Below are 54339 nucleotides of genomic sequence, written 5' to 3' on the forward strand. Positions count from 1 at the left end.
ATGGTCGATTCACTTCGCGTCTCTGGCAAACTTTTCAGTCCGCTATGGGTACTCATTTGAATCTTAGTACGGCTTTTCATCCTCAAACGGATGGACAGACTGAACGTACTATCCAAACCCTAGAGGACATGCTCTGTTCTTGTGTCATCGACTTTGGTGGTAGTTGGGATGTGCATTTACCTTTGATCGAGTTCTCATACAACAATAGCTACCACTCCAGTATTCAAATGGCTCCTTTCGAGGCATTGTATGGTCGCAAATGCCGATCTCCTTTAAGCTGGCACGAGATTGGTGACAAACATTTTACTGGCCCTGAGATCATACAAGAAGCAACGGATAAGATTCTTCAAATCCGTGACAATCGACTCAAGGCTCGAAGTCGTCAAAAGAGCTACGCTGACAAGGGACGCAAACCTATGGAATTCAACGTTGGTGACCACGTTCTTCTCAAGGTGTCTCCTTGGAAAGGAGTGGTTCGTTTTGGTAAAAAGGGAAAACTTGCCCCTCGCTATGTTGGTCCTTTCAAGATACTCTAAAGGATTGGTAAGGTGGCTTATCGACTCGATTTACCTCAAGAGCTCAACAACGTTCATCCAACGTTCTGTGACAATCGGCAAAATTCCGGTAATTCCGTACAACCTGAACAACTATTTAAATTTTTATTTTCGCGTATACGACTTTATTTTAATTAATTAAAGTCTTGAGAGTCTAGGAATTACAAAAATCATAGTAAATTATGATAATAAATCCGTTGCGATTGGAAACAATATCCTAGACTAACAATAGGAACGCGATTAAACAATACTTGTCAGTACTAGTCGCGGTACAGTCTGACACGATAAAAACAAGACATACGGATATGTCTACACAAATATTCTATAAAAAGCTTTGTCCAAAAATAATATGTGCCTTATTATTTACAAAATTCCAATTAAAAACCAAATTGTCCAAGTCCGCAGAAAAATACAGCAATCATGCGGAAGTGTACAGCATTCCGCAGAACAAAACAGTAACTGTCCGAAAACCCAAAAATAAATATTATTTGACATAAATAATATAATGGGTATTAAAAACGACACAAAATCCGCAATCAAATCTTATTGCGTTAAGCTACACGACTAGTTCAGTAACTGCCAGTCAGCAAAGCCGGTACCGGAACCGTGTCAAAAATAATAAAATTTTTAGTCCAAAAAGTTGGATTAATTATTTGAATAATAAATCAAGTGCAAAAATAATTTTTGTTATGTATTTAGCCGAACGAAACACGGTGTCAGTATTTAACCCGGTACAGGACCCGAACCGACTTTTTCACCCGAATTGCAAACTAAAAATTTTGGTGAACTAGTTTTACCTAGTGTCACACTACTTTAAAATATGAGGGTTTAAAACATTGTAGATATTTTTATATAAAATATCAAAGTTTATAAAGTTTGTATATTAATCAAGATTTATAAAAAAAAAAAATGCAAACTCTTCCACCTCCTTGCTTACTCACGATCAAAGTGGGTCCCCCCCACTTGCCACCATTTTCAATTTGTGTGTTGGAACCTCTAAAATGATGATTAGTGTATTTTCCAACATTTTATTGATCCTTACACTCCACCTTCTCTTCATTATTCCCAAAACCATCAAACACCACAACTTCCTACTCTCTCTCTCTCCAAAATCGTTCAAGGCCAAACACCCTCATACATCACCTTCTTTCATAATCCAAACTCAAGAACACATGCAAATATGAAGGTTTATGAATAAAACAAGATATTTGTGAGATTAAGGAATCTATTCGAAGCATTTTTGGTGGAACTAGAAGCCCTAGATCATCAAGATTTTTCTTATCTTCATCCTTATTTCCTAGCAAAAATTGTAAGAACATCACACTAGTCTTACTTTTGTTCTTGATTTCTTTTACAAGTTCATCATAAACCCACTTAAAAAAAAAATAACAAGAAACAACTAAAAATCATTATTTTTAAACATGCTTTTTCTATGACTAAGAGATGAACTTGGAGAAATCTAGGCTAATAAACTTGAATCTTGGTTATTTCTACTCAAAAATATGATCTACATACATGCATGTAGGATCAACCAAGATTCATCAACAAAGTGATGAACATGAGTTTTTGATGAACATGCATGCTAGTAAAATGTGAAAAACCATTTAAAAACAAGAAAATAAATTTTTGAAAAATTTATTGAATAAAGTTTCCATTTCTGGAAAGAATCAAAAGCTAGAAATATGTTAGTAGTAAACATTTTGAATACATGTTTATGCTTCAAATGACTTTGTAAGACATCTAAAACAAGAGTTTTTCATAAAATCCCGTTTTACAAATTTTTGGCAAAAATAAGGAATAAAGTTTCCTTTTTGGGAAAGTTAAGAACAATATCATGTTCATGCTACTTTTGTTGACAAATTTTGATAGATATTGATACTTGATGATGTTTTGTATTGAAATAATTTGAAAACAAGTTTTGTATAAACTTGGGGAAAAATCCATGTTTCAAATAAAACTATGGCAAAATTTTTATAAATTTTGTGATGTATTAAAAGTTGTTAAACAAAGAAGTTTGCGACTAAAATTATTATTTGAGGTCTTTAAACATGGTTAAACAATTTTTGGACAAAGTCATAAATCCATGTTTTATAAAAAGATTTCTAAACAAAAATGACAAGTATATATTTTTGGATAAAATGTGTACTTACAAAATATTCATCAAGTATCATAAGTTTATATATTTTGATGTGTACATCATATGTTAGTTCTAGTAGGAACAAATGCAAAATTATTACACATCCATAAAAAAAATATTACAAAATATATATATAAACTTGAAAACGAAATAAAATGTCCATCCTTGGACACGAAAACACAAACGGACAGATTCGGACACTATTGGACTATATGGACTTTCGGACAAACAAAAATGGCACAAACAAAGCAAATGATAAAACGTGACGGACAACACAACGGGACAAACGGTACGAATAAATAAAACCTACAAGTAGTAAATGACTAGAATAAAATACGAACCGTCACACAAGTTTATGCACTAAAATGTTCAACTATGGCATAAGTAATGATTTTTATAAAAATTAGATTTTTATAAAAATACAAGTACTACTATTATTATTTTTCACTAGCCCAAAGTTTTGCATTTTAAAAAGTAGTCCATAAATTAAAAATTGGGCTAATGCCCATTTCTCATAAATAAAATTTGGGCTAGGCCCACTTTTACAAAACAATGGACTAAAATGTATTTTTAGTAAAAATTGGGCTAAAGCCCACTTTACAAAATACTTGGGCTAAAAACCCAATATTTACAAATATTATGGACTAGATATATTTTAGAAAACAATTTGGGCTAGGCCCATTCTTACACAAGTTACTTGGGCTAAGTCCACAACTATAAACTAAATTGTGCTAGGCCTACTTGTTTTGGGCTAAGGCCCACTCCTACAAATTAATTTGGGATTGACCCATATTTTTAAACAAAGTTATTTGGGATTTTTAAACAAAGTTATTTGGGCTAGGCCCATAAACACCAAATACCCAAAATGGACTTAAATTCTAAAACATAAATTAAGCCCATTCAAACACAAATAAAATAAAATAAATATATATATATATATACAAGGAAGTTATATATATACGAAAACACAAAAACAAAATACAAGATAGAATATTTGTACGATACACAAAAACAAACCTAAGTGTCTAACTAGATTAGAACACTTGTAGGTCGAGAAACGAACCGCGAACAAGGAATCGAATAGAGATTTGCATGGAACGCAAATCTGTGAGTTCATGCTTCCCCTTTTACTTTGAATGTTTATAGTTTTAAACTTCGGGGATGTATACATGTTACAAATAGTATGATAATACGATGAAACTATTTTGATCACATGCGGATAGGTGTTTAAAATAAAGGGGCCATTAATGAATAAACAAGTACCGAGGAACAAACGGATAGATCTATTTGGGTTTTGGCAAGCCCCACTCTTAACGACAACGATAACCACGATCGTCAAGAGTGCCTTTGTGTCCAAACTAGTGTCGTTGACACACACGATAAATTGTCAAGGTTTGGTTGCCTCCTATTCGGCATACATATTAGTGTCCTTGCAACACACTAATGATCATACAATTTTTTTTTATCATACTATACAAAAACGAATTTTATTACTTCAAATGTTTTGGAGACTCATTTGATGCAAAAACAAAATAACATGAATTCACTCAACTTTTGTTGACGTTTTCAAGATTAACATGTATTACAGGAGATTAGTGGACGGCTTTGGAAAAATATGTTCAAGTGGTTATCAAGAACGCAAGCTTTTGTGATGTCATCTGTTTTCGGTTGTTATGTTTTGAACTTTGAATAATGTGGTTAAAGTTGTTGTTGTTTCAAGTTTCAAACAAGAAATATGTAATGTAAATTATGATTTCGAATCAAATGTATGGATGAACATCTTTTATGTTTCAAATGTGTTGTTTACTCGATTGATTGTAACGATTGCCGCTCTCGTCACACCTCGCCATACGCTTCCGCACAAACCGAAAATCGGGGTGTGACAGACCTGGTATCAGAGCATCAATTGTAGTGAACTAAGATTCTTTTTGAGTCTAGTCTACAATTTCAAAACGAAGTTCTTTACAACAAGCGTTCTACATTATATTTTTACAAAGCATCCACTAATACAAAACGATAATGCAAGGATACTATGTGATAGTATTAAATGATAGTTCGAAATGATGATACCAAAAGACTAGTTTATTTGGTACAAGTCTATGGGGTTTAGACATGATAACATTAAGTCGAACTGGAAACGATATACGATATAAACAATGATAAAAACAAAAGTACAATTGTCCAAAAATCGATTATTTATAAGTTGTTCACATGTGTATGTTGTACGGATTATTTTGCCACGACCATGATATCTTAGTATTCAAATTCTATTATTATTCTGGACTCTCATAACAAGCGTATTGACCTCGCATCTGTTAATGAGCTCATGGTAGGGCGTAGTCCCTAAGTGAAACCCTGAGCTCGACATTCCATAAAAGATGGTTGTTTTCCCTCAGATACGGAAAATGCCTGACCTCGATGATGACAATTAGGTGGATGTGGTAGCCTTGGATGAATACTCTATTAGTAGGAACAAGGTCCCTATGGTTCATATTAATCATGATTGGTGACATTCTTGTCAAGACAAGGAAGATGAAACACTCATATTGAAGGTAACCATTCAGCCATTATTGTTATGAATCCTCTTACTTCTATTTCTTAACTTCGTGCCATTCCGCGAGCAATGGCTACAAGTATTAACGCGTGGACCATCATGAAGGTCCATTCTATGTTAAAGGTAATTAGACAATCATGTCCCCCTATCCGACTGATCGTCTGTTTTGAACGAGGGAACGCTAGGGTGACCATACAAGGCAATTTATTATTACGGGGGCCCACGTAATAATAACTTGCAGTGGATGGGAATCCTGGTGGGCCCTGCGAGTCAGACTAATGATCACTACCTGTTCAAAATTCTTGAGTTGTTACTTAAGAATTCAATTTTTCCATTTCTTAGAACGCTAACTAAGGTGATTACTATGATTCCCCACAACACATTAAAAAGTACACGTATTGATTTCGTGCCTAGCATTCGATCTATATCACAAGTCAGTTGAGACAAGTCATCTAAGCAAACAAATTAGGAAAACCATCCAGGAAGGATTTTCCTCAAACATTCTAAAACTCCAACATTTGGGTTAATCTCACGGTGCCTATAACACCTTATCATATTTATTGGAGTTATTGCGATAAAATCCGTTATTTGACATTCGTTTTGTCTCAAAGGGTAATATGGCACGAGTCATGGCGCAAGTCTCTTACCATATCCCATTCGACATCTATAGAAATCATAACAACTTTGTTGGAATTCGTTGAGCTCAAACAATACCGATGTATTCGTCACATGAGTTAATGCGATGAAGGACTTTCCTTACTTTGGACGACCAAGGTCCATAGAGTATGGAATACATACTGTAAGGATAGAGGTAACTGCTTGGTTTTCCCCTCCTGAACAGATGGTTGTTCTGCTAAGGCATATGGACAACACATACATCCTATCACCCACGACTCTCCACCTTACTATTCCGATGCACATTCTCAATCTCCACCACCGGACATGAGCCCATCTAATCCATATCGTCCATGCCATTTTCCGCTTATTACTATAAATTATTGAGTTTTATCTTCCAAGATTCATTTTAGTATTCCCTTTCGACGAGTCCATGATCTTGAGACTCAGATTTCTGCTACTCGACCTCCCCCGAATGCCCCATTACTATCATTTTCCCCCCCTATCAGTACCTCCACACTCTACATTCCACAAAGCGCCTCTATCATTTGAGGAACACATTTGTACCCTTGAGAACCACTCGACTGCCACCATTAGGCACATTTTTGGTCTCGAGGAGGAGGTTATGTGCCTTCACGGGCTAATTTCTATGTCTTCACTTTCACATCCCACACCACGGTAGTTATGTTCAATTACTATCTTTTGGGAAGTATACCTGATTTTGTGAAAGACAAAAGACTGTTGAAGACTTGGAGACTTGAATATCAAGCAAGGAACAATGTAAAGAAAAGACTTCACCTTATTTTATATATTACTATATGTCGTGTATCGACCGAAGTGATGTAACTCCGAGATTATTTTTGTTTTCTTCACTAAAATAATTGTAAAAAGGTGACATGGCATATATAAGTTGGTATTTTGTTATTGACACATTGTTGTAATTTATTCTACATCCTTGAAAGGATGTGATGAATATGGTGTGAAAGATTTGCATAAGTATCATTATGCTCTATCTTGCCCTCATGCTCGTAGTGCGTGATAATGTGTTTATATTTCCGTTCATGTCTATCTCGTCGATATATTTTATATATATATATGAAGATCATGGCACCAGAACGAAGTAACACTTTTCAAGCCCAAACAGAACCCTTACCTACAACACGAGCTGAGCTTGATGCTCTACTGAACCAGCGAGTTGCAGAAGCAATCGTACAACACGAAGCAAACCATACTGCAAACAATAGTGGAACTGGAGGAACTATATTGAGAATTGCTTAGGCTATAACTCTTGCCTTAAGTCTTATGAGGATGTAGTAAGGATGGGAAAACTGAATAAAGGTGCGGTGAAAAAGGAGACACATATGGAGTCTTCTTCGCGTAACAATAAGAGAAAGTATTAGTATTTCCAGAAAGGTTTTATGTCGAACAACAAACATAAGAAAACCCCTATGAGTGAGAAAAACCAAGGCATTCGTTGCCACAACGGAAAAGAGTGGTAAAGAATATATTGGAAATGCACCTAAGTGTAAACAGTGTGGTTATCACCACTATGGTGGATGCCAGGCCACCAAGTGTGATAAATGCGGGAAAATGGGTCACGGCACAGAAAAATGTTGGGGTAATAACGAGGTGGTTAACAAAGAAGGAGGCAATGGTAACGATAAAGAACGAGGGAGAACCCAAGGCTGTTTTAATTATGGTGATATGGGACACTTCAGGAAGGACTGTCCCAAAGAGAACAAAGGCCGCAGAAGAGCCTTTGTAATTGGAGCTCAAGAGGCACGACAGGATCCAAATGTGATCCTAGTACGTTCCCTGTCAACGATCATTTTGCTTCTATTTTGTTTGATACCGGTGCAGATTTTAGTTTTATATCTTTAGAATTTAAAGATATACTTGGACTAAAGTCAACTAAACTAGATATTCCATTCACTATCGAATTAGCGAATGGAAAGGTAATTGAATCTGATATAATTGTTAAAGGATGTTCCTTAAAACTAGGAGGACGAAAATTCAAAATTGACCAAATACCCGTTCAACTAGGTAGTTTTGATATTGTAATTGGAATGGATTGGCTATCCATCAATCAAGCCGAAGTCGTATGTTACGACAAGATCATTCGAATTCTCCTTCCTAATAACGAAACACTTCTTGTTCACGGTGACAAAAACGAAATGTCTTTACGAATTATTTCCTGTATGAAAGCCCGAAAGTGCCTACGAAAAGGATGTATAGCATTCTTAGCGCACATAGTTGATAAAAAGGCCAAGGAGCTAAAACTTGAGGAAATCCCGGTTGTGAAGGAATTCCCTGAAGTCTTTCCAGAAGACTTACCGGGAGTACCTCCACAACGACAAGTCGAATTTCGAATAGACTTAATTCCAGGTGCCGCACCTGTGGCAAAGTCTCCATACCGATTAGCTCCTTCGGAAATGCAAGAATTATCCACACAACTTCAAGAGTTGTTGGATAAGGGTTTCATTAGACCTTGGGGAGCTCCAGTGTTGTTCGTGAAGAAGAAGGACGGAAGTTTTAGGATGTGCATAGACTATCGGGAGTTGAATAAACTCACAATCAAGAATCAGTATCCATTACTGAGGATTGACGATCTATTTGATCAACTTCAAGGATCGAGCTATTATTTGAGATCAGGATACCATCAACTCAGAGTTCAAGAAGAAAGTGTTCCGGGCATTCCGAACTCGCTACAGCCATTACGAGTTCCTTGTTATGCTGTTTGGCTTAACAAATGCACCAGTAGTGTTAATGGACTTAATGAACCGCGTGTGCAAGCCTTACCTTGACAAATTCGTGATAGTGTTCATCAATGATATATTGATATATTCACGAAACAAGAGTGAACACGAGCACCATCTTAGAACTATTCTTGAGTTATTGAAAAAGGAGAAACTGTATGCGAAATTTTCCAAATGTGAATTTTGGCTTCGCAAAGTTCAATTTCTCGGACACGTAGTCAACGAGAAAGGCATACACGTTGATCCATCGAAAATTGAGGCCATAAAGAATTGGAGAGCACCAAAGACACCAACCGAAATACGTCAATTTCTAGGATTGGCCGGTTATTATCGAAGGTTCATTGAGAATTTTTCGAAGATTGCACAATCCCTCACTTCTCTCACAAAAAAAAAAGATAAGAAATTTGAATGGGGAGAGAAACAAGAAGCAGCTTTTCAACTGCTTAAAGACAAACTCTGTAATGCACCAATTCTGTCACTCCTAGACGGTACGGATGATTTCGTAGTCTATTGTGATGCCTCATGACAAGGGTTAGGATGCGTGTTAATGCAAAGGGAAAAAGTTATTGCATACGCATCACGCCAACTAAAGATACACGAAAGGAACTATACCACCCATGACCTAGAGTTAGGTGCAGTCGTATTTGAACTAAAAATTTGGCGTCATTACCTTTATGGTACCAAATGCACAATATTCACGGATCACAAGAGTCTTCAACATATATTTAACCAGAAAGAGTTAAATATGCACCAAAGACGATGGGTCAGATTGTTGAATGACTACGCTTGCGAGATCAAATATCATCCGGGCAAAGCGAACGTTGTCGCGGATGCATTAAGTCGAAAGGAACGAGTTAAACCTTTGCGTGTGCGATCTTTAAGACTCACAATTCATAACGACCTTACCTCTCGAATTCATATGCTCAGCAAGAAGCATTAAAATCAGAAAACGTCAAGGAAGAAATGCTTAGAGGTATGGAAAAACAATTAGAACCAAAAGAGAACGGAGCCTTATATTTCATGAATAGAATTTGGATTCCTCGTTTTGGTGGTCTTCAAGACCTAATTCTTGACGAGGCTCATAAATCCAAATATTCGATACATCCTGGAGCAGATAAGATGTATCACGATCTCAAGGAATTTTATTGGTGGCCTAATATCAAAGGTGATATTGCGACATATGTTGGAAAATGTCTAACATGTGCTAAAGTTAAGGCTGAGTACCAAAAACCTTCTGAATTGCTACAACAACCCGAAATCCCTAATTGGAAATGGGAACATATTTCTATGGATTTCGTAACTAAATTACCCAGGACTTCTCGTGGTCACGACATGATTTGAGTAATCGTCGACCGATTAACCAAGTCAGCTCACTTCTTGCCTATTCGTGAGAAAGATAGTACTGAGAAGTTAGCTAAAATCTATCTCAGAGAAATTGTAGCAAGACATGGTGTACCTTTGTCGATAATCTCTGACCGAGACGGTCGTTTTATATCAAGGATTTGGCAGTCTTTTCAAAAGGCCTTTGGATCCCAATTAAATTTGAGCACGACCTTTCATCCCCAAACTGATGACCAAAGTGAACGCACAATTCAAACTTTAGAAGACATGTTGCATGCTTGTGTGATGGACTTAGGTGGAAATTGGGATACTCACTTGCCCCTAGTGGAGTTCTCATACAATAACAGTTATCATACAATAACAGTTATCACATGAGTATCAAAGCCGCACCATTCGAAGCATTATATGGCCGTAAGTGTCGATCTCCGGTATGCTGGGCAGAACTAGGTGACAAACAACGGTTAGGTCCTGAGTTAGTTCAAGAAACTACCGATAAAATATTCAAAATTCGAGACCGTATCAAGGTGGCTCGAGACAGACAGAAAAGCTACGCGGACAGACGCCGCAAACCATTGTCCTTTGAGGTTGGAGACAAGGGGTTGCTAAAAGTCTCGTCGTGGAAAGGCGTAGCTAGATTCGGTAAGCAAGGGAAGCTTAGCCCGAGATACATAAGACCATACGAAATCTTGGAAAAGATTGGAAACGTCGTCTACAAGTTAAAACTGCCAGAAACACTCAGTAGCGTTCACGACACTTTTCATGTGTCGAATTTGAAAAGGTGTCTTTCGGATGAAACAATTATTATTCCCCCGTACGGAATCCATGTAGACGACAAACTCCATTTCATCGAAGAACCTGTTGAGGTTCTGGTTTCAAAGATTTACAAAACGAGGAGAAGTCGTATCAGACTATTCAAAGTCCGGTGGAACTCGAAACGAGGACTCGAGTTTACATGGGAACGAGAAGACAAATTCAAAAAGAAGTACCCTCATTTGTTTAAGAAAGTCCCAACGAAGAGTAACGCAATCTAAAATTTCGGGACGAAATTTTCTTTAACAGGGGGAGAATGTGACAATCGGCAAAATTCCGGTAATTCCGTACAACCTGAACAACTATTTAAATTTTTATTTTCGCGTATACGACTTTATTTTAATTAATTAAAGTCTTGAGAGTCTAGGAATTACAAAAATCATAGTAAATTATGATAATAAATCCGTTGCGATTGGAAACAATATCCTAGACTAACAATAGGAACGCGATTAAACAATACTTGTCAGTACTAGTCGCGGTACAGTCTGACACGATAAAAACAAGACATACGGATATGTCTACACAAATATTCTATAAAAAGCTTTGTCCAAAAATAATATGTGCCTTATTATTTACAAAATTCCAATTAAAAACCAAATTGTCCAAGTCCGCAGAAAAATACAGCAATCATGCGGAAGTGTACAGCATTCCGCAGAACAAAACAGTAACTGTCCGAAAACCCAAAAATAAATATTATTTGACATAAATAATATAATGGGTATTAAAAACGACACAAAATCCGCAATCAAATCTTATTGCGTTAAGCTACACGGCTAGTTCAGTAACTGCCAGTCAGCAAAGCCGGTACCGGAACCGTGTCAAAAATAATAAAATTTTTAGTCCAAAAAGTTGGATTAATTATTTGAATAATAAATCAAGTGCAAAAATAATTTTTGTTATGTATTTAGCCGAACGAAACACGGTGTCAGTATTTAACCCGGTACAGGACCCGAACCGACTTTTTCACCCGAATTGCAAACTAAAAATTTTGGTGAACTAGTTTTACCTAGTGTCACACTACTTTAAAATATGAGGGTTTAAAACATTGTAGATATTTTTATATAAAATATCAAAGTTTATAAAGTTTGTATATTAATCAAGATTTATAAAAAAAAAATGCAAACTCTTCCACCTCCTTGCTTACTCACGATCAAAGTGGGTCCCCCCCCACTTGCCACCATTTTCAATTTGTGTGTTGGAACCTCTAAAATGATGATTAGTGTATTTTCCAACATTTTATTGATCCTTACACTCCACATTCTCTTCATTATTCCCAAAACCATCAAACACCACAACTTCCTACTCTCTCTCTCTCCAAAATCGTTCAAGGCCAAACACCCTCATACATCACCTTCTTTCATAATCCAAACTCAAGAACACATGCAAATATGAAGGTTTATGAATAAAACAAGATATTTGTGAGATTAAGGAATCTATTCGAAGCATTTTTGGTGGAACTAGAAGCCCTAGATCATCAAGATTTTTCTTATCTTCATCCTTATTTCCTAGCAAAAATTGTAAGAACATCACACTAGTCTTACTTTTGTTCTTGATTTCTTTTACAAGTTCATCATAAACCCACTTAAAAAAAAAATAACAAGAAACAACTAAAAATCATTATTTTTAAACATGCTTTTTCTATGACTAAGAGATGAACTTGGAGAAATCTAGGCTAATAAACTTGAATCTTGGTTATTTCTACTCAAAAATATGATCTACATACATGCATGTAGGATCAACCAAGATTCATCAACAAAGTGATGAACATGAGTTTTTGATGAACATGCATGCTAGTAAAATGTGAAAAACCATTTAAAAACAAGAAAATAAATTTTTGAAAAATTTATTGAATAAAGTTTCCATTTCTGGAAAGAATCAAAAGCTAGAAATATGTTAGTAGTAAACATTTTGAATACATGTTTATGCTTCAAATGACTTTGTAAGACATCTAAAACAAGAGTTTTTCATAAAATCCCGTTTTACAAATTTTTGGCAAAAATAAGGAATAAAGTTTCCTTTTTGGGAAAGTTAAGAACAATATCATGTTCATGCTACTTTTGTTGACAAATTTTGATAGATATTGATACTTGATGATGTTTTGTATTGAAATAATTTGAAAACAAGTTTTGTATAAACTTGGGGAAAAATCCATGTTTCAAATAAAACTATGGCAAAATTTTTATAAATTTTGTGATGTATTAAAAGTTGTTAAACAAAGAAGTTTGCGACTAAAATTATTATTTGAGGTCTTTAAACATGGTTAAACAATTTTTGGACAAAGTCATAAATCCATGTTTTATAAAAAGATTTCTAAACAAAAATGACAAGTATATATTTTTGGATAAAATGTGTACTTACAAAATATTCATCAAGTATCATAAGTTTATATATTTTGATGTGTACATCATATGTTAGTTCTAGTAGGAACAAATGCAAAATTATTACACATCCATAAAAAAAATATTACAAAATATATATATAAACTTGAAAACGAAATAAAATGTCCATCCTTGGACACGAAAACACAAACGGACAGATTCGGACACTATTGGACTATATGGACTTTCGGACAAACAAAAATGGCACAAACAAAGCAAATGATAAAACGTGACGGACAACACAACGGGACAAACGGTACGAATAAATAAAACCTACAAGTAGTAAATGACTAGAATAAAATACGAACCGTCACACAAGTTTATGCACTAAAATGTTCAACTATGGCATAAGTAATGATTTTTATAAAAATTAGATTTTTATAAAAATACAAGTACTACTATTATTATTTTTCACTAGCCCAAAGTTTTGCATTTTAAAAAGTAGTCCATAAATTAAAAATTGGGCTAATGCCCATTTCTCATAAATAAAATTTGGGCTAGGCCCACTTTTACAAAACAATGGACTAAAATGTATTTTTAGTAAAAATTGGGCTAAAGCCCACTTTACAAAATACTTGGGCTAAAAACCCAATATTTACAAATATTATGGACTAGATATATTTTAGAAAACAATTTGGGCTAGGCCCATTCTTACACAAGTTACTTGGGCTAAGTCCACAACTATAAACTAAATTGTGCTAGGCCTACTTGTTTTGGGCTAAGGCCCACTCCTACAAATTAATTTGGGATTGACCCATATTTTTAAACAAAGTTATTTGGGATTTTTAAACAAAGTTATTTGGGCTAGGCCCATAAACACCAAATACCCAAAATGGACTTAAATTCTAAAACATAAATTAAGCCCATTCAAACACAAATAAAATAAAATAAATATATATATATATATACAAGGAAGTTATATATATACGAAAACACAAAAACAAAATACAAGATAGAATATTTGTACGATACACAAAAACAAACCTAAGTGTCTAACTAGATTAGAACACTTGTAGGTCGAGAAACGAACCGCGAACAAGGAATCGAATAGAGATTTGCATGGAACGCAAATCTGTGAGTTCATGCTTCCCCTTTTACTTTGAATGTTTATAGTTTTAAACTTCGGGGATGTATACATGTTACAAATAGTATGATAATACGATGAAACTATTTTGATCACATGCGGATAGGTGTTTAAAATAAAGGGGCCATTAATGAATAAACAAGTACCGAGGAACAAACGGATAGATCTATTTGGGTTTTGGCAAGCCCCACTCTTAACGACAACGATAACCACGATCGTCAAGAGTGCCTTTGTGTCCAAACTAGTGTCGTTGACACACACGATAAATTGTCAAGGTTTGGTTGCCTCCTATTCGGCATACATATTAGTGTCCTTGCAACACACTAATGATCATACAATTTTTTTTTATCATACTATACAAAAACGAATTTTATTACTTCAAATGTTTTGGAGACTCATTTGATGCAAAAACAAAATAACATGAATTCACTCAACTTTTGTTGACGTTTTCAAGATTAACATGTATTACAGGAGATTAGTGGACGGCTTTGGAAAAATATGTTCAAGTGGTTATCAAGAACGCAAGCTTTTGTGATGTCATCTGTTTTCGGTTGTTATGTTTTGAACTTTGAATAATGTGGTTAAAGTTGTTGTTGTTTCAAGTTTCAAACAAGAAATATGTAATGTAAATTATGATTTCGAATCAAATGTATGGATGAACATCTTTTATGTTTCAAATGTGTTGTTTACTCGATTGATTGTAACGATTGCCGCTCTCGTCACACCTCGCCATACGCTTCCGCACAAACCGAAAATCGGGGTGTGACACGTTCCACGTCTCTAACCTAAAGAAATGTCTCGCTGATGAAGGACTTCAAGTTCCTCTTGAAGATCTTCAAATCAACGATACTATGCATTTCGTGGAGAAACCTGTAGAAATCGTGGACCAGCAAGTCAAGTTACTAAGGCGCAGTAAGATTCCTATCGTCAAGGTTAGATGGGAAGGAAAACGTGGCGCCGAATTTACTTGGGAACTCAAAAAGGATATGAAGTCAAAATATCCTCATCTTTTCCCTGCGTCTTCCTAAATTTCGGGACGAAATTTCCTAAAGGAGGGGAGACTGTAATGCCCGGCTCTTTTGTACTTTCCATTTATAGAAGGTTTTGATCGTATTTCTATTTTTGGAAACTTTGTATTCTTGTAATCATTCCCTTCTTTGTAATCATTGTCAAACTGAGACTTGGATCATTAATGAAGCTTGTATTTTGTTACATTTATGTTATACGCATTCTATATATGCTCGTATGTTCGACTTCGTGAATCAATCACTGTTTAAACGTGATTCTTGGAAACTATGTGTGAAACTTGCAATTAATCTAAACTTATGCATTGAACGTATTTTGAACGAGAACGACACTTGATTTGATACTTATACGATTGATTATACTTAGTTTATACTCCTCATACTAAATCATAACCTAATCCATGCTTTTGTGACAAGAATGGCCCTTAAAACACCTTAAAAGCATCAATTACACAACTTCAGGGGCCAAATTGTAAAAAAATGAAACTTACCCAGAACCACAAAAGGCTCACGGCCCGCGTGAACTTAGCCTGAAACCTCACGCGGGCCGCGTGGGGATGCCAGATCGGGAAAAAACACAACAGCTGATTATCTACGCGAATTAGCACGAAATCCTAAGTTCTAACACTCCCCAATCACCATTAAGCCACCTCTAAACACCTCCAATCATGCTCAAACTCTTCCACTATAAATATACACCTTCTCCAAGCATTTCTACACTTTCAACACTCTCAAATCACTCCAAATTCACTCTCAATTCAGCTGTAAATCTGCATTTTCGGACAGATTCATACTCTTGCACAAAAGTGAGTATAACTTGCTCATTTCTTAACGAAATCACTCGATTCTTCTTCCTACTTGCTTGGATAATCATGGGGTTTGATTCCTTGACTTCTCCTTGGAGAAATCAGACCTGGAATTGCTCCGAAATTGTCCACAAACTTTCTGTTTTGTTTCAAGTTCTTCAAAAGTTTGTTTAAACTCATCCAACTTGTGTCTAACACATCTCAAGCCTATGTCCTAACGCTTACAACCTCTCTTATGGTTGGTAAAGCTTAAAAACAAGGTTGAGACACTATAAATCAGAGGTTAAAACCTCAAATACTTTCTGTTTTATTAGGGTATTTCACCCACAAGTCATGTTCAAGCTTGGTTCTTGATGAGAAGTGATTATGGAACAACTTGGGTTGTTCCAACATAAAATCCTCACATGATTTGATGATTTCTCTTTAGTTAGATTGTTTGTATTATTGTACTAAACCTAGTTCGTGACCCTCCTTGGTTGTCTTTACATCAAGTGAAGTGGTGAACATTCAAGGGGTCCCTAAATGGGAGCATGTTCTTCCTACCCCATACATGACATTCATGAATGACTCGAGGTACCTAAACGAAGATCCTAATCTTCTACCTCCTACTTGAAATATTGAACTTAATAATATGTAATACTTAAATATATATACATACACATTCGAACCTTTAATATTAAACTTGTGTTTATATGTTAAAGTAGTAGAATGACATCTAAGACTTAACACTCCAAGTATGATTCTAATGGGCTTACTACCCATGAAATACAATATAACCCTAGCGGTCACGTAGTGTCATATAAGAGTATAAGTCAAACTCCAAACTATAATCTTCCGTTGTACGCCAAACTCACACACCTACGTTTCCTTGTGTAGAAGGACTAGGTGCTCCAACTTAATCCATCCACCAAACCCGCTCGCGGGATTTCAAGTAGGAAAGCTTGCAACTACCGTGAGTATACTCGAACCCATTTTACTTTTAAACACTTTGGGTGCAACATGTATTCTATATTAAACGCATGTGACACTTGAAACTTATTTGAATCATGCTCTATCCTTTTAAACATGAAACATGAAACTTGTGAAACTTGAGACTATTTTGTGCTATGTGAACGTTTAATCCTTGTGTGTAGTTCCGCCTTAACCATGGTAGCGCTATAGGGGTAATGCACCTCCCCGTTAGTCTTTGGGGTATTGTTAGGAGGAGACATATTAACCTCCCGTGAAACTTTGGGTTAGGTACTTTAACGCATTGCAAACTTGGGCTATCACTTGGACTGCGTAAACTAGCAGGGTTGAAACTATTTTAATATGTTCATGTTGGATATGAGTTTTTATTCTATATGCTATGTAAACAAACTTGTATACTCGCTCTTTGCTTTTGCATTGAAACTCTATTTTAATACATGTTGCAGGTTGATTATTGAAGTATGGATGATTGATGAAACAAGTTAGGGTGGCTAGATACACACCTAAATTTATCTATCTTTTGTTGTTATGATTTTTGTTGAAACAATGTTGTTATTTCCTTTTGAATTGGTATGACATTTAGTATTGCAATGAAATTTGAATTTAATTAAATATTGTCACATAGTGTTATGACGTCTCTAGCAATCTATACACACTTCGTCTCATCCCGATGTTTCTGCCATCGGTTGGGGTGTGACAGCAAGGCTTGTTCGAGATAGAGGATCATGATATCCCCTTTTGCGGCATAATCGCCGCGCACCTGTCCTGCAACCAATAGTGAGTCGACGTGTGCTTCCAAATGTTGCACGTCGAGTTTGATTGCCAGACGTAGCCCTGCTAGCAGAGCATCATACTCTGCCTCGTTATTTGTGCTTTTGAAATCGAGGCGGATTGCATAGGTAAGCTTTTGGCCATCGGGGCTGACGAGTCGCAGACCCGCACATACACCATCCTCATTGGATGCACCATCGGTATGTAGTGCCCAGGTTTCTGAGGAGCATGGTGGTGGTGTAGGGTTTTGTTGTTCTTCGCATTCCTGAATGCGATTTGCCGGTACTTCGGAAACGAAATCAGCCAGAACTTGGCCTTTGATTGCGGGGCGCGGCTTATAGTTCAGCGTGTGTGCGCCCAGTTCAATTGCCCATTTTGCTAATCCCCCAGAGATGTCGGGTTTTGACAGGATCGGCCCGATCTTGTAGTTGGTTAACACCGTGATGACGTGATTTGCAAAGTAACATCGTAATCGTCTGGATGCGTGGACTAGTGCCAGTACCAACTTCTCCATGATGGAGTATCTTGTCTCTGGGTCGTTGAGCATTTTGCTGATATAGTAGATGGGTGTTTGAACTCCCTCTTTCTGCACTATGAGTACCGCGCCTACAGCGTTATTTGCAGCGGATAGGTACAAGATAAGTGGCTCTTTCTTACGTGGTGCGGTTAGAGTTGGGAGTTGAATCAAACACTCTTTCATCTCCCGGAAAGCGTTTTCGGCCTCTGCGGTCCAATGGAATTGCTCATTTTTTAAGCAGTTCCGCAGGGTCTTGATGAAAGGGTAAGATATAGCTGCATGATAGGCTAAGAATCTATTCAGTGCGGCTAGCCTGCCGGCTAGTCGTTGCATTTCTTTCATCGTGGAAGGCGATGGCATGCGCTCGATCGCCTGAACTTTTTCCGGGTTCACCCTGGATCCATCTTTGGTGACAATGAATTCAAGGAACTTGCCTTCCTCCATTCCAAACGACCATTTCCTTGGATTGAGCTTCATGTTGATGCTACGCAGAGTCTGGAATGTTCTTTCAATATCGGTGAGCATGGTATCCTCTTCCATGCTCATGACGACCAGGTCGTCCATATAGATTTCGACACTTTTGCTGATTTGCCCACGAAAAGTGTCATTGATCAACTTTTGATAGGTTGCACCCGCGTTGCGCAACCCGAACGGCATTTTAGTATAACAGTAATTCCCGTTAGGTGTGCGGAATGCCGTTTTATCTTCGTTCTCGATTGCCATCTGTACCTGGTAATAGCCTTTGTAACAATCGAGGAAGCACTTCCATCGAAATGGTGCGAGGTTATCGACTTTCTCGTCGATCTCCGGAAGTGCGTAACAATCTTTGAGGCAAGCTTTGTTAAGATCTTTATAATTGACGCACATGCGCCAGCCCCCGGTTGGTTTTTTTACCATGACAGGGTTGGATAACCAAGTCTGTTATTTGACTTCCCACAGATGCCTGCGGAGAGCAGTTCTTTGACCTACTCATTCATCGCCTCATTATTTGCGGATCTAAGGTGGCGTTGGCCTTGGATCACCGGCTTGATACCTGGCAAGGTATTCAAGAAATGTTGCGCAATTTCGCGTAGCACCCCTGTCATATCTGCGGGTGTCCACGCAAAAATATCCTGGTTCCTGAAGAGGAGCTGCTTCAGGCGCGCTCTGATGCTGTGGGACAAAGCGTGGCCCAATGTGACCGTTTTCTCTGAGTGTCTTGCGTTAAGAACCCATTTTTCTGGTTGAGTGTTTGGGGTAGGCCTTGCTATCTTGGTCGGACGCAGCTCGTCCGAAGACATTACCTCTCTACGAGCGTAGATTATTGCGACCCCTGTTTCGGATGGGAAACCAACAGCAGAGTGGGGTACGGACGTAATCATGTTAAAATCGCCTTGGGACTCTCGTCCAAAGAGTACGTCGTATCAGGAGGTGTGGGGTAAAACCATGAAGTTTAGCTCCTCCGTTCGTGTGTGCCTTCCGTTGGTGAGGCGCACAGGAAAAGTGATTTGGCCCAGGGCGAAAACGGTTTCCCCTACGAACCCGGTCAAAGGGTAATCTATCGGCTGCAACCGATGTTTCTCTTCTTAATCGAACTGGTTGAAGCATTGCTCGTATATAATGTCATATGTACTGCTCGGGTCGACGGCGCGCGCCTGTCGCGCGGGCCGCCTCGGGCTTTTGGAAAGATGACTTGTTCGTCTTTTCAGTCATTGTCTGGTCTTCTTGCCGCCTTGTGCGGCTTTCCTCATTCTCCATTGATCATGTGGGTTGATGCCACATACATGGCCCTCTTAACCGTGGAGGTGCCTTCGTTGTGGGGGGTGTTGCGCTAGTTTGCTTTTGCGCGGCTGGCAACAGATGTTGCAGCTTCCCCTCTTTCAGGGCTCGCTCAATCTCCAATCGGAGACTGATGCAGTTGTTTGTTGTGTGGCCCTAGTCCTTGTGATACTCACAATAAAGTGTGAGATCCTGGTTCTTCTTATACTTCATCGGTTGGGCCAGTCGTAGGAATTGCGCGTCCGTGAGGAGGATGTCGCTTGGCGACTGGTTAATCTCGGTCCAGTTACGGTCCCGAGATTCTTTCTTTAATGCCCGGTTGTCACACCCCGATATTTCCACATATTACCGGTGGGCCCGGTGGGGAGTATCGTGACGTAGTTATATCATCATAGTCAAACAACACAATTTGAATGCACAGCGGAAGCAAAAGATAAAGATAAAGATAAATATATTAAAATCCGATATAAAGTAATATCAAAGTATTACAAACGGAAAGTAAATGATCCACAGGCGGATCGAAAATAAAATGAAACATTGTTCAATAGACTTCAGGCATCTAAGCTTGCGAGACTTCTATTTGATGCTAGGAGAGACCAGCCTATTACGCGTAGTACCTGCACTTAGTCTTTTTGAGAAAATACGTCAGTTTTCACTGGTAAATACAATTTAACGGACTCATTTTGAAAATGGTTTAAAAATTTATTTGAGTGCAAACGGCACAAAACTTTTTATCACTTGGGATAATTATTTGCTTATAATCTTGTAAAAGAATTACATGTTTGTTATGCGTTCAGTTGTCCGGATCGTGTCAGGTTAAAGATTAATAAACACACCACTTAGTATAGTTCTGAGTCATACACCTCTAACCCATTGTTTTGGTATACTATGGGCTGCCCAAGGATTGAAAAATACCATCAACAAGGGTTGGATCAAGCTGGAACAGGCTGTTTACAGCTGTGAACTGATTTTTGCTGATCTGCAGGGCTGAGGCGCCCCGCGTAAGACCTCAGGGAGGCTTACGCGCCCCGCCTGGGCTGCATAATTCAGCAACAGCTTTTAAAAAGGCAGAAATGGTCCCTGTGAGCTAATAAGGTCATTTTAGGCATGTTCAAGGCCCGATAACCTCATTTTAAGGCCCCACTATGATGTTTAAACATAGGGAACATGAAAAATGTTCAAAAACATATCGGATGTCGGTTCGTTTGGCCGAACAGTCACGTTGTGCGTTGAATTACGACAAAACACAAACGGACGCTAAAAATGGTCCAAATTACGCGACGAGTGGAATTTTATCATGCCACACCCTAAAATAAAACATTTTAGTGCTTACTTAAATTTTTGGGTGTCCGGGGATATTCAGAATGCGAGATATGCGCAAAAGTGCAAACTTGTGCACTTTTTGACACTTTTAGTCCCTGCATGACATAAAAGTTTATTTTTGCGCACCAAACACCTCTAAGCCTATATCTAAGCTATATAAAGGATAAATAGGGTATGTTTAACTTATGGACATATTCCGGAAGGTCCGATACCCTACGAATTGACATACTTTTGCAGTTTGACGCAATTAGTCCTTTAATTGCGCAAAGTAGTGCGAAATGCCGTTTAATGTTATCCAAGTCTTCCATAGCCCATATTGATCATTCCCAAGCATATACTTAAATATTACTACGCTCCCGTTCGCTTAAATGGTCACCGAGAGGCGTAGATTCAAAAATTGACGCTTTAGGCCCCTCTATTGCGCAAACTTGTGCATCTCATCGTTTAATAGCATTGAAGCCTCATTTAATCCATATTAGGCATTCTTGAAAGTATTATTGAACATCACGATGCTTCGGGTTTGCTAAAAGGTCATTCAAAGGTATAATTAAACATATTGACACTTTTAGTCCCTCTAACTTGCAAAGTTGCGCGTAACTTTACTTATAGGCATAAAAACCTTAGATGGCCAATAGTTGGCATTCCCGAGAGTATAATCAAATATCATGAAGCTCCCGGTTTGTTAAATGGTCACTCAGAGGTAAGAATTAACATGTTGAAGCTTTTAACCCTTCATCGCGCAAACTTTCAATTAATTACGCAAACGGCTACACTTAATCATCAAGTAGCACATTGGTGAACATAATCATCGTGAGAGGTTATTTAGAAACTTATTTTAGGTATGCTAACACTTCCAGTCCTTTCAAAATCAAAGTTTTCGATTTTTCGAAAAATTAGTCCCTAAATTTCAATGTTTGACTTCATTAGTGTTCATTACACGTGTCAATACATCATTGGACGTGATTTTACGAGGTGTTACATCCTCACCCCCTTAAAAGAAATCTCGACCTCGAGACTTGCTAAAATGCTGGAAGTACTTTGTGTCACATAATGGACTTAATTTCTATAGTATATTTGGAGCCTCTCCAAGCTCCCAGGTTGAACTCTATAATAGGTACATGTATCCTTTTTGGAGCTTCTTAACCTGCTGATCCTTAATCCATACAGGTTTCTCATCATATCATAGATCTGCATATCATTACGTGATAATGCTTCTTGACTTATTGGGGAAACATATCCTTATATCATTAGTGTGTAATGCATTGCGAGTTTCGCCAAGCTCCTTAAATAGGTTTTAGCTTATAAGTTATTTGATCTTGATACATTCGATTTCCTCGAGTGGTCTTATATATTCAGAGCTTAACTAGCCTGATAATTAACAATCGTCACACCCTTCCAAGGTGATATCCTTTGTTGAGCCTTATTTTTAACACGAACTTAGGAGGGTTGCTATTTTCATTAATCCTTGATTTTCTGCCGAATACTGGCAACTTACGGATGATTACGAATTTGCATGATCTTATTCGTTGTTTCCAATGCAACTTTCAGATCCTGATAATTGGACTTACCAATCTTCTGTCTAACAATATTTGTTTAATATTCCATTTATACAAGGTCTCCAAAGGAGCAGCCTTGACACTTATATATCAACTATTATAGAAAAGCTTATTTTAAGGTGAGATGGTTATTCCAACCACTACTTAAAACTAATCTTAAGGGATAGTTAATCCTTACATTCAGTCGAACAAATCGACGATCCTGGGCAGCTGATGGCAATTCTTAATTGTTGCCTAATTAGGGTTGCGGTAGTCAATGCATAAGCAAAATGAACCGTCTTTCTTAATTAATTGAACCGAATTCTCAGAATATTGAGTTAGGCTTTATGAAATCCTCTATCTTAAAACTTACTAAATTAGGGTTTCGATTCTTCCAATGATGGTACTAGCCGTCTTGGAGATTTCATAATAATACTGCCTTAAATGGAATATAATTCTTAACTCTACTAGCCCTTCAAGAGGTAAACAGGGTAATCTTAAGAGAAGATAATCAGGATACAAGGAGGTTATAGAGGTTTTCCAAATCTCAGGCTCCAGTTCATCCATCATTGCTTGTGTCAAATAAGTGACACATTTATGTTACAAGTCCACGAATTCCTTATTCGGGAACATTTACTTGGACAATTCCATCATGGATATCTTATTTGAATACCATTAGTTGACTTTAGTACCATATGACCATTGGGATATCTTTGTGGTCCCATGCATTAAACCTCCATACTAGTCAGGCATGGAAGCAATCTATGGGACATATTAAGATACACAAATCCTCATATGGTGCTTTTATCATACTGTCTGGTATTCGCAATCGATAGAGATCGAAGAGATATCAACTATGTGCTGCCGCATATCTTCTAGAGAGAGGATACTTCTAGAATTCTCACAATTGGAAATTTCTGATAGGAACAGAAGAAATGGTTCTTATGACTTCGCCTGTAAGTTTTACCTTACACTTAATATCTGGGGTTCTTACGGAAGAGTTTCTAAAAGTTTGCTAAACTTATGGTCTTACAAGAGACTTAACAGCACCTGAAACCAAACGAAATTCTTAGTACTAGAATCACAATAGGGGATTTATCTAGTATCATTATTAATGTGAACTGCCTCTAATCATACATCAGGAGGGTTAAACGCCTCCATTCTTAATCCTTTTAAACTCAGCTGTAGAATCCTTAACAATTTTAGGGCAGACTCAGCTTTGACCTGTTGTTTCTTAATGAATAGCTGAGGTAGATCCATAATGGATTTATGACAAGCAGGCTTTGAAATCTTAATGCGCCCTCTTATTGTCGATGCTAGCCACCGATAATTAATTACATTAAGCTTAGATTTTGGGTAATCTGAATGGAGTACTATCTCAGCCAAGGAATTAAAATTTACGACATACTGCAAACTTTTATGGTGAGAGTCAGAAAATTCTTATTCTATCCTTTCCATCTTGTGATGCGGACAATAGGCTTCCCTGATAAGGTCCTTAAAACTTGAACCATCCCATATTGTATAAGGGGATTTTTCTTGTGGACTTCATTAATGTCCTTACTAGTTAAGGATATTGCCATCGAATGACGGTGGTGCACACCTCACCGTGCACTTTCCAGCATAACCGCTAATACGCCTAATGGTTTCTACTTCCTTCAACAATTTCCTGTAATTGATGCCCCCCCCCCTTTTTACTATTGAAGTCTCTTGACTTCCAAGAGATGAAGTCCTTTTTAAGTACATCCTAAAAGGAATGGCTCCTTGCCATATATGATTTTGTTGGGTTTATTCTTCGCATTTGAAGTATGAATATGGCTCTTCTCATGAGCAGCGATATGTGCTTTAGAGCAAGCAGCATTCAGCTTCTTGAACCCTTTAATGACTTTTCTCACAGCCTTTCTAACAGCTGCGTTAATCACAGTTTTGGAGATTAACTCCATTAACATCGAGGTTCACATTTAATGCACCATTCATTTGTCGCATCTCTAACATCGCGACTGTTGTTTATCTCTTCCGAGTTTTCCATACTCGGAGCTTTGGTATTAAATACCAAATTCAGCAAGTGCTAGGCAATCCATACCCAGTGTCTCCTTGAATTGTCAAAGGCTCCCCATAAGGAGTCTTGATAACTACTTGCTTCTTATCACACACAGCATGGACTTGGTTATAAGACAACCAATCCATTCCTATCATTATAACGAGTCCCTCCTATTTTAAGGAAACAAGGACAGCGGGTCTTTATGTGCCCCCTTCTTGCCATAACCATAGCAGGTGGCGTCCTTAAAGTCCTTGCATTCATGAGTCTTGTGATCCATCTCTGTACAGATGCCACATCCCCTGGTCTGTTCAGAGAAACATTTTCTGAAGTGCTTCTTCCCGCAGGTTTTATATTTGGGTTTCGCCTCCTTTGGCTTGGGCTGGTTATCGCTTGAACCAGTCTTACCCTTTTTACCACCTTTATTTGGGGTATCATCGCACCTTCGCTTATGATCCTTCAACGCACTGTCCACAGCGTTGTTTACGGCTATATCTATTATAGCCTGTAACTCGGTGCCCGTTAAGTTCAGTCTTACATCCTTATTCTGATCAACGGGACGATTGTGAGCTTTAGAGGAGTCGGCCATGGTGAAGCTTTTAAGGCTACAAACCGAGTAATAATAATTTGCTGAATTGTCGAACTTGGTGATTAAATAGCCATGGTGTAAATCAACCATATAGGCCAATAGATAGTATTTAATTTATTTGATTATGTTTTGCCTAGGTTTTTAAATAAACCATCTTTGGCGTTTAAACGGAATATAATCCTTCATATTTATTAGACAGGGTACATAAGTCACGACTGTCAATGTCGTACCGACATTTTATATAGCACAAGGGCTTGTTCCAAAGGACTTTTCGATGGCACAGATGCCTTGTCACTAGGGAAATTTTAAAACATAATCAATGATTCCTTTGGATCGGAAAATTTCATAATTCATTTCCTTGACAAGAAGTTATGAAATAAAACTATCTTTTTCATGTATACATCCCAGATGGATGTTTAGATGTGTACATCATGTTCGACGTTTATTAGCCATGATTCCTATTGATCTTTTAGGCTAAATAAGGGGTTTGGAAGTTCCTGATATAAAGATGACAAGTGTGATTTTATCGCATCACTGTTGTCGGGAGTGCTAACACGTTTTCAGGTGTTAATAAGGATCTGAATCTCTTTCAAACAGGTTTTACCATCTTAGCCAGGTCTTTAATGACATTCAAGCTAGGTTATACCTTTTAAGATTCTTTTTAATACATATACTAGGAGAAAAAGAATGATATTTATTTTATTCAGGATTTTCATTATAATTATCCTAAATTTATTTAAAATATAACTATGGCACAAAAGGCCTAGTCACGTAGACAAGTTTAATTTATAACCAGGATTCTCACAGAATCGAGGTATTAGGGTCTGAATCCAAGTTCATTACCTTTTCTTGACAGGGAGTTATAGGCTACCCCTGTCCTTAGTCCCACAGGACGTTAATTATTGCCCGTAGGCACTTCATCCTTAAGGGATAGTTACATAGTTACAGGGAGATTAAAATATCCCGATTTAAAGATGGTCTGTGTGACTTTATCACATCACAGTTTGCCAAGCATGTTAACATACTTTCAGATGTTAACAAGATTTGGAATCTTTTGCGCAGGTTTTACCATCTTGGCCATTTCTGCAATGACATTTAGGCTAGGTTTTACCATCTTGGCCATGTCTACAATGACATCTAGGCTAGGTTTTACCATCTTGGCCATGTCTGCAATGACGTTTAGGCTAGGTTTTACCATTAAGATTCTTTTAATATTTAACGCAGAGCAACCCTAGATTGAGATGTAGACAGGGATCTAAATCTAATTGTGGAACTACCATCTTGGCCCTGTCTTGAGGTGACACATGGGCTAGGTCTCGTCCTTTTTAGATTTTGCCATTTTATTACAATGGTAGATCTTATAGTAGGAATGTTATTTCAAATCCAACCATTCCATTAAAATTTAAACAGGTACATGGTTGCCCTAAACGGGACTTCTAATAGCAATGACTCGCCCATGCAGGGGCTAATCAGAAAAATAACAAAGGAAATAAAGGACAAAAACAAATCAGGAATAGTCCTAAGTTCCTTATCTAGACTCAAGAATCAAGAAATGTGCAATCGTGTAACTGAGATTAAACACAAAAGACTAGTGTTTAATTCACTCAGTGTTGGCTCTGATACCAACCTGTCACACCCCGATATTTCCACGTATTACCGGTGGGCCCGGTGAGGAGTATCGTGATGTAGTTGATATCATCATAGTCAAACAACACAATTTGAATGCACAACGGAAGCAAAAGATAAAGATAAATATATTACAATCCGATATAAAGTAATATAAAATTATTACAAACGGAAAGTAAAGGATCCACAAGCGGATCGAAAATAAAATGAAACATTGTTCAACAGACTTCAGGCATCTAAGCTTGCGAGACTTCTATTTGATGCTAGGAGAGACCAGCCTATTACGCGTAGTACCTGCACTTAGTCTTTTTGGGAAAATACGTCAGTTTTCACTGGTAAATACAATTTAACTGGCTCATTTTGAAAATGGTTTAAAAATTGATTTGAGTGCAAACGGCACAAAACTTTTTATCACTTGGGATAATTATTTGCTTATAATCTTGTAAAAGAATTACATGTTTGTTATGCGTTCAGTTGTCCGGGTCGTGTCGGGTTAAAGATTAATAAACACACCACTTAGTATAGTTCTGCCGCGAGACTTCTCTCGTACCGACGATTATACTTTATTGATTTGAATGCACTACGAGTGTACGCCTACACCCGTGTGCTAAGGTCGTGGCCATTCTTTGAACGATGCCAAGGATATCCGCGACATGGTCATTAAACCCCCAAAGGCGTTAAACAAACAAAACAACATTTTCAAACGGGTCATTTTGACAACACTTAACTACCGACCGGTTAAGGTCAATTACCCGACCAAGCGGTATTTTATATACCATACCCCAAGCCCGTATAGGGAAAATAAGTTAAAAGTATTTACCTGAGCAAATTTATACAATTTATCCCAGCCGTATACCACCAAGCAAGTACAGATAGCTTTTACTGGGCTCCTAAATCTGGAATGAAGGTTTTTAATAACCTATTAGATTCCTAACGGGTCTTTAATTAAGCCTAAGCTTAGACCGGTTAGTCTTTAAAGGAGGATACGGTTCAATACGCATGATTATGCGAAGACCGGATTAGAATGTGGTTTAGAACCGACAAGCTTGTATACTTGTGTAATAAGGGTAAACTAAACACATTCTGGATTTTGAGATAAAAATGATAAGGTTTGTCCCGTTTCAGCTAATTTATGCAAACTAGTTACATAAGCTGATCCGAACGCGAAAAGGGCGTAACGGGTAACCACAAGAGTCATGAACAGGTTCCTAAGTCAATATGCCTTAAATATGTTGTGATATCAGTAGGATACCTTCCATTATGCCCAAAACGAGTTTGAGACCAATTTATGCCCCGAAGGGGTATTTTGGTCATTTTAGAGGTTATAAAAGAGACTAAATATCATCTCGAGTTACAGGTCTGATTTAATCAGTAAATATACTTAATACAATAAGTTAAAACAGTAGGGTATCATATATGTGAAATTTATTAATTATAACCATACTATGCACCGCAGGGGCATTTTGGTAATTTCACATAGGCTTAAAAGGTCAAAACCGAAAACCTGAGTTTAAAACTTTTCCTTACTGTTAAAATATAAAAATTTACTAAATATATCAGTAGGCATCAGCCCTTATATGTTTAAATAGTTTTGATACATACTATGCGTTAAAATGCTTAAAAAGGCGATTTAGAGCCATTTCCGGGTTTTGTATAGAAAGCTGATATTTTTATTATTCCAGAAGGCTCAAAATATTTTATTTATCATATTATATTAGTCGAAAAAGGTTCGGGGTCAAAAGGATTTGTAAAATTCATTTTATAGCCCAAAAGGGCAAAACCGGCAATTACCGAATCAAGCCTATAACCCTATGTTATGCTCAGCCTAAAAATAAAAAAAAATCTTCAAAAATCCCAAAATATTATTTTATATCAGTGGGTTAAAAGTTTGGTTTTAAAAATTGGGTTTAGATAGGCTATACACTTAATTATGCCGATTAATTAATAAAAAAGCTTTTCATTTACGCTAATGAGCATAACTCCTAATCTAGACCTCAAACTGATGTCAAATTTTAGGGACAAGTTTTTAATTCAGAAGTGAAAGTTTCTATCCTCTCACATTTTCAAAAATATCGTTTTAAGGTCAAAAGGGCATAACGGTCAACATTTAGGCATTTAACGGAAACATGCATGAACTAGGATTTCTATGGAACCAAGTTGTATAACTTTCGAGAGTTATACTAACCTATAATATGGTCCTAAAGGAATCCTAAGACATATCTAAACTAAGCTTAATCGGGTCAGAACTGAAAGTCAAAGAAAAAGTCAACCTTTGCGACTTTCGGTTCCGAACCGAGCCTATACTTAGAATTGTCGGGTTGAATCATGCTTAGGCATGTTCAACTAGTATTTATCAAGTTATTAAAGTGAGAAAACTGATTTTATGACTTTTGTATTAATAGTTATGTATTTACTTAAAACTAATTCATTTGACTTTCATTTGACCCGACAATTTAACTAAGTAAACGTGGTAATTAGGAGGCGCCCTTTTGAGGGTTAATTACCTACCTAATTACGGTCACGTAGCCATGTTTGAGCGAACAATGGCTCAACCGTTTAAAAGTCAAAGAGTTTATCGAAAACGCTTGACTTTCGGTTATAACCGCTAAAATTTAAACTAAGCATGAAAGGGACTTACAAGGGTCCAAGCATGGAGGGTTGATCCTAAATTCTCATGTATGAAGAGCAAAGTCCTCAACTTAGAGAATTCAAGACCAAGTGTGTATGAAACCCAAAATCAAGTGGAGTATTTATAGGTTTTTGAGAACCGTTATGATCGTTTCTCGTAAACCGTGATTAAATCTGAGCCATACACCTCTTACCCATTGTTTTGGTATACTATGGGCTGCCCAAGGATTGAAAAATACCATCAACAAGGGCTGGATCAAGCTGGAACAGGCTGTTTACAGCTGTGAACTGATTTTTGCTGATATGCAGGGCTGAGGCGCCCCGCGTAAGACCTCAGGGAGGCTTACGCGCCCCGCCTAGGCTGCATAATTCAGCAACAGCTTTTAAAAAGGCAGAAATGGTCCCTGTGAGCTAATAAGGTCATATTAGGCATGTTCGAGGCCCGATAACCTCATTTTAAGGCCCCACTATGATGTTTAAACATAGGGAACATGAAACATGTTCAAAAACATGTCGGATGTCGGTTCGTTTGGCCGAACGGTCACGTTGTGCGTTGAATTACGACAAAACACGGACGGACGCTAAAAATGGTCCAAATTACGCGACGAGTGGAATTTTATCATGCCACACCCTAAAATAAAACATTTTAGTGCTTACATAAATTTTTGGGTGTCCGGGGATATTCAGAATGCGAGATATGCGCAAAAGTGCAAACTTGTGCACTTTTTGACACTTTTAGTCCCTGCATGACATAAAAGTTTATTTTTGCGCACCAAACACCTCTAAGCCTATATCTAAGCTATATAAAGGATAAATAGGGTATGTTTAACTTATGGACATATTCCGGAAGGTCCAATACCCTACGAATTGACATACTTTTGCAGTTTGACGCAATTAGTCCTTTAATTGCGCAAAGTAGCGCGAAATGCCGTTTAATGTTATCCACGTCTTCCATAGCCCATATTGATCATTCCCAAGCATATACTTAAATATTACTACGCTCCCATTCGCTTAAATGGTCACCGAGAGGCGTAGATTCAAAAATTGACGCTTTAGGACCCTCTATTGCGCAAACTTGCGCATCTCATAGTTTAATAGCATTGAAGCCTCATTTAATCCATATTAGGCATTCTTGAAAGTATTATTGAACATCACGATGCTTCGGGTTTGCTAAAAGGTCATTCAGAGGTATAATTAAACATATTGACACTTTTAGTCCCTCTAACTTGCAAAGTTGCGCGTAACTTTACTTATAGGCATAAAAACCTTAGATGGCCAATAGTTGGCATTCCCGAGAGTATAATCAAATACCATGACGCTCCCGGTTTGTTAAATGGTCACTCAGAGGTAAGAATTAACATGTTGACGCTTTTAACCCTTCATCGCGCAAACTTTCAATTAATTACGCAAACGGCTACACTTAATCATCAAGTGGCACATTGGTGAACATAATCATCGTGAGAGGTTATTTAGAAACTTATTTTAGGTATGCTAAAACTTCCGGTCCTTTCAAAATCAAAGTTTTTGATTTTTCGAAAAAATAGTCCCTAAATTTCAATGTTTGACTTCATTAGTGTTCATTACACGTGTCAATACATCATTGGACGTGATTTTACGAGGTGTTACATCCTCACCCCCTTAAAAGAAATCTCAACCTCGAGATTTGCTAAAATGCTGGAAGTACTTTGTGTCACATAATGGACTTAATTTCTATAGTATATTTGGAGCCTCTCCAAGCTCCCAGGTTGAACTCTATAATAGGTACATGTATTCTTTTTGGAGCTTCTTAACCTGCCGATCCTTAATCCATACAGGTTTCTCATCATATCATAGATCTGCATATCATTACGTGATAATGCTTCTTGACTTATTGGGGAAACATATCCTTAAATCATTAGTGTGTAATGCATTGCGAGTTTCGCCAAGCTCCTTAAATAGGTTTTAGCTTATAAGCTATTTGATCTTGATACATTCGATTTCCTCGAATGGTCTTATATATTCAGAGCTTAACTAGCCTGATAATTAACAATCGTCACACCCTTCCAGGGTGATATCCTTTGTTGAGCCTTATTTCGTAACACGAACTTAGGAGGGTTGCTATTTTCATTAATCCTTGATTTTCTGCCGAATACTGGCAACTTACGGATGATGACGAATTTGCATGATCTTATTCGTTGTTTCCAATGCAACTTTCAGATCCTGATAATTGGACTTACCAATCTTCTGTCTAACAATATTTGTTTAATATTCCATTTATACAAGGTCTCCAAAGGAGCAGCCTTGATACTTATATATCAACTATTATAGAAAAGCTTATTTTAAGGTGAGATGGTTATTCCAACCACTACTTAAAACTAATCTTAAGGGATAGTTAATCCTTACAGTCAGTCGAACAAATCGACGATCCTGGGCAGCTGATGGCAATTCTTAATTGTTGCCTAATTAGGGTTGCGGTATGAAATGGTTGCGTGCCATTTGGTCTGCAACACCGCCTATCTCCAGACACTCTTTTTTGTAACGGATGACAAACGACTCAAGAGATTCGTTGTCTCTGCGCCAGATGTTTATGACGTCCATAGAATCACGTTCGTGACGTCGTTGCTGGCTAAAATGTGCGAGAAACTTTGCTTGCAAGTCCTCAAATGAGGCCAGTGATCCTACTGGCAAAGAATCGAACCAAGCCCTCGCCAAACCCGTGAGGATCTGGGGGAAAAAATGACACCAAGTGGGCTCGTCCAATCTGCCGTTGCACCCGACACCGGTGAAGATGTTCATGTGATCGTCCGGGTCGGACGAACCATTGTATTTCCCAATTGTTAGTGGTAATTTAGTGGTGGTGACATCGGCGTGGGCAATCTCTGTGATGAATTCAGAGTTTTCGGCCACGAATTTGGGTCTGTAAGGCTGGCTCTGGTTGCGCTTTGCAGCGCGGAGGTATGTTGTGCGGGGTTGAGTGGGAGGAACATAATTGTGCCCTCCCGGTTTGCTGCTAGTGGCGTGGGACTCCCCGCAGTATGTATGGTCGCCCGGATCGGTACGGCCATACCCTTCGTTGTGGGACTGCGGTCCCAGGCGGCTGTGGATGCCGGAGCCGCGATGGGCTGTAGACTGTCGCCTAGTTTCGCCATGAGGGCCTAGGCGGCTATGTATGGGGCCCCTGCGGCGGGACCCATATGAGGAATCTTCCTCATCAAGTGTGTGGACCTCGTAATAAGAGGAACCGCGCTCTTCATGCCTACTGCAAGAGGCTGGATGTGTGGGGATCCTGCTGTCGTATTGCAAGATACGACCCGCAGGTGTATATGGTGCGGGTGTGGGACTGCCAGGAATTTGCGAATCATCGCAAGCTTTATTGTATGTTACGGCCAGCATAGTTTGTTGTTGTAAGTACCTGGCATGAAGGTCCATGCCTGGGGGTATCACAGAAGCATACTGTGAAAGATCTGGTGTAAATGTGGGGGGAGTGCCCCCTGCTGCAGATGTGCCTATGTGGCCAATATTTTGGGCTGGGGGAGTAGTCCCCGTAGGCCCTGGGTTTGCGGGGTTTAGGTTTTCCCTGGTCGTATTGTTTAGACGATCAGACGTGATCTCAAGAAAGAAAAAGATGCGAAAAAAGTGCTAAGAGTAGCGGTGGGCGCCAATGATGAAACAATGGTTAACCGAGATGGTTAACTCACTGGTCTCGTCAAGTAGGGTTAATCCCTTCTTTCCGAGGATCGCTGGCTAGATCGTCCGCTGGTTGATCTCCTGGACAAGGAAACAAGCCGTGACTCGTAACAAGGAGGATGGGGTGGGGGTGCTCCTTGTTACCACTCTCCAGGGTTAGAATCAGTAATTTGCTTGGGAAGCAAAGTGTGATAGTAGTAGTAGTAGTTAGAGAGTTTTGAAGAGATACCTCAAACCTGGTTTGGGGTTGGTATTTATAGCCGAGAAGTGAAGAAGGGGACAGACTGACGACGTGCCGTCCTTATGCAGGTGTGTCAGGCTTGTCGGTTGTGGAGGTGAAGCCACGTCCTACTGCAGTGTCAGTCTGTTGCTTACGTATGGACTGACAGACGACTGCCAGTGGTGCCACTTGCTCTGTGGTGTCAGTCACACTTGCCTTATGGGCAGGATGCGATGCCGGGCCGCATCGCTACCTACGGTAACCTTTGATGTTCCCGCGTTCCCGTTCAGATGGAGACATATGCGGAATGCGGTGCCAAGCCGCATCCCCGCTCGTGGTGACCGTTGTTGTTGCCCAGATCCCTTGTCGTGACGAAACTGTCCATAGGATGCGGTGCCAGCCGCATCGCTATGTACACCTGTTTTCATACACAAGGTAAGGCTTCTTCTTATCCCTTGACCGATTGGATTCGAAGGGTGTATTCGTGCGTGCCCGCACGAACACAGATAAGTTCTTGCTGGTGGGGGTTTTTTATAAGGGTAATGGTCACTCACGGTCACTTAGCGCGAGATCTAAGACCATACCCCTTCAGAATGATTGTCAGCTATTAAATAAACGACCTCTAAAAACCGTCAAAAGGATTGATTTACATATCTAAAAGAACAAAAATAATAATATAAGAAAATAAAAATTTTAGGGTCCACACTTTGAAAAATAATTATCTAATTTCAACGATATATCCGTTGTTGTTGATGTAATTGTTCATATACAACGAGCTAAAATAAGCAATGTTTTAAAAACCAGTAAATACCGGCCGGTTATACCGGTATTGTCGTTTCCAGATGTAAATCTGGTACGAAACACCCCGGTAAATAAGTGAAAGGGCATAAGATTTATACCGGCGGTAAAATCCGGTATACCGGTTTGAAACGTAATACCGGTTTCGGCCCGTGGGTTATTTTAGTTTGGGTTGTTACTTATTTTTGTTATATATGTTACTTATCTTACGTAATTTTTATCTATTATGATTATCCCTAACTAAAAGTTCTTATTTAATATTGTATGAAACGAAAATAGTTATCCTCTAGTTGATAAGGATGCTGTAATAATGAATTTCATCTTTTATACGATGGTGAACTTGATGAATTCAACACTCAAATGGCTTAAACATATCGTACACTTTCATTTTAACGAGCTTGTTGGAAAATTTAATGATTTTCGATTATCTTTTGGATTATCTTTTATTATGGATTTACTTTTGGATTATCTTTTAATATGTAATCAAGCATTTTTTTGATTAACTTTTGAGTTGATGTTGTAATTTATGAAATTATACAGTTAGCTAGTCAACCCGGTTGAACCATTTTTTAGCCTAATCCGGTTTGATTTAAAAACCGGTTTTTAAAACATTGAAAATAAAGATGGTGACCCTAAAATGTATCATATTAAAGATATAGCGTTACGATATAATAGGAAGTATTTTTTTGCTAGAAAGGTTAGAAAGTAATTTTAACCATCAATTGATTTAATCAAGTCCTATATCAATATACAGATATTTTAGTAGAATGAAATCATATTAAAAATATACATACATTCTACTAAAAAACAACTTATACATCAATATATTTCTACTGAAAACAAATACTTTTTCTCTTTTCTTTTCAATTAAATAATATTTTTATACCTTTATCATTACATTTTTCTCCCTCCTTCACTCACAACCACTTTCAATATATATTAAAATTGACTAAAATATCATTCCTCTTTATTTTAAATTTTGCCACATCTCATAATCCTATTGCTTTCTATCCTTCCTAGCCAAAATAAACTTTCTATTTGATACTCTCCCTAAAGATATATAGTGTGTGTTTTTAACAGCAAATTTCATTTATTCCCTGCTATTTATGAGACTTATACCCAAAACCTTCACATCCTAAAGGATTTAAAGGTTTTTTCATTACCAATAAACCACTTATATAGTTGTGAGTGAATTTCAAATTTTGTCCTTTATCTTTATACCTATTTTCAAGCGGTGTCCTTTATCTTTAAAATTGACGAGTCTTATACTTTATGTTTTCAAATCTTGCACGTTATGTCCTTTGAGCCTAACCTAGTTATTTTTTTCTGTTAAAGCTGGTTCACTCAAGGGCAGTTTAGTCTTTTTACCCATTACTTTAAAAATATGTTAATAAATAAAACAAATTTAAAGTGTGTTTAATTAACCACAAATCCTTGTCTTTCTTTCAAACCCTCGTTAGATCTCCCATAACAGTTTCAAAATCGTTGACCCTTCCTTGCTCGGATCAAATTACCATGGTTAAGGACTATAAAGATCATCTTAAATTGCAACAGCAAAGCATCCTCGTTCTCACATACAGCACCCATTAATGTCTCTCCCTTTCAACCACCACCACCACCGGCCACCACCAACCAACCCTTACAACTGATGAAACACCGATTAACACAAGGTTTATCGATGGGGTTATTTCATCTATGGGGTTCAACCTCTTTTCTTGCTCGTAACAATGGCTTGAGATCTGCAAAACAGTAAACACCGTCAGTCTCGTTAAGAGGGGGAGAAAGGGGATTTCCCTCTTAACCAGGCTCCGGCGTGAGAATAAGTACTGTTCCGAGAGAAATAAACAGTGTGTGTATAGAGTGAGTATGGAGAGTAAAAGATCCTGAACCTGAATGATGAAGGGTCCTATTTATAGCCGGAGGGTGAAGAAGGAAGGAGCAGCCGTGCCAGCTGTGGGCGCGTGCCAGCTATCCGACCAAGGGGAATATCCTCTTGGTCTGCTCTGTCACGGCAGGTGTAGTGGTACACGTGGCGTTCTTACATTTGCCCACGCTGGATACCTCGTACTGGCGTGGTCAGCCCTGCTCCCTGATTTATCGCAGGCCTATGTGGCGTTCTGCGAGTGGTGACACGTGTTGTCCTTTATGTCGGATAGAGCATCTTTGGTGCCAGCTGCGAGTCTTCCAGAAGTTTCTGGAAGCTTCTGGATTGCTTCGCTGATATGGACGCCTTGTATGCTCAAAAGTGGTGTGGTCCCTGCCATGTAGGCAGGGAATTGGGACCATACCTCTTCAAGTCCCCCCAGTCCAGTGTGCCTTCTAGTTGAGTTGATCGTCTAGGAGGGATTCTGGACTTGTGAGAGTAGTGGTTTTTTGCGGCGCGTGGAGCCTAGAGGACGCGTGGCGCATGGGTCTTGGCGTTTTGAAAGAATGAGCCAAGTGTACGCACGGCGCATGGGTCTTGGTACTTTGTAAAAACTGAGCCAAGTGGACGCACGGCGCGTGGGTCTTGGCATTTTGTAAAAAATGAGCCTAGTGGACGCACGGCGCGCGGGTCTTGGCATTTTGTAAAAAAATGAGCCAAGCTGACGCACGGCGCGTGGGTCTTGGCACCTTGCAAAAAATGAGCCAAGTGGACGCACGGCGCGTGGGTCTTGGCACTTTGTAAAAAATGAGCCAAGTGGACGCACGGCGCGCGGGTCTTGGCATTTTGTAAAAAATGAGCCAAGTTGACGCACGGCGCGTGGGTCTTGGTACCTTGCAAAAAATGAGCCAAGTGGACGCACGGCGCGTGGGTCTTGGCACTTTGTAAAAAATGAGCCAAGTGGACGCACGGCGCGTGGGTCTTGGCACTTTGTAAAAAATGAGACAAGTGGACGCATGGCGCATGAGTTTTGGCCCTTTGTGAAAAGTGAGCCAAATGGACGCATGGCGCATGGGTTTTGGCCTTTTGTAAAAAGTGAGCCAAATGGACGCATGGCGCATGGGTTTTGGCTCCTTTGTTGTTTCCTTCTGATGGAAGCTTGGTGGGCATGGGGGAGTGTTTGGTGTGACTCTCTGACATCCCTGTCTTATCGGAGGTGAACAGTTGCTTTTATAGTTACTTTCTGTCACGTCAGCCGGTTCTGTTGCCCATGTTTCCGAAAAAAGAGCCGACGCCTTCTCTCTCTTCGGACGTGTCACTCCTTTATTGGTTCCTTTTTCTGTACCCTGACGGTCCACTACCCATCGCATTAAATGCGATGGGTATAAATAGGAGGCGGTTCCTCCTTCTTCTTCACTTTTTCAAATTTCAAGTGTGTTTTCCTTCTATCTTCTCCCTTCATTCTCCGTTGTTTTCGATAATTTTCTTTGAGTTCTTATTTCCGTCTTTTCTGTATTTGCACCATGTCTGGTACGAATCCCACCCAACGGAAGAGAAAATATAAGGGGAGGGCTCCTCCCGGTCCTGACCAGGCGGTCATTTGTTGGAAAGAAGAGGAGTTCATGAACCTGGTGAAGGGTATGGGTTTCCGTCCCGAGTGGGGAGCCCAGTATCCTCCTGTCGGTTCTACTGCTCTGGACGCCCCTCCGGGCCATATCACTTTGTATGCTGCGTTTTTTCGGGAAGGTAGTTTCAGATTACCTATTACAAAGTTTACTGCTGCTGTGTTGAGGGGGTATGGGCTTCATATTTCACAGCTTAATGCTATTGGGCTTCCACGCATTACTCACTTTGAGTATGTCTGTAGGGCTTACCGCATTGAGCCTACGTTTCAGATGTTCAATGTGTTTTATAGTGTGACGTATGCTAGCGGTTTCTATTCGTTTCAAGCACGATCAGGTGTTGCTCCGGTGTGCTTCGTGCCTTTGAAGAGTCTTCATGACTGGAAGCAGAAATTTTTCTACATCCGCCGTGGTGTAATCCCGATAGATATGCCTTATCGGCAGGTGGGCCAAGGGATTCCAAGGGTAGATGTTATGGAAGATTATGGTGCTCAGGATTGGTATAAGAAGATAACCCACAAGGCGACTGCCATTTCTCAGTTGGATGAGATGGCCTTGGTTGGTGCTGGGATGAGTTTGTTGTGGGTGCCCAAGAATCCATTGGGTCAGCCCGTATATAGCTATCAAGGCAAATGTATGTTTCTTTCATAAGATACCGCTGAGTTATTCTCCCTTATGTTTGTTATGTTTTCTTATCTTCTTGCCTTTTTGCAGTTGGTTACAGCTTGTTGAATGTCCTGGACCCTAAGGCGGCGGGTGCCATGGTTGAAGCTATCCAAGCGGAAGGGAACCCAACGTGGTTAGACCAGATCCGGGGTCGTTTTTTGCATCCAACTGATGAGAGCTTGAGTAGATATGCTAGCGAGGTTCTAGGTGAAGATGTTTGGAATGACCCTGTCGACTCGGGTCGAGAGGGAGTTATTGTCCTTTCAAGTGGAAGTTCTGACCAAAACTTTGAAGATCTAACCTCTCGTTGCGCGCGTGCAGGTACCGCGCAGGGTGATGTTGCTGAACCCGTGCACGAGGTTGTCGGTGATGATGATGTAGAGGTGCCTGTTGACCCTTCTGCTCAATTGGAGTCGAGGAAAAAAGCGAGAACTGATAAGTCTGGGAGGAGAGAGGGGAAGACTGAGGGTAAAGCTGCTGGTTCTTCTCGTAAGCAACCCTCTACTCTTCCTTGTCTAGATTATGTGATAGTTTCTGACACGTTGTCTGGCCTAGGGGCTGGTGAGAGAAGTCGAGAATCGGATCCTGATGACAGTGCTACTCTGACTGAGCACATGAGGAAAAAAGCCATCGAGGATCACAAGCGCAAGCTTGATGAGCAGTCTGCTGCTCTTTTTGCTTCTAAAAAAGCGAAACTTCATAAGGAGGCCCCCCCCCCAGCACCTTCTGAATCTAAGATTGATCTTGGTGTTTTTAGTGGAGGTCGTGGGAATCTTTTGGAGGAGCTATATGCTGCATCTGCCCCTCTTACTGGTAATTGGCCTTTAATTGCATGTTGTTTTTTCGTTTTCTTCGAGTTGTTCTTAACTCTTGTTCCATGACAGCAGTCAAGATTGGTAAGAAGCCTCGTGTGGCAGATATTTCTCAGATCACGCCGCCCACTTCCCCACCGTCGAGGACGGTTGGTCTGACCCCTCCTCATGATGATATTGAAGCGGATAAAAAGGGGAGAGAAGGAGTTACTGAAGTTGTGGGTGAAGGTGGTGGTGATGCTGGAGCTGGTGGTGGTGATGCTGGAGCTGTTAAGGGTAAGGGTGTTGAGTTGGAGGGGGAATCTAGTGAAACTACTCCTCACCAAACCATTTACACTAAGCGTCCTCCTGGTGGAGTTGGGGCTACTTCTGGTGTTGTGCGCAGCCCGCAATTTGAGCATAACCCTGCTGATTCTTTGGGTAATCCTGCTTGTGACGACCTACCACACGCCCCTCGCTGGAACCTTACTCAGGTTCCAGGATGGATGATGTGAACAACTGCCATGAATTTTTTGCTATGTCTCTTCCCCCTGCTGAGAGGATGTTCCAGAAAAACCGCAATCGATTTGCTTTGTTGTACGACCATGTTCGTGCCGGGGTTAATTTCTTTGCTACTTCTCAAGAAATTATTCGTGAGTGGCGGTCAATGGGGGAAGAGACTCTTGAGTTTGATGAGTCGAAGAAGTTGTTTGCTGAAGAGAGGGAGAGATTTAATGCGGAGAAGAAAGGCTTGCAGTGGAGGGTTGCTGATGCTGAACAGAAGCTTGAAGAGCAAAAACAGTTGAATGATCAGAAACTGAAAGATTGGGAAGCCGCGTGCGCGCGCACGAATGTTGAGATGCAATCTCAGTGTGATGCGATCGTGCGGTTATCCGGTGCAAAAACAGAACTTGCTAAAGAGGCGCAGCAGGCGCGCGTTGCGTCCGAAAAGAAAGAAAAAGAGTATGTTGATCGGATTGACAAGTTAGAGGTTCTTGTCCAACAGAAAGTGGCTGAGTGTGAGGCCGCGTAGCGCCTTCTTGCTGAAAAGACTGCTGAATGTCAAGCAGCAGAACTCCTTGCTGAGGAAACGTCTGCTGACACTAGATGGTTGCTTTCTCGTGGTGTTCCCTTGGTAATTTCTTTTGCTCTTTCATCTTTTATTTTCGTGATCTTTTATTTGGTTGTCACCCCCCCCCCTTTTTTTGTAGCTTGCTGACCGCATTTTGAATTCGACTGAACTTGCCACGTACATGTTCGAATTGGGTGGAGCGGGGTATAATAGTGGTCGTAAGTTTGGGTACGCTGAAGGCAAGGCTGCAGCTATCAACAAGGAAAAAGATTATCATTTTGAGTTGTATAAGGAAGATTGTGATGGTGCTTATGCTGCTAAGCGCAAGGCGTTTTCAACTCTTGACTTTGCTCTTGTCCGGGCGGCGCAGAAGTTATCCCGGAAACCAGATGGAGTTGCTCTTCTGAAGAAAGCCCATGGAGATGATGCCGATGCGGCAGGAGGTGCTGGCACCAGTCAAACTTGATGGGTGTGTTCCGGCTTGTGCGCCGCGTATGGCCCTGAATGGGTCTGTAATGTTGACTATTTTAGACAATTTTATTTTTGTTTACCTTTGTGTCGCGTATGGCCTTGTGCACCGTGGATATACGCACTTGATCTGCTTTGTTTGATGCATATTTTATCACCTGTTTGGCTTTATGTGAATTTTGTTATCGTCATAATATGTGCATGTTTAATTACTTTGATTAGGTGTCACGAATGAATTATGGCGCTGACAGTCGATGTTGTGTTACTACAACGTTTTATTCTGTCGTTTGCATGCGCGTGCTTATATGTGACTTACGAAGTGATCGAGTTGCAGGTTATTGTGTGAGCTCAGCTGTGTTCAGCCTTGGGAGCATTACAATGTGTAGTTACCTTGCTATCGATTTTTTCGTGTTTATGTGGGCACGAAGTTTTATTTTGGCGTTTTGTAGGCTTTGGTTGTGTTTCTGACCCGGCTGTACACTTAGTTGTGACGAGCCTTGGAGGTCTACAACGTTTCCTCTGGTCGAGCCATTGATGTTTTCGTGTACGCCCAAAGTAATAAATGCAGTTGTGACGAGAAATTAGCATAAAATAAAGGTAGCCAAACACTTCTTGTATTATAGTAAATGTGTTGGCAGTTCGCCCTTTACGATTACATAGTTGTTTTACATGTAGCACTTTCGGAGTTGTTGAGCATTCCAGGTTCGTGGAACCTCTTTGTTGTTGATGGTGCGCAATTTGTAAGCTCCCTTGCCGAGTATTGCATCGATTACGTATGGGCCTTCCCATTTGGGAGCCAGTTTTCCGGGCTTTTCTGCGTTGGAAGCTTCGTTGTCCCTTAGGACATAGTCTCCCGGGTTAAAGGTGCAGACTCGGACTCTGGAGTTGTAATATTTTTCCAGCTTCGTTTTGTATTTGGCCTCGTTGATTGCTGCCATCTCTCTCCGTTCTTCTAGGAGGTCCAGGTCGATCCTCCTTTCTTCTTCATTGTTGATTAAGTTCATTGAGAGCATTCGCGGAGATGGTAGCCCGATTTTTGCTGGGATGACTGCCTCGGACCCATAGACTAGGCTGAACGGTGTTTCGCCGTTGCTTGTCTTCGGCATTGTCCTATGGGCCCACAATATGCTGGGCAGTTCGTCTACCCATCCTCTTCTCTTTTCGCCTAACCTTGCCTTGATACCATCAACGATACTTTTGTTGACTGCCTCTACTTGACCATTCCCTTGCGGGTGCGCAACCGAAGAGAAGGTATGTTCGATATGTAGTTCTTTGAACCATCGTTCGAGGTCGTCTGCTGCGAAGTTAGTTCCATTATCGGTGATGATTCTGAGAGGTAGGCCAAAGCGGCATATGATTTGCTCCCATATAAATCGCTTGACGACTGCCGATGTGGTTGATGCAAGTGGTTTTGCCTCCACCCATTTGGTGAAATAGTCGACTGCGACTATTATGAACTTGACTGCCCCTGGTGCTTCCGGGAAAGGACCTACCATGTCTATGCCCCATTGTTGGAAAGGCCATGCGGTTGTGACTGGTACTAGTTCATTTTTGGGGCGCATGGTCTTGGGCGCATGTCTCTGACAGCCACTGCACTTCCTCAATTCTTTCACGGCATCGAGATGCATCCCGGGCCAGTAGTATCCGGCATTCATCACTTTTGCCACCACCATTCGAGGCCCGGCATGAATACCACAAATTCCTTCATGCACTTCTCGGATTAGGTAATTTGCGTCGTCGGCGTCAACACATCTCAGCAGCGGGCCGAGATACGACTTTCGGTACAGTATCCCATCTGCCATCTGATAGTGTTCTGATTTGTATTGGATCTTTCGCGCCTCGGCTTTGTTTTCGGGAAGTATCCCTGACTGCAAGTACATGATTATCGGTGTCATCCAGGACGTTGTTCCTGTCTGGATGACACTTACTTCTCTGAGTGGGACGGATGGGTTGCTCAAAACCTCTATGCGCACATCTTTTGCTAGGTGCTGGAAGCTTGTTGATGCGAGCTTACTCAACGCGTCTGCCGGCTTGTTCTCGCTTCTGTTTATGTGGTGCACTTTGTAAGAGTAGAAGGTTTGTAGCAAAGTTTTTGCTTGGCTGAGCTAGAGTGCCATGACATCCCCCTTGGCTTCGTATTGGCCGTTTATTTGTCCTGCTACAAGCATGGAGTCCACATGCGCTTCGATGTGTCGGACCCCCATTTTGATTGCCAATCGTAAGCCAGCCAGGAAAGCTTCGTACTCTGCTTCGTTGTTTGTGCTTTTAAAATCCAGGCGTATGGCGTACGTGAACTCGTTTTTATCGGGGCTTCCCAGCCTTAGCCCTGCGCCTGTTCCGTCCTCGTTAGATGCTCCATCGGTATATAACAACCATGGCTTTTCTGTTTGCTCTTTCTCAGCCTTTTCCATGGCTTTGCACTCTCTTTCTTTGTCATCTGGAACTTCTGTCATAAAATCTGCCAAGACTTGGCCTTTGATTGATGGTCGTGGTCTGAAAACCACGTTGTGACCTCCCAGTTCTATTGCCCATTTGGCTAGCCTTCCTGATACTTCTGGCCTTGCAAGGATGTTGCCGCTGTTGTAGTTTGTTAGCACGTGGATGACGTGATTGGCAAAGTATCTGCACAGCCGCCTTGAAGCATGAATTAGTGCAAGGACTAACTTCTCCATGATTGCATATCGGGTTTTTGGATCGGTCAAGGTTCGCGACACGTAGTAAACTGGTGTTTGGACACCTTGACGATCGACAAGCAGCACAGCTCCGACTGCCCTATCGGAAGCTGAAAGGTAAAGTACCAAAGGTTCTCCCTTGTTTGGTGCGGTTAGGGTTGGCAGTTTGATGAGGCAATCTTTCATCTCGCGGAACGCATTCTCTGCTTCCGGTGTCCATTGGAACTGGCCTTTCTTCATACAATTGCGCAAGGTTTTGATGAACGGAAAGGATTTTGCAGCATGATTAGCTAGGAAACGGTTGAGCACGGCTAGTCGTCCTGCTAACTTTTGCATGTCTTTGATGTTTGACGGTGAGGGCATCCTTTCTATAGCTTGGACTTTTTCTGGATTCACCTTAAAGCCATCTTTTGTGACGATGAAGCCTAAGAACTTTCCCTCTTCCATTCCGAATGAGCACTTTGCTGGGTTCAGCTTGATACTTACGCTGCGTAGCGTGTTGAAGGTCTTCTGGATGTTGACCAGCATCGTGCCTTCTTCTTTGCTCATAATCACCAGGTCATCCATGTAGACTTCTATGTACTTGCCAATGGCGTCACTGAATGTTTCATTCATCAATCTTTGGTAAGTTGCGCCCGCATTCTTCAAGCCGAAAGGCATCTTGGTGTAGCAATACAGCCCTGTTGGCGTGCAGAATGCCATCTTATCTTCATCTTGGACAGCCATTTGAACTTGGTGATACCCCTTGTAGCAATCAAGGAAGCATTTCCATCTGAATGTTGCCAAAGAATCGATTTTCTCGTCTATGTCTGGTAAGGCGTAGCAGTCGCGAGGGCATGCCTTGTTTAAGTCTTTGTAGTCGACGCACATTCTCCAGCTGCCGTTTGGTTTCTTTACCATCACTGGGCTTGCTACCCAAGTTTGGTATCTGACTTCTCTGATGATGCCTGCATTTAGTAGTTCTAGTACTTGCTCTTTCATGGCGTCATGCTTTATATCACCCAGGTGGCGTTTGGCGTGCACCACTGGTTTTGCGTCTTCTGAGACATTCAGATGGTGCTCTGCAATGTGCCGTGGAACACCAACCATGTCAGCTGGTGTCTAGGCGAACACGTCCATATTCTCATGTAACAACTTCTTGAGCGCTGCGCGTGTAAGATCGGACATCGCTGGTCCCAGGGTAACTGTTTGTTCTGGGTGAGCGCTGTTCAACACCCATTTTTCTGCCTCTGCGCGTGGCGCTGGTTTACTTGCTTTTGTAGGCCTCATTTCATCTGTTGCTAAGACTTCCTTGCTTGCGTATATCAGTGCGATGCCTGTTTCCGTTGGGAATCCGATGGCCGAGTGTGGTGCAGAGCAAATCATGCTGAAGTCTCCCTGTGATTCTCTCCCTAGGAGAATGTCGTGCCGTGAGTGTGCAGGCAGCACCATGAAAGTGACTTCTTCTGTTCTTGAATTTCGTCCGTCCGAGAGTAACACCGGGAATGATATCTGTCCCAGGGGAAAGACGGCCTCGTTGCAGAAACCAGTTAGTTGGTAGTCTACTGGCTCCAAGCGCGCCTTGTCCTCCTGGTCAAATTGATTGAAGCATTGTTCGTATATGATGTCCGCAGTGCTCCCCGGATCGATGAAGATGTAGTCTGTCTGGTAATGACCAATCACTCCTGGGATGACTATTGGTCGTTTTTCCCTTGGGCCTCCTCTAACAACTGGGAAGATGACTTGCTTCTCGCGCCACGAATCATCTTGTGTACGCTTGTTGTAATTTTTCTTTGGTCTTCGTGGGCCTCCCTGCACCATGTGGGTCTCCAACTTCCTGAGTTTTTTGTTATCTGTCCCTTCGTCTCTTCTTTGGATTTGGCGGTAGTCGCGCTTTCCGCCTTTGACCAGGTGAGTGACCTTTCCATCCCTTAGGGCTCTTTCAATTTCTTGCTTCAGGCTGAAACAGTCGTCGGTGAGGTGACCCGTATCCTTATGGAATTCACAGTAGAGATTGGGATCTTGACCCCTTTTGTTGCGCATCTGTAGGGGTGGTTTGAACTGGTAGTTTTCAGTGGCCAAGACTTCCGACGGGGTCTTGGTTAATGGCGTCCACTGTTTCTCTCTGTTTTCTCTCTTTACTTCTTTTCTGTGTGCTATCTGATTGATTGTGTGCCGTGCATCTTCTCTTGGTGGGCTTCTTTCTCTATGACTGGAAGGCCTCCATTACTGGCCTCTGCTTTTTCTGCCATTTCGGTCATTAGAGTTATGTGCGCGTTGACGGTGGTCATCACCGGTCAACTGTTTGTTTGTCTGTGCTATTGTCTTGGCGGCCTCAATGAAGGTTTCCCAATCTTTGGGTCCTCCGTCTCTACCTTTCACGCGCTTGATCAGGTCGTCACACTTGACTGCCCTCATGAAGTGCGCGCGCATCATTTTTTCTCCCACATCCCCAATCTCCAAGCATTCTTTGTTATATCTTGTGATAAAATCTTCCACGCTTTCGTGGTCTCGGCGCCATATGTTTAGACAATCTGCTGGGTCTCTGGCGTGCCTCCGCTGTTGAGAGAAGTGTGCCAAGAACTTTTCTCTGAAGTCAACCCATGATTTAATTTTTCCTGCTGGTAAGCTGTCGAACCAGACGCGCGCTACGCCCACGAACGTTTGTGCGAACAGGTGGCACCAAGTTGGTAGGTTCCACCCACCTGTTGCTCCTGCGCCTTTGAAGACTTGGAGGTGATCGTCTGGATCTGTCAATCCATTGTATTTGCCAACGTTGTGCGGCAGCTTGGTTTTGTCTATGGCAGCTGTGGCAATTTCCTTGATGAATTTCGAATCTTCAGCCATGTCGTCTGGACGATAGCTTAAGGTATAGTCATGTTCTGCCTTTGGGTTGTACCCTGCACGCTTTGCGGGCTTGTATGCTTCATGCTCTGGATGAAGTCTGCTAAACACTGAGGTTTCCCCTTTGTATGTTGGGTCGTCTTCTTCTTCATCCCATTCTGTGTTCATATTGCGCGCGCCTAAACGAGCCTGGATCGGTTTTCTTTGCACATTGGGGTTTTGCACAAAGTTGCTTTCTGTTTCACCATAGGTATCGCGCGTGTCGTGCGCGCTTGGTCTCCTCACATTTTGAACGGGTCCTCTCTCCGGACGTAGGTTCCACGCGTTAGTCTGCTGAGTTGTATGTGTACTCAGAGACCTTGGTGGTGGAGTTACAAATGCTGACTGGTTAGCTTGTGCCTGGAGTAGAGCTTGTTGTGCGCTGAGTTGCGTATAAACGAGGTTTATGGACGCCATCTGTTCGGCATACCAGGAAGCGAGAGTTTTCCCTTCGGGTAGCCCTAAAAGTGCGGAGTAATTGAGTTGTGCTTGTTCCGATGGAGCTGAGGGGCCAGCTCCATGGCTTGGTGTCAGCACTGGTGGTGGTGTCTGTTGCAACGCCCCGGTCGGAGTTTGGAATGTGGCTCCGTTTGTGGTTTGACTGATGATCCTTGCTGGTGGTGTTTGGAAAGTGGGTCCAGCTGTGGTTTGGCCAACAACCCTGGATACACTCCCAAAGATAGGAGGAAAATCATTGTTCAGTTGTCCCTCTTGGATGGTTTCGTTCCTTTGACCCCTTTGGACGTGTGCTGTGTCTGAAACGAGTTCAAAGGAAGAAACTTCTCCGTCGACTGGGTGTGAGGGAGTTTGTTCAGCCATTTTTTACGAGTGTTTTTCAAAAGAGAAAAGAGATGAGGTTGGTTTTGCAAAAAGCGGATGGCGCCAATGATGAAACATCGATTAACACAAGGTTTATCGATGGGGTTATTTCGTCTACGGGGTTCAACCTCTTTTCTTGCTCGTAACAATGGCTTGAGATCTGCAAAACAGTAAACATCGTCAGTCTCGTTAAGAGGGGGAGAAAGGGGATTTCCCTCTTAACCAGGCTCCGGCGTGAGAATAAGTACTGTTCCGAGAGAAATAAACAGTGTGTGTATAGAGTGAGTATGGAGAGTAAAAGATCCTGAACCTGAATGATGAAGGGTCCTATTTATAGCCGGAGGGTGAAGAAGGAAGGAGCAGCCGTGCCAGCTGTGGGCGCGTGCCAGCTGTCCGACCAAGGGGAATATCCTCTTGGTCTGCTCTGTCACGGCAGGTGTAGTGGTACACGTGGCGTTCTTACATTTGCCCACGCTGGATACCTCGTACTGGCGTGGTCAGCCCTGCTCCCTGATTTGTTGCAGGCCTATGTGGCGTTCTGCGAGTGGTGACACGTGTTGTCCTTTATGTCGGATAGAGCATCTTTGGTGCCAGCTGCGAGTCTTCCAGAAGTTTCTGGAAGCTTCTGGATTGCTTCGCTGATATGGACGCCTTGTATGCTCAAAAGTGGTGTGGTCCCTGCCATGTAGGCAGGGAATTGGGACCATACCTCTTCAAGTCCCCCCAGTCCAGTGTGCCTTCTAGTTGAGTTGATCGTCTAGGAGGGATTCTGGACTTGTGAGAGTAGTGGTTTTTTGCGGCGCGTGGAGCCTAGAGGACGCGTGGCGCATGGGTCTTGGCGTTTTGAAAGAATGAGCCAAGTGTACGCACGGCGCATGGGTCTTGGTACTTTGTAAAAACTGAGCCAAGTGGATGCACGGCGCGTGGGTCTTGGCATTTTGTAAAAAATGAGCCTAGTGGACGCACGGCGCGCGGGTCTTGGCATTTTGTAAAAAAATGAGCCAAGTTGACGCACGGCGCGTGGGTCTTGGCACCTTGCAAAAAATGAGCCAAGTGGACGCACGGCGCGTGGGTCTTGGCACTTTGTAAAAAATGAGCCAAGTGGACGCACGGCGCGCGGGTCTTGGCATTTTGTAAAAAATGAGCCAAGTTGACGCACGGCGCGTGGGTCTTGGTACCTTGCAAAAAATGAGCCAAGTGGACGCACGGCGCGTGGGTCTTGGCACTTTGTAAAAAATGAGCCAAGTGGACGCACGGCGCGTGGGTCTTGGCACTTTGTAAAAAATGAGACAAGTGGACGCATGGCGCATGAGTTTTGGCCCTTTGTGAAAAGTGAGCCAAATGGACGCATGGCGCATGGGTTTTGGCCTTTTGTAAAAAGTGAGCCAAATGGACGCATGGCGCATGGGTTTTGGCTCCTTTGTTGTTTCCTTCTGATGGAAGCTTGGTGGGCATGGGGGAGTGTTTGGTGTGACTGTCTGACATCCCTGTCTTATCGGAGGTGAACAGTTGCTTTTGTAGTTACTTTCTGTCACGTCGGCCGGTTCTGTTGCCCATGTTTCCCGAAAAAAGAGCCGACGCCTTCTCTCTCTTCTGACGTGTCACTCCTTTATTGGTTCCTTTTTCTGTACCCTAACGGTCCACTACCCATCGCATTAAATGCGATGGGTATAAATAGGAGGCGGTTCCTCCTTCTTCTTCACTTTTTCAAATTTCAAGTGTGTTTTCCTTCTATCTTCTCCCTTCATTCTCCGTTGTTTTCGATAATTTTCTTTGAGTTCTTATTTCCGTCTTTTCTGTATTTGCACCATGTCTGGTACGAATCCCACCCAACGGAAGAGAAAATATAAGGGGAGGGCTCCTCCCGGTCCTGACCAGGCGGTCATTTGTTGGAAAGAAGAGGAGTTCATGAACCTGGTGAAGGGTATGGGTTTCCGTCCCGAGTGGGGAGCCCAGTATCCTCCTGTCGGTTCTACTGCTCTGGACGCCCCTCCGGGCCATATCACTTTGTATGCTGCGTTTTTTCGGGAAGGTAGTTTCAGATTACCTATTACAAAGTTTGCTGCTGCTGTGTTGAGGGGGTATGGGCTTCATATTTCACAGCTTAATGCTATTGGGGTTCCACGCATTACTCACTTTGAGTATGTCTGTAGGGCTTACCGTATTGAGCCTACGTTTCAGATGTTCAATGTGTTTTATAGTGTGACGTATGCTAGCGGTTTCTATTCGTTTCAAGCACGATCAGGTGTTGCTCCGGTGTGCTTCGTGCCTTTGAAGAGTCTTCATGACTGGAAGCAGAAATTTTTCTACATCCGCCGTGGTGTAATCCCGATAGATATGCCTTATCGGCAGGTGGGCCAAGGGATTCCAAGGGTAGATGTTATGGAAGATTATGGTGCTCAGGATTGGTATAAGAAGATAACCCACAAGGCGACTGCCATTTCTCAGTTGGATGAGATGGCCTTGGTTGGTACTGGGATGAGTTTGTTGTGGGTGCCCAAGAATCCATTGGGTCAGCCCGTATATAGCTATCAAGGCAAATGTATGTTTCTTTCATAAGATACCGCTGAGTTATTCTCCCTTATGTTTGTTATGTTTTCTTATCTTCTTGCCTTTTTGCAGTTGGTTACAGCTTGTTGAATGTCCTGGACCCTAAGGCGGCGGGTACCATGGTTGAAGCTATCCAAGCGGAAGGGAACCCGACGTGGTTAGACCAGATCCGGGGTCGTTTTTTGCATCCAACTGATGAGAGCTTGAGTAGATATGCTAGCGAGGTTCTAGGTGAAGATGTTTGAAATGACCCTGTCGACTCGGGTCGAGAGGGAGTTATTGTCCTTTCAAGTGGAAGTTCTGACCAAAACTTTGAAGATCTAACCTCTCGTTGCGTGCGTGCAGGTACCGCGCAGGGTGATGTTGCTGAACCCGTGCACGAGGTTGTCGGTGATGATGATGTAGAGGTGCCTGTTGACCCTTCTGCTCAATTGGAGTCGAGGAAAAAAGCGAGAACTGATAAGTCTGGGAGGAGAGAGGGGAAGACTGAGGGTAAAGCTGCTGGTTCTTCTCGTAAGCAACCCTCTACTCTTCCTTGTCTAGATTATGTGATAGTTTCTGACACGTTGTCTGGCCTAGGGGCTGGTGAGAGAAGTCGAGAATCGGATCCTGATGACAGTGCTACTCTGACTGAGCACATGAGGAAAAAAGCCATCGAGGATCACAAGCGCAAGCTTGATGAGCAGTCCGCTGCTCTTTTTGCTGCTAAAAAAGCGAAACTTCATAAGGAGGCCCCCCCAGCACCTTCTGAATCTAAGATTGATCTTGGTGTTTTTAGTGGAGGTCGTGGGAATCTTTTGGAATTAGGACTATACCTCTTCAACAACCAACCACTACCACCTGACCATCGCAACAACTGGTTCACCACCACCAGTCGACCAACAGAGCACAGCCCACACCATCTCCCCAATTTCAAAAGCCACAAATCAAAAGCCCCCAATTTCAAAATCATAACTCAAACTCACCTCAATTATCAAGCCCTAAAACCTGATTGGAGCCTCAAAACCGGCACAAATTGAATCCAACTACCCTAAGGTAGTGGTGTAACGACGACGCTATTTTGGAGATACAACCCTAACTGTCTGACGGTGGCGCTGAGGTAGTGTTGTAACGGCGGCGCTAGGTTAGTGGGGTGTGGTGGATGGTGGCAGTAAGTGTGAGAGAGGGAGAAGTGGTTTGGCTGATATGGTGTTGGGCGGAGGTGGTGGAAAGGTTGTAGATATGGTGTTGGGTGGTGGGCTGTGGTTTAGGGTGGTGATTGTAGGTGTAGGAGTGTTGAGGAGAGGTGGTTTGGTTGGTGGTTAGGGTTCGCAGGTGGGAGAAAAGAAAGAAGAAAGTGCAGTGTCCATCTCCATTTATGGCAGTGGCTGGAAATTGGTGGGGAGAGGGTGTGGCTGGAGTTTGTGGGGGAGAGATGAGAGTGTGTGTAGAGGGAAAGAGTGTATATATACATGTATGTATATATTTCTTTATTATATTTTTAAATTTGTTTACTTATTAACATATTTTTAAAGTAATGGGTAAAAAGACTAAACTGTCATTGAGTGAATTAACTTTAACGGAAAAAATTAACTAGGTTAGGCTCAAAGGACATAATGTGCAAGATTTGAAAACATAAAGTATAAAACTCATCAATTTTAAACAAAAAGGACATCGCCTGAAAAAATGTATAAAGATAAAGGACAAAATTTGAAATTCACTCTATAATTGTCATATTATGTATTACGTAAATTTTGGTGTAAATGATGTACATGAGTACATCACCGTCATACCACCTGGTTGGTTTTATGATAAAAAAGCAAACCAATATAACTAAAATTATATATATATATAGGGGATCGCTAAAATGAAAACTACCTCTAGTTGTAAAAACCATGCGAACTACTTTCTAGTCTTTAGATTAACAAGATGGATGGATGGGATTAAAAGTAACAAAAATTAATATTAAATGGTTTTTGTCTTATTATATCTTTAATATTATAATCCAAAAGGTTAACTTGGTAAAATAACTCTATTTTGTCTTTTTATCTTTATTGTTTTTATTAGTTTTTTTGTATTATTATATTACTTTTTATTTTTTAAACATAACTTTTTTATTAAAAACATTTTAAAATTTTCAGATTTTTTTTACAAGTTTTTTTTATATTTTTTACAATTTAAGTTTTACGTTAAACTTTTTAGGTTTTACGTTTTTTTGACGCGCCGTTTTTACGCCGGGTTTTTTCAAGCGTTGTTATTTTTTACGCGCCAATTTTTAACGCCGTTATTTTACGCGCCGTTTTTACAACGCCCCGTTTTTTCGCGCCAATTTTTTAACGCCGTTTTTTACGCGCCAATTTTTTAACGCCGTTTTTTACGCGACAATTTTTTAACGCCTTTTTTTTCAACGTTTTTTAACGCGCCGTTTTTTCGACGTTTTTAACGCGCCGTTTTTTCGACGTTTTTAACGCGCCGTTTTTTCGACGTTTTTTAATGCGCCAATTTTTTAACGCCGTTTTTTACGCGACAATTTTTACGCGACAATTTTTTAACGCCGTTTTTTACGTAAAACGTTTTTAACACGTTTTTTACGCGCCGTTTTTTCGACGTTTTTTAACGCGCCGCTTTTTTGCGCGCCGTCTTTTCAAGCGTCGTTTTTTTAACGCGCCGTTTTTTACGCACGGCTTTTTCACGCGTCATTTTTTCAACTCGCCGTTTTTACGTTAACGTTATTTACGTTTTAGGCGCCGGTTTTTTATGTTTTACGTGCCAATTTTTTAACACCGTTTTTTACGCGCCAATTTTTTAACGCCGTTTTTTCGAGACAATTTTTTAACGCCGTTTTTTCGACGTTTTTTAACGCGCCGTTTTTTCGCCCGTCTTTTTCACGCGTCGTTTTTCAACGCGCCGCTTTTGCGTTTTACGCCCCGGTTATTTACGTTTTACGCGCCGGTTTTTTGCGTTTTACGTCCCGGTTTTTTACGTTAACATTATTTACGTTTTACGCGCCGGTTTTTTGCGTTTTACGTCCTGGTTTTTACGCCAACGTTTTTTTGCGTTTTACGCACCGGTTTTTTACGTTAACGTTTTTTTACGTTTTACGCACCAGTTTTTTTACGTTAACGTTATTTACGTTTTACACGCCGGTTTTTTGCGTTTTACGCACCGGTTTTTTTCGTCAACGTTTTTTTACGTTTTACGTCCCGGTTTTTTACGTCAACGTTTTTTTGCGTTTTACGCACCGGTTTTTTACGTTTTAGGCGCCGGTTTTTTACGTTAACGTTATTTACGTTTTACACACCGGTTTTTTGCGTTTTACGCACCGGTTTTTTACGTCAACCTTTTTTACGTTTTACGCGTCGGTTTTTTTACGTTTTACGCACCGGTTTTTTTACGTTTTACACGCCGGTTTTCTTACGTTTTACGCACCGGTTTTTTTACGTTTTACGCACCGGTTTTTTACGTCAACGTTTTTTTTACTTTTTACGTTTTTACATTAAAACTTTTACGTTTTACGTTAGAAATTTTACGTTTTACGTTAAAAAGTTTACGTTTTACGTTAAGAAGTTTACGTTTTACGATTTACGTTAAAAGGTTTATGTTTTACGATTTACGTTAAAAAAGTTCGCGTTTTACGTTAAAAAAAATACGTTTTACGTTAAAAAATTTACGGTTTTAACTTTTTTTTTTATAAAAACTTTTTTACTCAAAACGAACACACTCAGAAATCGCAACTCGCTACGTTTAAACTTTACCGTCCTCAATTGACCATATTTGGCTTGTTTGACTGCTGACCCGAACCGGGTCCGTTGATTGCTTTCGACCCAAACCAAAACCCGAAACTGACCCGAGTTGCACCGCGTCGAGCCGAAACCCGAGCCGCTACTGAATTGTGTCACCGCCCTGTTTTCTTGTCGAACCGAACTTGAACCGAGTGAACCGTAACTGAACTATGTCGAACCGAAAATAAACCAAGATCCGAGCCGCCGAGATAAACCGAATCCGCTAAGCCACTTGACTGTGGTTGACTTGTTGACCCCGTCAACCAGCCGAGACCAAATCTCGAACCCAAACAAAAATCAAATCTTACCCGGAACGAAACTCTAGCAGTCACCACCGCCGTCGGATGTCTCCACTGTATCATCATCGTCATCACTCCTCAAAACTTTAGAAAAAAAAAAAAAGAAACAATGCATCTGAACACATTTCGTTTTAATAATTTTCCTTTTATAAAACGCAACAAAATTACAAATTCAAAATTGCATTCATTTTGGCACCTGATCGAGAAATGTTATTATTGTTATCTTTGTACAGTTAACCATTTCACACCTTGAATTCACACACACAGAGCAAAATATATCATATAAAGACTTATGATCCTTCCCCATCCTATCATATTCATCTGCAACAACACCCTCAAATTTCATTTAAGATATTCAAAAAGATGATACGTATATGGAACATGGACACCTTCATCAT

General features: G+C 40.7%; 3 protein-coding genes and 2 long non-coding RNA genes across 5 annotated transcripts in view; 4 read left to right on the plus strand and 1 right to left on the minus strand.

Moving 5' to 3' along the window:
- Window positions 1–1622: 1622 nt before the first annotated feature.
- On the plus strand, window positions 1623–4442 carry LOC110909733. The gene is made up of 3 exons (XR_004882133.1): window positions 1623–1863; window positions 3741–3798; window positions 4280–4442. It is a non-coding gene; the product is annotated as an uncharacterized LOC110909733 (long non-coding RNA).
- Window positions 4443–10328: 5886 nt separating this feature from the next.
- On the plus strand, window positions 10329–10988 carry LOC110913810. Its single transcript, XM_022158629.1, has one exon. The coding sequence runs from the start codon at window positions 10329–10331 to the stop codon at window positions 10986–10988; it is 660 nt and encodes a 219-aa protein (XP_022014321.1).
- A 1058-nt stretch (window positions 10989–12046) lies between these two features.
- On the plus strand, window positions 12047–14863 carry LOC110909734. The gene is made up of 3 exons (XR_002575575.2): window positions 12047–12284; window positions 14162–14219; window positions 14701–14863. It is a non-coding gene; the product is annotated as an uncharacterized LOC110909734 (long non-coding RNA).
- Window positions 14864–44751: 29888 nt separating this feature from the next.
- LOC110913811 lies at window positions 44752–45672 on the minus strand. The gene has a single exon (XM_022158630.1). The coding sequence runs from the start codon at window positions 45670–45672 to the stop codon at window positions 44752–44754; it is 921 nt and encodes a 306-aa protein (XP_022014322.1).
- Window positions 45673–54315: 8643 nt separating this feature from the next.
- Window positions 54316–54339, plus strand: part of LOC110913812 (lysine-rich arabinogalactan protein 19-like) — a 411-nt gene continuing 387 nt past the window's right edge. The window contains exon 1 of the mRNA XM_022158631.1: window positions 54316–54339. This exon is cut by the window's right edge and continues 387 nt beyond it. Coding sequence (XP_022014323.1) covers window positions 54316–54339 — 24 coding nt within the window.

The sequence above is a fragment of the Helianthus annuus genome, chromosome 15 (genome assembly GCF_002127325.2).
Source record: "Helianthus annuus cultivar XRQ/B chromosome 15, HanXRQr2.0-SUNRISE, whole genome shotgun sequence".
In the NCBI taxonomy this organism is placed as follows: Eukaryota; Viridiplantae; Streptophyta; class Magnoliopsida; order Asterales; family Asteraceae; genus Helianthus; species Helianthus annuus.

What these genes read in the sequence shown, in the direction of transcription:
- LOC110913810 (XM_022158629.1), top strand. Translation starts at nt 10,329, where the DNA reads ATGAGTATCAAAGCCGCACCATTCGAAGCATTATATGGCCGTAAGTGT.
- LOC110913811 (XM_022158630.1), bottom strand. Translation starts at nt 45,672, where the DNA reads ATGCGCAACAAAAGGGGTCAAGATCCCAATCTCTACTGTGAATTCCAT.